This window comes from Schistocerca piceifrons, chromosome 5, assembly GCF_021461385.2.
Source record: "Schistocerca piceifrons isolate TAMUIC-IGC-003096 chromosome 5, iqSchPice1.1, whole genome shotgun sequence".
NCBI lineage: Eukaryota > Metazoa > Arthropoda > Insecta > Orthoptera > Acrididae > Schistocerca > Schistocerca piceifrons.
The window spans coordinates 469,856,120-469,920,401 of record NC_060142.1 but is presented as its reverse complement, the minus strand read 5'-3'; the positions used below and the strand labels follow the sequence as shown (position 1 = coordinate 469,920,401).

The 64,282-nt window shown below is 42.6% G+C and overlaps 1 protein-coding gene across 2 annotated transcripts; it reads left to right on the top strand.

The window, feature by feature from the left end:
- The first annotated feature begins 7,851 nt into the window (after window positions 1-7,851).
- LOC124798625 (ctenidin-1-like) lies at window positions 7,852-63,521 on the top strand. Of its 2 annotated transcripts, none has more exons than XM_047262105.1 (3): window positions 7,852-7,929; window positions 54,829-54,975; window positions 62,746-63,521. In XM_047262105.1, exons 1-3 carry the CDS (start codon window positions 7,903-7,905, stop codon window positions 63,034-63,036), a joined length of 465 nt encoding a protein of 154 aa, XP_047118061.1. In that variant the 5' UTR covers window positions 7,852-7,902; the 3' UTR covers window positions 63,037-63,521. The 2 variants fall into 2 exon arrangements, with proteins under 2 accessions (XP_047118061.1, XP_047118062.1); XM_047262106.1 differs by lacking the exon at window positions 7,852-7,929 and adding an exon at window positions 51,998-52,082.
- Window positions 63,522-64,282: the final 761 nt, after the last annotated feature.

The window sequence follows — 64,282 nt, the reverse complement described above, 5'->3', positions numbered from 1 at the left end:
GAAAGGCCTAACTAGAGCATTAGACTGACAATTATAGGTTTGCCACGCTTTCAACTGATGGTGGGAATTAGATGATGCTGCAGGAGAGTTACTACAGGGTCGTCTCGCCACACTGGCGCCAATTCCGCCTTCCTCGCTTCGCCAGATCTCATCCGAGCCATTGTCGTTGCTCTCATAGAGCACTCCATCTCCTCTTTGGGTTGTATGCTTGTTGTAGTTCCTCTTCGTGACCTCCTAAATGTTTAAGTGTCCTTTGTGCATCACTAATTGCTACGTTTTTGATCTAAAATGCCCTTTGTTTACTCAAAAAAGGTGGAAAGACATAGCAAAACACCTAGAGAGCATTGTACCTTATCCGTAGTCGGCAAGATCACAACGAGATGCTATAGACATTGCGCCTGCGACCCCTGAATATCACTTCAGTGTATTAGTTACTTGAAAGAGGATTCCACTCATGACACTGGATTCATAACCAGTAAAAATAGCCATTAGAGGGGTCTCAAACGCAACATCCGAAGGAAGAGATTGCCCTTAAATCAGCTAACCGAGAATAACAGGCATGTTCTGGAATACAAATGCATTGCCGGCCGGTGTGGTCGAGCGGTTCTAGGCGCTTCAGTCCGCAACCGCGCGACCGCTACGGTCGCAGGTTCGAACCCTGTCTCGGGCATGGATATGTGTAATGTCCTTAGGTTAGTTAGGTTTAAGTAGTTCTAAGTTCTAGGGGACTGATGACCACAGATGTTAAGTCCCGTAGTGCGCAGAGCCATTCGAACCATTTTTGAACAAATGCATTCGCTATACGACAAACAGGCGTATCCCTTGTAATATTAACTTGTAATGCTAAAGCTGCAGAAAAACATTCCCTGAAAACGTTATGTCGAATTTGGGATGTAATTGTAGAGGATTACGTACGACATGACCAAACCATTGTCAAAGGCGTTAAAATGGTTCAAATGGCTCTGAGCACTATGGGACTTAACTTCTGAGGTCAGCAGTCCCCTAGAACTTAGAACTACTTAAACCTAACTAACCTAGGGACATCACACACATCCATGCCCGAGGCAGGATTCGAACCTGTGACCGTAGCGGTCGCACGGTTCCAGACTGTAGCACCTAGAACCGCACGGCCATCACGGCCGGGCAAAGGCGTTAAAGATATAAATATTCATCAGTACGTTACAAAGCGGAACTGCGCTGTCTATTGTGGCTCACAACCAACTAACTTCATATAGTAAAAAACCCAGAGAAGCTCCAGCCTCCTGCATTAACTGTGGCGCAAGCCACGCCGCGTCATACAAATGCGTCGTTTACCAGTAACTAGTAACAAAAAAAAAAAAAAAAAAAAAAAAAGACACACCCACTCCGGCTGACCAACAGCGTTACTACACTTTCTTCAGTGCACCATAATGTAGACATAATAAAGGGCACTCTTCCGCGACGAGCAGCTATCCCGAAAATTCCACGCAGAAGCTTGCTTTCTGTGCTACTGTTACATCCTCTAGCGCCTCTTTTAAAGGATTATCAAGATGTCATACTTAATTTTTTTTTAAATCTGTAAATGTTAACGCATCCCAGAGTAAATGATCTATTAAATTGGCTCTCTAGAAGTTTAACAGCTTTTGTAAAGCCTCGTCGACAGTTTTGGAAACGCCTCGTCGCTACTGCTGTGGAGGCCGAGTTGCCACATTTCTTACGATAAGCCGAGTTTGTGAATTCGTGAAACGGGTTCTGGAGCAGTACACCGCTAAGACAATGGAAGAGACTAAAAGCTTTTGAAATGTGGTGCTACAGAGGAATGCTGAAGATTAGATGAAAAGATAGCGTAGCTAATGAGTACTAAACAGAATTGGGGAGAAGAGGAATTTGTGGCACAACTTGACTAGAAGAAGGGACCGGTTGATAGGATACTTTCTGAGGCATCAAGGGATCACCAATTTAGTATTGGAGGGAAACGTGGAGGGTAAAAATCGTAGATGAAAACACTAAACAGATTCAGAAGGATTCAGGTTGTAATAGTTACTCAGAGATGAAGAAGCTTGCACTGGTTAAAGTAGCATGGAGAGCTCCATCAAACCAGTCTTTGGACTCAAGAGCACAACAATAATAACAAAAGTCAAGCTACGCTTTACACAATAAAAAGACAGAGTAACATACCCCACTGTTGCTATTCAATGAAAGCATTCCTTGTGTCGACAACGTCAAAAATCTTGGCATACCTTTGATAAACGTCTTACCTTTAAGAAGCATACAACCGACGCAGAGAACAAACCAAACAGTGCATTAGCGGCCTTATATCCTTTCATAAACAGAAAGTCGTCTCTAAATAGGAAAAACAGGCTTCTACTTTATAATTCGATAACACAACCAGTCATGTTTTATGCTTACTCGATTTGGGGTCGTGCATCATCTACTCATTGCAACGTACTTCAAGTTGTGCAAAGTAATACATTGCGAATAATATTAAGTGCACCATGACTGGTAAGAAACAGAGCAACTCGAAATGATCTACAAATGAGATCTGTTTCAGACGAGATCCACTCCGTATCTCTATCTCTAAGATTTTCACATAACTTCCATAATCAATCAAACACTCATTCGTCAGTTACCCACAAAATATCAACAGAGGCCAGCACAAACACGAAATTCCTAAATTGGTGTACCACAACGTCAGTAACACAAACTGAAGCTGACATACAACGCACAACACCGTAACCATCTTACCTCACATATTCATGTATTTTACAGGTCAGACATAATTGTAAATAGTGTTTTGCAATACTTAAACAGTCGGGTTGAAATTATAACATTGCCACTTTCGTTCCTTTTACAATAACGATTTATGTTGTACAATATTTATGGATAAGGATCGTTGTAAATCTATCATTATTTACAATTATTACCTAGCCCTTGTAGCACAAAACTTAAATACATGTTTATATACTCATCTGCCGGCCGGAGTGGGCCGGCCGGTGTGGCAGAGCGGTTCCAGGCTCTTCAGTCTGGAACCGCGTGACTGCTGCCGTCGCAGGTTCGAATCCTGCCCCGGGCATGGATGTGTGTGATGTCCTTAGGTAAGTTAGGTTTAAGTAGTTCTAAGTTCTAGGGACTGATGACCACAGATGTTAAGTCCCATAGTGCTCAGAGCCATTTGAACCAGCCATATACTCATCTGTACTCTGTCATGTTGAGTTTCTTTTTTTGCTAGCGTGGTAGGACAGACTGAATATGATCGTACCGACACTTGATACCCCTCGAGTTCGGAAATGAGCTCGTTTGTAGCTAGACAAATATCCACACGGATAGCGCGAACTACATCGGAGTACCGCAGGCTATCAGCTAGCCGACCACTGTTGAGATTTCCCTTGAAGCGGCTGTGGTTCACACAGTAACGCTGGACACAGCAGTAGCACCAAAGTCTTGGTTCTACAAACAGCATCACGACGGGCTTAACAGTGCGTGGAGGATCCGAAGAAAACTGACGTTGCCAGATTGCATTCTAAATAGTCATAGGAGTCCAGTACTTGGCCTAGTGTTACGGGGTGCCATTTGGTACACAACACGATCACCTCTTGTTCACATAGCGGGTAATCTGGATATCAGATGTTACATTTCTGACGTGGTAAGGCTGGCTATTGTGCACACCTTCATGGTCTCCGTGACATTATCCCCTCAACAAGGGAACACGTATTATGTACGAGTATAATGACTTTTCTGGAGACTAGAAATCTACTCTGTAGGAATCAGCATGGGTTTAGAAAAAGACGATCGTGTGAAACGCAGTCCGTGCTATTCGTCCACGAGACTCAGAGGGCCATAGACACGGGTTCCCAGATAGATGCTGTGTTTCTTGAATTACGCAAAGCGTTTGATGCAGTTCCCCACAGTCGTTTAATGAACAAAGTAAGAGAATGTGGACTATAGACCAACTGTGTGACTGAATTGAAGAGTTCCTAGATAACAGAACGCAACATGTCATTCTCAATGGAGAGAAGTATTCCGAAGTAAGAGTGATTTCAGGTGTGCCACAGGGGAGTGTCGTAGGACCGTTGCTATTCACAATATATATAAATTACCTTGTGGATAACACTGGAAGTTCACTGATGCTTTTTGCGGATGATGCTGTAGTATAGATGTCGAAGACCACACGAACCCAGTGCTTTCCTGGCCTACTTTGATACACGCACAGAGGGTGTTCGACTGTTGCCCTTCACAGCAGGTTCTCCGGTCATGCCACCCGCTGAAAACAACTGTTCCTGGGTTGCTGAGAGACTGCCACTCGCCAGCTACTACCCTTGATGAACTCTTCATAGAACTGAAGAAGTACCTGTAGTTGGCACCCACACCCAGCTCGATTTGGTACCCTGCCGCGTTAGTGCCGTTGTTGTTGCCATACCTGTCAGCTTTGTGTACTAAATTTCGCATCTTTATACCCTCAAATTGGCAACGCCCTTGCCGCAATGGTAACATCGGCCATATCACCGAAGTGAAGCACTGACGGGCTCGGTTAGCACCGTCCGGGTCTGCTGAGTACTGTTGGCAAGCAGGGTGCACTTGGCCTGTCCGAGACCAACTGATGAGTTATTTGATTGAGAAGTAGCGGCTACGGTCATAAAAACTGACAACGGCCAGGGCGGTGTGCTGACTACATGCCCCTCCATATCGACATCCAGTGGCGCCTGTCGGCTGCAGATGACACGGTGGTCAATCGGTACCGTTGGGCCTTCCGATGCCTGTTCGGGTGGAGTAATCCTCTTAAATCATTTATTATTCCTGCTAAAGAGAATACGAACAATGATGATAAACATGATTATAATACCAGAACCACAAACATAAGGACTATAAAAGCTTAAAATTAGTACAAAAAGGAGTCAAATAGATGGGTACTCATATATTCAATAACTTACCAGAGCATATCAAAGGTCTTGTAAGTGAGAAAGATCGGTTTCAGAGCGAATTAAAGAACTTCCTGCTGGCCATCTCCTTCTACTCCAGCAATGAATAACTTCACAAGGATTATAGCTCATAACTCTGTCTGCATTAGAATTGTGCAATATCCATGTATGTGAGTTAAAAAAAAACGTTGGCTCTTTCCACATCCCAGAGACTTCAAGGGATCCATGGAAAACTATAAATGTAATGTAAGCAAAATTCGTTATTTGTTGTAATTCCTGGTGTTTCTTTTTTATGTCCACCGGGGTATTTACTACGGAACAATCTGTTTTAAAATGGTGTACCACTACACCCTGGGTACAACGCATGGGAGGAAACAGTAGCTCACTTCGAGCAGCTTCTGTAACTAGCCGGTAATTAACGTGTAGGTAATGAACAGGCATTCTGAGGACAATGCATGAAGGTAGGAAGAAACTGAGAGCTGTAGGATGAATTAAAATTCACGGCCAGCAAATAGACACGCTGCGGTATTCCGATGATATCGCGGTGTTAAGTGAAGGATACGAAACAATGAGAAGTGATGCTAGTCCAGATGGAAACCACGCTCAGCTCTTCCTATTATACGAAAGTTAACAAAAGTGAAACAAAAATATTGTCCAATGCTCACTTAACAATGAGCTACCGGAGACTGTCGATTCTTTTGCCTGCCTAGGGAGTAAAATCCCATGAGATGGAGATAAAAGAAAAGGATATTGCAAGCCGAATCCACCACGCAGAAGCTACTTTTAACAAGAGGAGAAAACTCTTCACTTCCAGCCGCATAGACAACCATCTCAGGAAAGACCTCATGAAGACGTTTGTTTGGAGTGTGCTGTGGTACGGAAGCGAAACTTCTACACTCGAACAAGCAGAAAAACACAAAATAACAGCCTTCAAGACGTGATGCTAGAGCAGAATGCTCACGATTTTCTGAGCAGACAAGATATTAAGTGAAGAGGTGCTCCACAGAGTGGAGGGTAAGAAGCCTTGTCTGCTGAAGCTAATCACACTTGTGTCGGCCATCTGCTGTGACACTACGTTACTATTAAAAGTATCATTGAAGATATAGTGGATGAAAAGCGTACATCAACCAGATCGTGGAGGATACCAGCAACAGCACACAGAAATCTTTCAAGAGGAATACCGAAGACAGAAATGCACTGCGAGCTGCTGCTAATCAACCAGATCGCTGAAGACCTAAGAAGAAGATAAAAGGCGTCAATCGTACACTACTGACCATAAAAATTGCTACATCACGAAAATGACGTTCTACAGACGCGAAATTTAACCGACGGAAGAAGATGCTGTGATACGCAAATGATTAGTTTATCAGAGCATTCACACAAGGTTGGCGCCGGTGGCGACACCTACAACGTGCTGACATGAGGAAAGTTTCCAGCAGATTTCTCATACATAAACAGTAGCTGACCGGCGTTGCCTGGTGAAACGTAGTTTTGATGCCTCGTGTAAGGAGGAGAAATGCGTACCATCACGTTTCCGACTTTGATAAAGGTCGGATCGTAGCCTATCGCGATTGCGGTTTATCGTTTCGCGACATTGCTGCTCGCGTTGGTCGAGATCCAATGAGTGTCAGCAGAATATGGAATCGGTGGATTCAGGAGGGTAATACGGAACGCCGTGTTCGATCCCAACGGTCTCGTATCAATAGCAGTCGAGATGACGCCTCGATCCCTGAGTCAACAGATGGGGACGTTTGCAAGACAACAACCATCTGCACAAACAGTTCGACGACCTTTGAAGCAGCATGGACTATCAGCTCGAAGACCATGGCTGCGGTTACCCTTGACGCTGTATCACAGGCAGGAGCGCCTGCGATGGTGTACTCAACGACGAACCTGGGTGCACGAATAGCAAAACATCATTGTTTCGGATGAATCCAGGTTCTGTTTACAGCATCGTGATGGGTGCATCCGTGTTTGGCGACATCGCGGCGAACGCACATTGGAAGCGTGTATTCGTCATCGCCATACTGGCGTATCACCCGGCGTGATGGTATGAGGTGCCATTGGTTATGCGTCTCAGTCACCTCTTGTTCGCATTGACGGCACTATGAACAGTGGACGTTACATTTCAGATGTGTTACGACCCGTGGCTCAACCCTTCATTCGATCCGTGAGAAACCCTACATTTCAGCAGGATAATGCACGACTTCATGTTGCAGGTCTTGTGCGGGCCTTTCTGGATACAGAAAATGTTCGACTGCTGCCCTGGCCAGCACATTCTCCAGATGTCTCACCAACTGAAAAAGTCTGGTCAATGGTGGCCGAGCAACTGGCTCGTCACAATACGCTAGTCACTACTCTTGATGAATATTGGTATCGTGTTGAAACTGCATGGGCACGCCCTCCAAGCTCTGTTTGACTCAATGTCCAGGCGTATTAAGGTCGTTATTACGGCCAGAGGCGGTTGTTCTGGATTCTGGTTTCTCAGGATCCATGTACCCAAATTGCGTGAAAATGTAATCACATGTCAGTTCTAGTATAATATATTTGTCCAATGAATACCCGTTTATCATGTGTATTTCTTCCTGGTGTAGCAATTTTAATAGCCAGTAGTGTATATTGCAATATGTGACCGACATTTATAAACATCTCGATATACATCACAAATCAAAAACCCTGTCGTAACGAACGTTGTAATGGTTCTCCCATAAAATACTATCTGTTACGAACTCATTACATATCCCAGAGATGAGTAACACGAATTTCGAATCACCCGGAGCGTCCTCGGCTTCGGGTTTCTGCATTAGTCCCAGCTTCTGTGTGAGCTCTGTTATCTGGGTTTCTTCTGGTCTCACCATAACCTTGCAACCACGTTTGAGTAACAGCTAATTTGCGTGTGTTTGCATAATTACTTATAAGAACGTGGGAATGTGTCCCATCGAAGGACGGCAGTGTACTCAACTAGCGAAATCCCACGGACCAGCAGTTCTCAACAGGCAGTCGACACATGCGTTCGCTTCGTGCTTCTGTAGCGGTAAGTCGTTCTGGAGAACCACAGAGTCTCTCTTTTCTGAGTTCTCTCTTTTAATTCTGTTTCTAAATATTCTCGTATGATGCATGATCATTATTTTCCTCTACTTCATAACTGTCTTTCATCCTGAACAGTGGTTTCACACAGTGTGCCTTCTAACTGTTCTACGAAAACTATTTGTGTATGTGGAAAATTGTCAGCACCAGCATTAATGAAAAAAAAAAGAAATCTAAAACAGTCAATATTAATTCACATTAATTCAATATCTGTAAAAAAGACTAGGAATCGATTATTCAATCCATAGTTCCAGACTATGTGATTTTACTAATCCCAGTATGTAGATTTAAAATCTAATTGTGCTAATCGCATTTATCTTGGCCGACGTCAAGTTATGGAATGCCAAGAAGAACAACATCCAAGTAAAGAGAGGAAATGACGGAAAGTATCGACAAAGTTTTCACAATTGAAATTATAATACCTTTTAAACAGTATTACATTATATCAAGACACTCAAACGAAAAATTTCAGATTACATGTCACTGTAGTAACGACGTACTTGACGACATGTTGTATTGTGTGTTGTAGCTGAATTCTGTCAAACTAAAAACAGTTATTAAAAGAAAGACATAGTCTATTAGTGCTCATAAATCATGTTAAACCCCATATTCATGAAGTTGTGCAAGCTATGTCGTTTATTATTACGCTAATGGTTTCTAGGTAAATACAGGTAAACAGTTATGTTGCATGGTAATTTCTAAGAAGCAATGCAATTGATGCCAAGGCATGCCACTGAGCGATATACGTATATCGAACGCGCATCCCTCGAGGCGGCATATATGGGTGGTGTTTACAGCTTTGACAAGAGCGAAGACAAAAGACGAATTTTTCGTAACTAAAGTAATTTCACTTACTTGTCAGCCACATCTTCAGCGTGGACAATGCTGCGAGTGGTGGAAGCAGCCGGGAGCAATTCTTTATTTTCCACAGCCAAGATACACTATTGGTATCTCTCTAAGAAATATCAGCAGAGTCTGACACGGAAGAGTTTTAGCAAATAACTGTAAATTGTGAAGTATAGATACTGGAAAATGTATAGTTAGTCTCAGTCTCTCGGTCGGCCTTCTCTCATAACTGAGGATTTCAAACACAAACGCTCAGTATTCTGCGTGTGAACCGAAGAATCGTCAGAAGACACAAATTCAACGAAATGGCTCACAAATTCGTGATCTATGCCTTCTTTTTTCAAAGTTTTATAAGACTCCCAGCCGGCAGTTACAGCTTCGGTTCCTGGCAAATTGAAGTGCCTTTTAAGGGGGCCTGATGTTTTCTTACCCCTGGACTATACTCGAAGTATAAAGCAGTTCCTACATTTCCATTCAATTCCTCCAAAAACCCAACATGTTCTATTTCGCTTTTGCGGAAGACGTCCTCTCCTGTACTTCTGAGAGGAGATATGTGACTTCTACAACCTTGTTCTCACCACCGGTATGGTTCATGTGGTTCAAATGGCTCTGAGCACTATGGGATTTAACACCTGAGGTCATCAGTCCCCTAACTAACCTAAGGACGTCACACACATCTATGCCCGAGGCAGGATTCGAACCTGCGACCGTAGCGGTCGCGCTGTTCCAGACTGAAGCGCCAAGAACCGCTCCCACCGGCATGGACATTTCATTCGTGGTAATAACGTAGCACACATTACGGCAAAAAGCGTAGTAGTCCCAAACAGTATTCACTGACACTTCCGTTCTCGATGCAGTGACTTGTAATGTGTAGTATTTTACGCAGCGTGACACTATAATGACACTTTCCTTGATGGTTAATTTTTAGATATAAGACCACGTGTTTTTCCTAACGGAAATCCTTTTCTTGCATTACCTGTAGTGCATCTAAAAAGGAAAGTTCGCATCTGCGTCACGCATGTCTCCCCATGACAATCGACGCAATTGCTCAGATTGTGGTTTGGCTACAGCCCTTACTCCCAACAAAACTGTAAACAACAGGCTACACTACACAGTTGCGAAATTAACTTCCGCCACATGAGACTATTCGAACTCGATACTACGCCGGATTCAGTCATCATTATAAACAACTTTACTCAACGTTCTGTTGTCAACGCAAAAAACAATATCCTTATTTGCCGCCTCGAGTGTCGCACGTTCGATAAATATCGGCTGAAGGCAGTCCGTGACTTCGATATGCAACGCTTCTTGGAAATTACCTTGTACCTCAGCGCATTGCCACTGAACAAACGGTTAAGATTAGCTGTTTGTATTTAAAAATGCCATTATTTATAATGGTCACAAAATTTAAGCGAATTTAATTGTTACAACAGATTTAAGGTCCGAGCATGGGGAAACGGAATTATGCTTCTGAGCAGATAAAAATTTCTGTGCACACAATTACGTACATATCGTACCGTTTTCTACTTGCCTGCGAATTATGTGTTAGGCTTTGACTAATATGCTCTAATAGCAGGCCCTAGGAACGGTTAGATAATGTCTGCATCTTTGCCAGTCTGATAGAGCTGCAGAAGTAGGATTATTTAAATGATTGCTGCCCAAGTAATTGTATACTATTTCTTACATCGGCATGGTTCCCACCGCAGCCCGATGAACGCAGACGTAATCCGCATCACAGCTTCTCGTAGCGCTCAGCTACATACAGCCATACGACGCACAGAGGGGAAGTTGGTAGAGCGTTTCTTGTGTCCAGAGATCGTATGTACACCGTAATTTCCAACAATACCCTTCCGCTGCAACTAAATAATGTCTGTCCGGTGACTGAATCGAATTATGTATTATTGACTGTGTCATCCGTATGAAACAAGTTATAATAATTTTCTGAGTGTTAAAAGAGTTTTACGTCCGCAGTACATTGTCAGAATCTTTGTACAGACGAACTTTGTTACATCACGTAACATTACATTACTGGACATTTTTGGCTTATGACCATTTTCAAATCCCTGCAGCATCATATATCAGTGAGTTAACACAAGGTAGAAACATAAAAAAAACTTTTGTAACTCCCGCCACACTTTGCAAATTGCAACTTTGTTACGTTACTTATAGCTGCGTCGGTGTATGTGTGCCATTGTATTTATTGTTGCCTGAGAACAGAGACTTTTTCCCAGACAGACGTCATAAATTTGCATGTATTATCTTGAATGCCACATAATTTCGTATGGGAACGCACTGTGGAGCACGTTATATAGCGAAATTGATAAATGGTTTCCAAGTCCTTACCGAAGGTATTTATCAAGACAACGTGTCCTTTCACTTCTAGATATGTAAAGACAATTGCTATGAAAACGAGGGAAAGGGTAACACTCAAGGAATTTCCTTATAGTGTGACATCACAGAGTATCGATGTGTATCAACAGATAGAGTTACAGTCACCTGGCTACAGCGTTTACACCCATAAGTGCCCTGTCATTACTCTCTAAAAAAACATTGCGTAGTAATTGCTTACAATAACGCTACGAATTCAATAAATTACACTTGTTACAGCTGTATGAAGTATACCATGGTTTGGTTAAAACTCTTATATGCCACTGGGGCAGTTCTTAATGTTCCATCTTTTTCTTGAAGGAGGAAGAGAAAATTGGAAACTTTCATTTGATTTGGTACTTTTGGATGCTGTTCCATCCTTCTTGAAGTCCGAAGACACTATTTTTTCATAGTCATAGTCTATCAGCGGACGTAAATGAAAATAAAGCGACAATTCTTCCTTACAAAATCGGTATTTTTTTGTTCTTTGCAGGGAGAATGGTCAAGTGCACTAATGGCCATTAAAATTGCTACAGACGTGAGATGACGTGCTACAGACACGAAATTTAACCGACGGGAAGAAGATGCTGTGATATGCAAATGATTAGCTTTTCAGAGCATTCACACAAGGTTGGCGCCGGTGGCGACACCTACAACGTGCTCACATGAGGAAAGTTTCCAACTGATTTCTCATACACAAACAGCAGTTGATCCGGCGTTGCCTGGTGAAACGTTGTTTTGATGCCTCGTGTAAGGAGGAGAAATGCGTACCATCACGTTTCCGACTTTGATAAAGGTCGGATTGTAGCCTATCGCGATTTCGGTTTATCGTTTCGCGACATTGCTGCTCACGTTGGCCGAGATCCGACTGTTAGTAGAATATGGAATCAGTGGGTTCAGGACGGTAATACCGAACGCCGTGTTCGATCCCAACGACCTCGTATCACTAGCAGTCGAGATGACAGGAATCTTATTCGCATGGCTGTATCGGATCATGCAGCCACGCCTCGATCCCTGAGTCAACAGATGGGGACGTTTGCAAGACAACAACCATCTGCACGAACAGTTCGACGACGTTTCCAGCAGCATGGACTATCAGCTCGGAGACCATGGCTGCGGTTGCCCCTGACGCTGCATCACAGACAGGAGCGCCTGCGATGGTGTACTCAACGACGAACCTGGATGCACGAATAACAGAACGTCATTTTTCTGGATGAATCCATGATCTGTTTACAGCATCATGATGGTCGTATCCGTGTTTGGCGACATCGCGGTGAACGCATATTGGAAGGGTGTTTTCGTCATCGCCATACTGGCGTATCACCCGGCGTGATGGTATGGGGTGCCATTGGTTACACGTCTCGGTCACCTCTTGTTCGCATTGACGGCACTTTGAACAGTGGACGTTACATTTCAGATGTGTTACGACCCGTGGCTCTACCCTTCATTCGATCCGTGCGAAACCCTACATTTCAGCAGGATAATGCACGACCGCATGCTGCAGGTCCTGTACGGGCCAGAAAATGTTCGACTGCCCGACCTGTCCAGCACATTCTCCAGATCTCTCACCAACTGAAAACGTCTGGTCAATGGTGGCCGAGCAACTGGCTCGTCACAATACGCCAGTCACTGCTCTTGATGAACTGTGGTATCGTGTTGAAGCTACATGGGCAGCCGTACCTGTACATGCCATCCAAGCTCTGTTTGACTCAATGCCCAGGCGTATCAAGGCCGTTATTATGGCCAGAGGTGATTGTACTGGGTACTGATTTCTCAGGATCTATGCACCCAAATTGCGTGAAAATGTAATCACATGTCAGTTCTAGTATAATATATTTTTCTAATGAATACCTGTTTATCATCTGCATTTCTTCGTGGTGTAGCAATTTTAATGGCCAGTAGTGTAATAGAGCTGCACATAAGTCGCACCTCATTACTTTAGTTAGCATATCTTTTTGTTGAATTCATGTCAGTTTGTTGGTATGTGACGAACAAATTGTCTTTCATTTAAATGAAACGTAAGTCCTTTGACGTCATGAGAGGGAAATGGTGTACCTGGAATGCTAATTAGGCCCTTCGAACCGGATTTTGCATCTTTAACCCTTTGGACAAGGTCCTTTGTTTTTAATGATGTGTCAAATTTATTTTTAATTTTAGCTTTGTGACTTGATGTCCTCATTGTCACTAAAGTCTTTAGTTATGTTATGGAGGGAAGTCATTTCCTCCACTTTCTGTGAATCCCGTAAACTTTGCGTGTCGACGTATTTTTTAACTGCTTTTGTATCGCATTTTCTGAGGCGAAATTCTGGAGTAACCTGGCGTCTAAACGAGGGTGCAAAATCACCTTAATATCATACCAACGCTAACCGGTGTATCACACCAATCGTCGTTAAGCCGCGGTGCGAAATCGATACGTGACTAGTTGACTCGCATCCGTGTCTTGCTGTACGTTAAGCTATGCGACCACGTCGAATCTTACACAATGAAGGTGTGCCATTCTTGCTGGCCGTGAAAACGTACAAAGTGCCAGTTGTGTGTCGGATCGTGCAACGCAGAGTGAGGTCCGCTAACTCAGAGACACTGAGGCCGAGCGTGTACTGGGACGCAGTTGTAATTACCGACCGGTAACGACAGAGCACGTATTGTCCTTGGGTGTGAAAAAGACTGCGAATGAAACAGTGCTCTGTTAGCGGCGAAGGATCTCGGAGCTCTTCTGATGAAACATTTTCGGCAAGTGGTGAGGTGGTGTGTCATATCCATTTATGGACAAAGAGACCAATCAGACGAGGGCCAGAGGGTAAGGGCGTGAGGCAGAGCGGTTTGTGGAAACCCGGCCAAGGACTGACCCGCGAGGCAGCTCCGGATGCCGACCCGGCCCCTGTGACATCCGGGGGGTCAGACCGTGTGAGCGGAACAATGCCAGCCGGCGGCGTGGGAGGGCCCGGGCGTGGGCGTACCCCCACCGCGGCCTCCACCGTTCCTCATCTGCTGATCGGTAGGCGGCTATCGAAGAGAGGAGAGGATGTAACTGCTCACACCACATTCTATCTGCTGCGTTTCGGCAGGAAGAAGACTAAAGCTTCTGCATCAGTATTTCGTCCTCTTTACTTAGCAGGAGGCAAGTTATACATCTACATCTACATTTATACTCCGCAAGCCACCCAACGGTGTGTGGCGGAGGGCACTTTACGTGCCACTGTCATTACCTCCCTTTCCTGTTCGAGTCGCGTATGGTTCGCGGGAAGAACGACTGCCGGAAAGCCTCCGTGCGCGCTCGAATCTCTCAAATTTTACATTCGTGGTCTCCTCGGGAGGTATAAGTAGGGGGAAGCAATATATTCGATACCTCATCCAGAAACGCACCCTCTCTAAACCTGGACAGCAAGCTACACCGCGATGCAGAGCGCCTCTCTTGAAGAGTCTGCCACTTGAGTTTGCTAAACATCTCCGTAACACTATCACGCTTACCAAATATCCCTGTGACGAAACGCGCCGCTCTTCTTTGGATCATCTCTATCTCCTGTGTCAACCCGATCTGGTACGGATGCCACACTGATGAGCAATACTCAAGTATAGGTCGAACGAGTGTTTTGTAAGTCATCTCCTTTGTTGATGGACTACATTTTCTAAGAACTCTCCCAATGAATCTCAACCTGGCACCTGCCTTACCAACAATTAATTTTATATGATCATTCCACTTCAAATCGTTCCGCCACGCATACTCCCATATATTTTACAGAAGTAACTGCTACCAGTTTTTCTTCCGCTATCATACAATCATACAATAAAGGATCCTTCTTTCTATATATTCGCAATACATTACATTTGTCTATGTTAAGGGACAGTTGCCACTCCCTGCACCAAGTGCCTATCCGCGGCAGATCTTCCTGCATTTTGCTACAATTTTCTAATGCTGCAACTTCTCTGTATACTACAGCATCATCCGCGAAAAGCCGCATGGAACTTCCGACACTATCTACTAAGTCATTTATATATATTGTGAAAAGCAATGGTCCCATAACACTCCCCTGTGGTACGCCAGAGGTTACTTTAACGTCTGTAGACGTCTCTCGATTGATAACAACATGCTGTGTTCTGTTTGCTAAAAACTCTTCAATCCAGCCACATAGTTGGTCTGATATTCCGTAGGCTCTTACTTTGTTTATCAGACGACAGTGCGGAACTTTATCGAACGCCTTCCGGAAGTCAAGGAAAATGGCATCTACCTGGGAGCCTGTATCTAATATTTTCTGTTTCTCATGAACAAATAAAGCGAGTTGGGTCTCACACGATCGCTGTTTCCGCAATCCATGTTGATTCCTACAGAGTAAAAAATGACATGATACGCGTGTTCGCAATTGAAAGACATAAAGAGATTCCTTAAGACAACTGAGGTACTCGTAGCACTAACACAGCAATGAGAGTACAAAGGTGGTGTGCGAAAAGCCAGTGTCTTCAAATACGGATTACGCCACAGAGAAAAATGGATTACCTTGAAATGACTGTGGTGCCACAAGTAGTAAATCTAACACCCACCAGAGAAGCTTCTGTATTTGTGAATTTGCGGCTGTACAAACCTCAGACAGCGTCCTGCAGTGTCGCCTATGCTTGGTGTCATGCTCCATCGAGGACTTAGGCAAAAGGTACCTTCAGTGCACTTTAGGTTGTCAATTTCTGGTCTGTAAATTTCTCAAATTTGTGATGTTATATTGTGTTCTTACTTACACAGGGTGGTCAGAAAGTCTGATAAGCTTGTAAGGGTGTCGCAGGGGAGTTAGCGCTGAGGAATAATTTTTTGCTCCGTTTCCGAATTCTTTAGCACTGAAATTAGCCAATCAGGTCGTTGCGCTCACAGACTCAAACACATGCACTCGCTGGAATCCCGTAATGCACAGACTTCTGTGGGTACGTGAACCACCACGTGTTGAAATGCTCGTTAACAGTTAAAATGTGATTTTTTTTGGAAGCGATAAATTTAAGGTAGGAGAACAAATGCTACGTTTGTTCTGTTTGAAGAAACCAGAGGAGCCTCTGGCAGGCTGCTTGCATTTGCGCGCGCCATGTCCTGATTGACTAACCGCAGTGATAAATAATTCGGAAATGTCAGAACGTATCGAACTTTTTTCTCAACATTTCTCAGAGCACCCTCCCCTGCAATGGCCTTACAAGCTTATTAGACTATTTTTTGACCACCCTGTGTACACGGTGAAGAAAAATTCTCGCACTAGGACTTCGCAGCGTTATTCCTGACACACTGGCAATACAAAAATGTCTGTCATAAAATTTCGTCCTGCGTAATTTTCGGGCATTACATGTAACTTAAAGATTTGCAATCTGGAAACACTATAATCACATGTACGGTAACTACCTCTGTCAGGAGGCAGAACACTGCTTACCAGTTGGTGCAGTGGATAGCGTTTTGAGTTACCGTGCAGGAGGTCGATGGTTCGATTGTGGAGTCGAAGCTTATTTGTTTTTATTTTCTAAAAGTAATCTGCGTGGCACGATGTCTGGCGTCTTAATCGTCATACAGTGATTACAGTGGGACAAAACATTAGCAGTTACGTGCTAAAGAAATGGAAGTAAAATCGTTTTCATTGGTCAATATTTAAAGAAGCGTTTTGCACGTCGTGGACGCGACTTGTTTCGGGCTACTGCATCTTGCTAGATTGCAAACCCTTTTCTGTGTTCCCTCCCCAAAAGGTCCCATCGAAATTATTTGCAAAGCGCTTTTCTAGCCCTACTGCTGACGTTAAGCCCTAACGAAATGTAGTGGAACTGAACGCGGCAAGAATAATAGCTGCTATTAATCGATGGGACCATTGAGAGGGGGTAAACAAAAAATGTTTGGAATCTTGTCGACGCAGTGGTGCAGAACAATTCGCGTCCACGACGTGCGAAAGGTTTCCTTAAAAGCTGACGAATGAAAACCATTGTATTTCCATTTATGTGTTCGTAGTACGTAACTGCAAATGTTTTAGGACCACTGCAATCGCTGTATGACGTGTTTTGACAAGGCTCGACCCAGAATCGAACCCTTGACCTCCTGCATGCTACCCCAAAACGCTATTCACTCCACGAACTACACAGCAGTGGTCTACTTCCTGACGGAGTTACTTACCTTACGTGGGATTGTTGGCAGATTGCGTCGTTAACGTCGATTTGCTGCTCGAAATATGCGCGGGACGATATTTTGTGAGGGGCATTTTTGTTTAGCTAGTATATATATATATATATATATATATATATATATATATATATATATATGTGTGTGTGTGTGTGTGTGGTACGTTACTTGGTTCTTATATGCCAAATAGGTTCACGGGACAAAAAGTGAATTATTCTTTTAAAAGAGAATTGAAACAAATGAGCTCTCGGTCACTATTATTTTTAGTCTTACTGACCAGGTTTCAACACTACTAAGAGTGCTTTCAACGGAGTCCGCTGCAACCTGTGACTGAACAGGTACAAGCAGCCCATAGTGGCTCGCCTTCACGCATTCCTTTCTATATATTTTGTGACTAAAGCCCTTGTAAGTGGTGCCTCTGTCTTTTATTGTTAGTTAGTACTTACACTTTTTGTATAACAAATGTCTTTTTCTATAAATTTGTAATCATGTTATAGGCCATTATAATTGTTTTAATTCTGATGAAGGCACTCTTAGTAGTGTTGAAACCTGGTCAATAAGATCAAAATTAATAGTGACCGGGGGCTCATTTGTTGCAGTTTAGAAACGGGCACTGAAACAAGCAGCCATGTTTAAAACTTTGCATGCTAATAGCTTTGGAGCGCTGTACATGGCGTGGAAATGGTACCTGGGTATCATGTGATCACCAACCCATCACATAAATTATGGCAGTAAAGTGATGTCTGGGTGTCACTCAGCACAGTAAAATAGTTCGACGCGACAGGATATCAGAAAGGAGCCATCATGTTTGCAAGCGCTCGTGACTACTCGACGGATGAAGTTGTGGATGTATCGACGTGGACTGTCCAGTGTGTCTACGAAAAATGGCGTACCACTCACGGTCATGTAGCGCAGGGAGAGGACAGCATTTGTAAAGATATCGTAACCGCAAGGGAACGGAGACAAATGTCACACCTGAAATGATTAAATCAAGACCTTATGCTATCGACAGGCGTTGATATACATCAACGGGGACAGTTGAAAATATGTGCCCCGACGGGGACTCGAATCCGGGATCTCCTGCTTACATAGCAGACACTCTATTCATCTGAGCCACCGAGGGCACAGAGGATAGAACGACTGCAGGGATTTATCCCTTGCACGCTCCCCGTGAGACCCACATTCCCAACTTAATGCCCACACACTACATTCGTAGTCCCCCTGCTATGTAAGCAGGAGGTCCCGGGTTCGAGTCCCGTTCGAGGCACACATTTTCAACTGTCCCCGTTGATGTGTATCAACGCCTGTCGATAGCTTAAAGTCTTTATTAAATTATCATTTCATTCTAGAGAGCCGCACGGTCACCGATGGTATCTTCATATAGTGTCACACCTTGTCCTTTGCAGCTAAGTTTAAATTTGACACTAATTATTGCTGTTAGTGAACGCGGATGCATCTCCCCGAATCTCTGAGCGCATACTCCAATGGACATGAGAAGTCGGGCACTTCGAAAAAGCCATTGCTCGCAGTTGCATATGATGTTCCCCGGCTTCAGTAGGCCAGAAACGACTCAGAAACTCTACAGTGCCTGACTGGGGGCGTGTGGTGTGATTCAGTCATGGTTTTTCCTGTGTGCAATGACATGACATCCAAATGAGAATTTTAGCCTTTAGTGCGTGTAGGGTTTAGTTCAGACCGGATGGGGTTCCGTGATGTTTTGTGGGGGAGGGGGGGGGGGGGGGGTACCGTGAACATAAATCACAATATTTATTGCAACATTCACGGTGACGAGGTGTTGCCCTTTCTTCCACATTTTCATGATGAGTGTACTGTGGACAACTCCGTCTTCCAAGGCAAGAATATCCCAGTCCATAGCACTCCACGCATACCTTCCGTCTTTGGTGTACACTCAGACACCCTGCCACACTTCGACTGGCTTTCTGAATCTCACTATCTTGATCATATAGAAAATGTGTAGGTCTGTTCAGGGCAGCAGATGAAACGACCCAAATCCCAAATAACACCCCCCCCTCCCCTAACTCAATTTGGTAGTTCCACGGGGTCTAAACACCAAAAGGCTTCAGCTGGATATCGCGTACCTCAAGAGACTCATGTATTGTCTTCCACGCCGAACTACGGACATCGTGATGGCTACACATGGTGTTTAAAGGTATAAGTGTGATATCTCGTGGTGGTGACAAATTTGTTGTGTGGTTAAATAAATAAGCAGATGATATCCTGAAAACGTCCGAGAAAGCTCTGTCTCACTGCAGCTTTTACATTATGGGAGCATTACAGTAGTAGTTTTTCTAAACTGATTACTACATAATGCATTTGGCCAAAACGCTCGACACTCTAGTGCCTTACAGGCTTAGATTTAACACTGAAACTCACCCTGACTTTATAGATACTGAGAAAACTTTCGATTGTTTTGATCGAAAAGAATTGTGAGCCATAATGAATGAGACTGAATACCCATCACGCCTCGTTAGGGCAACCGTGAAACAAAAATAATAATAAATACAGGAAAGAAATAAAAATCATTCAACGAGTAACGCAAAGGTGTTTTCTTTCATCCAGTCTTTTTGTTATTTATGTAGACGATAACATAAAAAAACTAAAAGTCAGAGACTAATCCAAGAATTAAATTAATTAATACTATTTATGGGTGATCAAATAATAGTACAAGAAAGTTAACACAAAGTCCTGCTAGCAACATACCGGCTAAACTACGTATGTACAGAATTCTATCTAAAATGCCTCACTACATAATACGAAAATTATAGTCTTTCAAGGAAAATACCCAGAACAGTCGAAGATACCAATTAGCAACAAAATTACGGAATTGGTGTCACATGTGAAGCGTCTGGGATGCAATGTGAACTATGGTTTTAATAATGATGCACGTAAAAACCGTACAGTTTTCAAGTAATATATGTAACTGTAAATCTAGAAATGATGAAAAAAATGGCTCTGAGCACTATGGGACTTAACTTCTGAAGTTATCAGTCCCCTAGAACTTAGAACTACTTAAACCTAACTAACTACTTAAATCTAACTAACTATCTTCACACACATCCATGCGCGAGACAGGATTTGAACCTGCGAGCGTAGCGGTCACGTGGTTCCAGACTGTAGCGCCTAGAACCGCTCGGCCACCCCGGACGACGAACTGATGCAAATCTGAAAATTTATAAAACTATAGCGAAAAAATTTGTTTAATATGGAAATGAGATTCAGATAAATAAAGAAAAAAGACATTAGAAAAATGCAAGCAGTAGAGATGAAATTATTGGGGACAGTTAAGACCTGCATAAGAAGACATGTAACTAGAAATGTAATCATTCGCAATGAATTGGCTGTCTCTGCTATTAATGACGAAATAATAGAATAAAGTGAAAGGTAACCTACATAAAATGAACGAATGTGACACTGCCCAAAACATCATGGTGTCCGAACGAAGAAAAAGCAAAATTCGGCCATGGGAACGGTGAAAATAAATTCTGTGAAGGTGGAACAGACACATGCCTAATCCCTGTATGAAAGACGGGCGATACGGTACTGAATGTCAGAACCTTTCTTAAAGAGCCGTACATTCCAGCGTTCGCAAGAAAACTTATCAAATACGCAAAGTGTCGACGCTGCACGATGTGGAACCTGGTTTAAGCTTATCCCATCACTTACACACACTATTGATACTTTGCTGTGAAAGGTGAATGTAGCGGTTTAGCCCCATTACTAGAGGTTTCAGTTTTTCATCGTCGCCAATTGCAATAGGTGAACTGTATATAAATCACAACTGTGCCGTTCGGGCAGTTTCGTTATCGATAGTTCCCGCTCGTTATTAGCCTCTCCGAACGTAATAGCTTCTCGAGCGGTTTGTCGTCTGCAGAGGGCAGGTCCTTGGGGCAGCACTTATGCGCTTTGCGGCCAGGAGGCGCTCGCTCAGTGACGGGCGGTTGAGCGGTGTGTTTTACAGCCGCTGGAGTAAAAAGCCGTGACGGCCGACAGAGTCGTTGGCCCGCTGCTAAAAGTTGCGTTTTTGGTCACAGCGGTTTCGGTGAGATTGGGTGTCGCGTGGGGCCGAGGATATGGCTCGTTGAAAAACCTCTGCGCTATGCACGGAACCTAAGCTGTTCCCGGCATTTGAATTTGCAAGATGCTTATGTCCAGTGTGGAGTCGGGTTGGGTTCCTATCTGCCAGTTTCAATTATCGGGTGCACTCGCATCTGGTGAATAGCATCCGTTGTTCCTAATTCTTACCCAACTCGCCGCAAAGTATGCTTCATGGCAGTCCTTGGTCGAGGAGTTCTCAACTTACGCTTCGATCTGCAAAAAATTATGGTGCGCGTCCGATAACCGTGTGCATGATTATGGTGTGCCGTGCAGCGGCTATTCTACACTGAAGCGCCAAAGAAACTGGTATAGGCATATGTATTCAAATACAGAGATATATAAACAGGCAGGAGATGGCACTGGTCAGCACAGGTCAGCAATGCCTATATAAGACAACAGATATCTGGCGCAGTTGTTAGATCGGTTACTGCTGCTACAATGACTTGTTATCAAGATTTATGTGAGTTTGAACGTGGTGTCATAGTCGGCGCAAGACCGATGGGCCACAGCATCTCCGAGGTAGCGATGAAGTGGGGATTTTCCCGTACGAGGATTTCACAAGGGTACAGTGAAGATCAGGAATCTGGTAAAACATCAATTATCAGACATCGCTGCAGCCGGAGAAAGATCCTGAAAGAACTGGATCAACGACAACTGAATAGAATCGTTCAACGTGTCAGAAGTGCAACCCTTTTGCAAATTGCTGCAGATTTCAATGCTGGATCATCAACAAGTCTCGGCGTGCGAACTATTCAACGAAACATCATTTATATGGGCTTCCGGAGCCGAAGATGCACTCGAGTACCATTTATGACTGTACGACACAAAACTTTGCCCCTACGCTTCACATGGACGCGTCAACCCCGGCGTTGGACTGTTGATGACTGGAAACATGTTGCCTGGTCGGACGAGTCTCGTTTCAAATTGTATCGACCGGATGGTCGTGTATATGTCTGGAGACAACCTCATGAATCCATAGACACTGAACGTCAGCAGGGGACTGTTCAAGATGGTGTAGCCTCTGTTATGGTGTGAGGTGTATGCAATTGGAGTGATATACGACTCCTGTCTGATCACCTGCGTCCATCCATTTCGACGGACTTGGGCAATTCCTACAGGACAATGCGACACTCTACACGTCCAGAGTTGCTACAGTGTGGTGTCAGGAACACTCTTCTGAGTTTAAACACTTCCGCTGGCCACCAAACTCCCCAGACATGAATATTGTTGAGTATATACGGGATGCCTTGCAACGTGGTGTTCAGAAGAGGTCTCAACCCCTTCGCACTCTTACGGATTTATGGACAGCTCTGCAGGATTCATGTTGTCAAATCCTTCCAGCACTACTTCAGACATTAGTCGATTCCAAGCCACATCTTGTTGTGGCGCTTACGCGTGCTCGCGGGACCCTACACGATATTAGGCAGGTGTACCAGTGAAAATCGCCATACTGGTTGTCCATCGTGACCTGTAAGCATTTTCATTCACGAATACTTTAAATGATCTCAGTCAAGTTACATCCCTGTGACTAAACTAGTAGTGCTCAAGCTGTCTGACTAACTTTGGCAACACCTGTAATTAAAATATGTCATTTATTCTGGAATCAGGTGCTTCACGTGCAACGTTCGTCTTTTTCAATTGTATTTACAATGTCCTTTTGTGCTGTAAATGCAAATTACTAATTAGTGGTTCGTATTTTACAGGATACCTTGATGTATCTGTTGTTTATATTGTGGGTCCAGCTAAAGAGGCGTACGTACGATAAATGCCTTTACTGAGAGTGTTTATTTCTCTAATGTCAATCGCAAGGAAGAGAAACTACTTGACTCTGCAACTTCCACTTGTATCATACTTTGAATTGTTGTCCGGCTAGTGTGATTGCTTGGGACCAGTGATCTTCCTTCTAATTATCTGCAAACAGTCAATTGATCGTGGAAGGCTGATGTTAATGACTTTTTATCTGCTCATGATATCTTTTTAATCTTGTAATGTGGAATATGCAGGTTAATTTTATAGACAAACACCTCTCAATTTTTTAACTTAATGTTTTTTTCAAAAATTTCATTCAGTCACTTCTCAAATTTATATAATATTTACCAACAGTTGTGTTGTTGGAATTTAATTTAATTATTTCCCGGGGAAACTGCTCAGTTTGTCTTCCATCATTTTTTGCTTTTCAATAAATTGGTTTGTGGTTTTAATAAATATGTTAATAAATTTATGGCCCAGTATCTTTTCACTGAACACCAGCTCCCGAACACATTGCTACAACAGCTAAGCTAATTGGACTGAAAAACACTGAAGGTACTGCATTAAGTTACAGTTTGTGTCCAAAATAATTTCTGTGAACTACAATGTAAGCTTCTGTACGCTACATCATTTGAGTCTGACATTTTGTGACCAGTAATAGTAAGTTATGTCCTGCTCCGAGGAGGAAATTCGAATCGAGTAATTAAACAATTATGAACAGGAACAGGAACTTCGTCCTGAAACATTGGAGCTTTAAGCTGATTTTCTCAGTGTACTTTCTCTGTCAGTATCTCGCTTCTATTTCGAAAGTGTTTACTTTTTGAAAAAAGCAAGATATTTGTTGTTTCTTTCATGACTCCAATGCGGTTCAGCGATAAATTCAGCTGATTTGCCGCTACCGAAAGGAAAACGAATTTACACCAGTGGAGAAGTAACTGCAGCGAAAGTTCAACATTGATCGTTGTGGCTATAGTTTCCCTACCCAGCTTCCGCGTTTGAGGTCGTAATTGGCAAAGACCGGTCAGTTCTGCAGTCACGTTTCGAAGGCGCGCCTCTGAGTTTCTGGTGGTTGACAAACCAACGCTAACACTTTGCGCCAGCGAGTAGTCAGTAGAGGGATCACCGCAACTGTTAATCATCTTGGTCGGACCGTAAGAATAATAATAGTGTTGTTCACTGCGAGAAGTGTGCCACTGAAGATCGGAAGTAATTCGCCACATTCATTAATTTAAATTCCTTTGTACAATGGAACTCAGCAAGAATAATCGCACGTTCAGCTCAAAGGAGGTCCAGTCTACTATAAATATAAAGTGACAATTAAAAACTGTAGAGCATCTTCAGAAGTTATATAGCCGAAGGTCGATAGTCACAAATATCGGGCTGTGGCGTCACCATACGAGGTGCGACAATAAAGTAATGAGATTATGGGACAAAAAATGTTGCTTACTGTTTAAGTCAAGTTTAGTATTGTCTCCTTCAAAGTAGTTCCCATCTGACTGCACACACTTTTTCCAGCGCTTCTGCCATTTATGGTAACATTTCTGGAACTCATCTTCTGTAATATCCTCCAAGATCCTCGTCACAGCTTTTTGGACATTTTGTGTTGTTTGAAAATGGTGTCCCTTGACCACCGTTTTGACTCTTGGAAGTATAAAAAGTCGCACGGAGCGATATCTGGTGAATAAGGTGGCAGTAGTAGTACTGAGATTTGTTTTGAGGTTAAAAATTGCTGTTCTGACGGAGCATTTTGGGATGGCGCATTATCGTGATGCAAAATCCAATTATCAGCAATGCTGGCACGGACACGAAGAACTCTTTTACGAAGTCTTTCTAAAATCTCTTTGTAGTAATATTGGTTAACTGTTTGACCAGGAAGCACCGACTCTTTATGAACAATTCCCTTGGAATTAAAGAAGTACACTGGCATGCATTTCACTTTTCACTTTGAAATGAGAGCTTTTTTTGCTCTGGGTGATCCCTTTCAGTACCGTTGCGAACTTCGGAATTTTGTCTCTGGATCGTACTGAAAAAACCAACTTACATCACCAGTGATAACATGGTTCAACAATTCTGGATTGATTTCCGTTTTCTCTAACAGATGAACTGCCACATTTTTCCGTGTTTCTCGCTGATGTGATGTGAGATTTTAGGGGACCATTTTTGCACAAGATCTTCAGTTATTATTAGACGAACCGTTTCTCGATTGATGTTCAGTTCTTCTGCAATCATCTTCACGGACAATCTTCGATCAGATCGTACGAGTTCACGCACCCTGGCAAAGTTGACATCCATCCGTGAGGTTGATGGTCGTCCACTGCCATCTTCATCTTCAACATTCGTTCTGCCTTCACTAAACATTTTATGCCAACGAAAAACTTGGACTTATGACATAAAATGGTTCAAATGGCTCTGAGCACTATGGGACTTAACGTCTGAGGTCATCAGTCTCCTAGGACTTAGAACTACTTAAACCTAACTAACCTACACGCACTAACACACACATCCATGCCCAATGCAGGATTTGATCCTGTGACCGTAGCAGTCACGCTCTTGACATAACCTCTTCTCCAAAGGCCTTCTGAAGCTTACCGTAAGTTGCTATCGTGTTTTCACCCAATTTAACGCAAAAAGAAATGACATACCGTTGCGCAATATTATGCGGTTCCACTTCCGTGACGAGAGACACAAACACGTGTTAACTTATTACAGCACAACTCACAACTGAGCAGTTGCATCGATGTGCTGCTTGGAATAGGAGCAGCTTATAAACCAAGGTCAAAGATAATGTACCTACACAAGCCTGCAGGGTTGCCACATATTGCAAAGAAAATCAGTCTCATTACTTTATTGTCGCATCTCGTACTTGTATGTAGGACGGCACAGTGATTGAGTGACACACGTAAAAATAAAGAAAAAGTTACATGCCACATATGGCTGCTCTACAGTTTTATCTTCTAACGGCTGCTGTTGACTGCAGGCAAATACCTCTGTACGCTTTAAAATGACAGCTTAGTATCTAACACTACGAGTAATCTGATACTACAGGTCTCAAACAGCGACCTTAAGAAACACTATACAGTTGTTTACATGTAGGAAGGAAGGAGAATTAGCGTTGAATGTTGTGTCTTTGATGAGATCGTTAGAGACAGTGCACAGGTACGGGTTGTACAAGGTTTGGGGAAGCATATCGGCCATGAGTTTGTCACCTCAAAACAGTTAGCATAAGAAAATGACTGGGCCCACTCCTTGTCAATGCAAGCACAGTGGATTAGTTCAGCACTACATTGAACACTCTGTCGATATAGTCTACAAGCTTATGCACTAGTTTGCCACTGAGCTTGTGTCATATGTGTGACTGAGAGGACATCCTATTTCTGCTCAAATTGTTCAAATGGCTCTGAGCACTACAGGACTTAACATCTAAGGTCATCAGTCCCCTAGAACTTAGAACTACTTAAACCTAACTAACCTAAGGACATCTCACACACCCATGCCCATGGCAGGATTCGAGCCTGCGACCATAGCAGTCGCGCGGTTCTGGACTGAGTCGCCACCCCCGCCGACTCCTATTTCTGCATTCTAATCAAAAAATACCAGCAAATTTCAAGAAATAGTGTCAGAATCTTGCCAAATAATATGGTGATACGAACATTTTAGGAGAAAATGCTTATTGAAATTTTGTGGATGCAGAGAACTACATGACATATGCACTACCTTGTCTATAACCTCAAGCAGAGCTAGGAATACAGTGACAGAACTACACTTTCAGGCTTTACTGTTTTAATGTGTTGAGGCGCTGAGAACAATAAGGGCCTAAAGTACACCATCATCAATTTGTGCATGCTACTGATTTTTGTTGATCTTATGGTGAACCAGCTTTATATACATCTGTAACCCAACACTGTGTACATGATCAACCACGAAAACCTGCCTCACCGATTTCTCGGATATTCGTTTGCATATGGACCCAAAGAACAAAGTATAATTTTTTTGCTCTGTGTTGCTGATTTGTTATCTAGGGATGACTGTATAATTTAGTGTATATGTAAAGTACTTTGGTAGCAATACTTTGTAATCGGAGGTGTATCTACAGTTTTATCTGAACCTCAATCCACAGAATGTGTATAATGAAAATGGTGATAATGAGGACCATGAAGTAATGAAACAGGTGCTAATTGTGTATGTGGTGCATTAGTTTCTGTTCTTTATGTTCTAATTATTGTTTCACATTAACTATAAACTTAACTACTGTCAAAAGATGCTATTTTCAGTAGCCTGCGTATCGAGCTCTGTGAATTAATATTAGTAATAAATAAAATCTTTAATAGTAATTAATATTTCGTAACAGAATGGAAACGTTATTTGTTTGTAGGAAGTTTAAGATGTTGAGACTTGATTAAAACACCATTAAGACCTCTGAGACTAGTGGTTTGTCCATAAATTTGATTTCCACAAATATCTATTTTACTCAAAAGATTGGTTCTGTGCTTTGGACCACTGCGGTTCTCAGTGCGTCAATTGATAGTGCCTAATGACCTTTTACAGATTATGTTCTTCCCTCTTACGAGATTTTAACATACTTCTTTTTCCTTTTAAGAGAGTCTAGCCCTAGTTTTCTGTTTGCTCTGTTTTCACATTTTCATTGATTCAGGAAAAGTTAGGTACCGGATATTACTCCTTGCAAATACTATCTGCTACATTTACATTACACTTTTACGTCATGGAAAGTGGCTGCATCAGATACGTTGCAATATATACAAAATTGTTGCATAACATACTGGAAAATACACAATGTACACATTTACTGTTGCTATTCCCAGTGATATATGAAACCCAAGTCAGAGCAACAGAGTCAAAGAAAATTGCATGAAGGAACTTATCCGTGTGGCAGCATTAAAAGACGCGACCAAGTTATCAGACGTTAATCTTATAAAGAAACGCAGGGATCGAGCTGAGACCAACCCCGAAACGTGGAGCCCAGCACTAAAAAAATAAATAAATAAAAAATATGTTGGTTCCACATGAATGAAACATGTTACAAGAACAGAAGATTCCTAATACCCTAGGAGTGCTCAGATACCAACCTACACGACGTGGCCCGAATAACTTCTAAACTGGTATAATCGTTGTCAGATTTAATAAACTTCACAATAATGCTACTGAATAAACATTAACTAACCAAACGATCAACCGGAAACAACGAAATGAACAAAGTGGAGCTGTTTTGTACTTGTAACTTGTGACTCCATAGTACTCTGCTGGCCTGTGTGGTGAGCGATGTGGACTTAACCAGATCTAGCACACGAATAATAGCTCCCCATGCATTCCATTTAAAACTTACGGCAAAATCATCTGACATAGATAACCCAACCGCCTCAAAGAACTTAGTGCGTCATCCTCCCATCGAGCAAGTTGCCACAAACTGTTACAAATCCTGTCAAAAGAAAACTCATTGTGCCTCAATCCGCGCCTGTTGGTAGGATATGAACAACGAGAAAAGAAGGGAAGGTAAGACTTCTTTCATTTCCAATGTTTAAAGCTTTGGCGTATCTACATATCAGTGACGTCACTAACTCAGCGTCGATTTTAAGCCCAACAATATAAAAAGAAATGTAAATTACACATGGATACAGTAAGGTAACAAATGTCGTGGTATACCTCCTAATATCGTATCGGACTTCCGTAGACGTGGCATGGATCACCAAGTCGTTGGAAGTCCCCTACAGAAATACTGAGCCACGCTGCGTCTATGGCATTCCATAATTGCGAAAGTGTTATCGGTGCAGGGTTTTGTGCGTGAACTGACCCCTGGATCTGCTCCATAAGTGTTGGATGGGATCTGGGTGGCCAAATCATTCGTTCGAATAGTCAAGAATGTTCTGCAAATCAACCGGGAACAATTGTTGACGAGTGACATTACATCGTTGGTTTGGAACATATAGTACATGGATGGCTGCAAAAGATCTCCAAATAGTCGGACGTAACCATTTCCAGTGAACGATTGGTTCAGTCGGACTAAAGGATCCAGTCCACTCCATGTAAACACAGTCCACACCATTATATAGCCACTACCGGTTTGCAAAGTGCCTTGTTGACAATTTGGGTGCACAGCTTCATGGGATCTGTGCCACACTCGAACTGTACCATCAGCTGTTACCATCTGAAGTGTGAACTCGTCTGAGCAGGTTACGGTTTCCCAGTCGTCTAGCGTCCAACCGATATTGTCACGAACCTAGGAGAGGCGATGCACGTGATGTCGTGCTGTTAGCAAAGGTACTCGCTTCGGTCGCCTGCTGTCATACCCCATTATGCCAGATTTCGCCACACTGTCCGAACGATACGTTCTTTGCACATCACACATTGACTTCTCCAATTATTTTACGCAGTAACACTTGTATTTTAGCACTGATGTCACTACGAAAACGGCATTGCTCTCGGTCGCTAAGCGAAGGCCGTCGGCCGCTGCGTTATAAGTGGTTAGAGGTAATGCCTGAAATGTGATATTCTTGGCACACTCTTGACACTGTGCATCTCGGAACATTGAATTCCCTAACGATTTCCGTAATGGGATGTCCGGCGCAATTAGCTCCAACTCCCCTTTCGCGTTTGAAGTCCATTATTTCCCGTCGTGTGGCCATAATCACATGGGACACTTTTTCACATGAATCACTTGTGCTCAAACGACAGCTCCACCAAAGCAGTGCCATTTCATACCGGATGTAGACGCTACTACCGCCATCTGTGTATGTGTATAACACTGTGCCATGACTTGTGTCACTTCGGTGTATGTCAGTAGTGTTTGATAGGTATTCCTGTACAGGACATTTACAACGATAAATTGATAACAAAACATAATTTTTTCTCTGCAGTGTTATATTACGGTGCTGTCTCGCTGCAGTAGAACACTTTCGTAAATGTAAATCTGGAACACGGTTCATTGGTTTAGTTGATTATAATTATGTTATACTACTTTACAAAATGATCATCTTCGTTTATGTATATCAATGAACTGAATTAACAGCAAAAATTAATAGTTACAGCACGGACTTATTTATTTGAAGCTGAAAATGTTATTAGACAATCAAATAATCTGTAGTCTTCTGGAAAGTCATTTAGCACAGTGCAAACCTGCACCACTGTAACACATAATAGAAAATAATAGAAAATGAAACATAAAATTGTCACGTCTTACAACAAAAAAACCATGTACGAGGGTGAGTCAAATGAAAACCTTAAATTTGGGTGGCCAAGCGGTTCTAGGCGCTACAGTCTGGGACCGCGCGACCGCTACGGTCGCTGGTTCGAATCCCGCCTCGGGCATGCATGTATGTGATGTCCTTAGGTTAGTTAGGTTTAAGTAGTTCTAAGTTCTAGGGGACTGAAAGTCCCATAGTGCTCAGAGCCATTTGAACCATTTGAAACATAAATTTGTAGTAACAAATCGAAATTTCGCGCTGTTATCCGGTAAGTTGGTAAGCGTGCTAAAACAGCGTGCAGGTGGCAGCGTAGTGCAGATGCACACATACCGTCGCAGTATCAGTATAAAGATGGTCGCCCAAATTGCGACTTGCACCAGGGAAGAACAGCGTTCTGTTATTCGGTTTTTGCGTATGAAGGTGTGAAACCTATTGAAATTCATCGATGAATGAAGGTTCAGTACGGTGATGCATGTTTGTCGCAGCAGCAAGTCTACGAATGGAGTAGGAAGTTCGCAAATGGTGTGACTTCAGTGGAAGATGCACCTCGTCCAGGTCAGGCACAACGAGTTGTGACTAGAGGGACCACTGTCACCAGTGCATCATACACAGATCTAAAAAATCGTCTGCGGCCTGCAATCAAATCAAAGCGACGTGGATTGCTGTCAGCAGGTGTCCTTCTGCAACATGACAATGCAAGGCCCCACACTGCCCGTACAAAAGTTGCAACAATCACAGACCTGCATTTCTTCATCCACCATACTCGCCAGACCTTTCCCCAAGTGATTTCCATATGTTTGGACTACTCAAAGACGCAGTGGGAGGAAAGAAGTTCCGTTCTGATGAAGAGGTACGCCACGCGGTGCATGAGTGGTTGCGCGAATAACAAAAGAATTTTTTTCTAAAGGAATTTATGCACTTTGTAAGCGCTGGAGGACTTGCATTGTGCGTGGGGGAGATTATATGAAAGGTGATACAGCTTTGTACCACTTCTGCACAATAAATAATATTTAAAAAAGTATTTAAGATTTTCATTTGACTCACCCTCGTAATACTTTGGCGTCGGCCATTCTTCGTTTTTTTATAACTTTTCTTTTTGATGCTTTACGTCATGGACTTATTACCTAACGTCCTACGTGACGCTATTCTATGTTATAGCACTGTACGAAATCATCCCTTATGTCTTTGTTTATCAATGAATAGCGTCGACAGTAAATGTTCACTGTGTGGGCTTATCCCGACACCATTATGTCAATTTAAATGTAGAATGTGCAATGATCCGTCACGGTGAAGAAGCAAATTCAGTCTCATTGCCAAAGAGAAACTTTTCAGTGACAACAGAATTTGATTTTCAAGAAGCCTGAATGTAATATCTGTAGGACGATTTGCCTAATAAATATCGTGAATCATGTTATACCAGTCTCAATGTACTGGCTGAGAAGCGTTGTAAATGATTATGAGAAATAATAAGAGGCTTTTCGTAGAACCAGTCAAGTGTGTTACGAAAGTTATTTACTCCGTTACGAGTGAGAGCAACTTCATCAACGAACGTCATTAATGGAACTACTCAACGACCGGGAATGATACAAAATCGCGATCATCCAAGCAAATTTGTTTTTAGAAATTGGAGCAGGAAGGGATGAAGTCTACTGAATCAAGATTAACCTTGCCTTTGAACAAACGTTTGTAGAAATTCTTCGTAAGATGGCCGTGACGCAACGTTCTATTTCTCCTTGTTTATTCGCGCATTCACAAAATATGGACCTACTGGATGTAGCATTAAAACGACATACCTTTCTTTCGTTATAAAACTCCATACTCGTTCTTTATCCGCTCTGTATCTGAAAACATTTTTCAGCTGTCGATTCTCCCTTTTTGTTTAGTATTTCTAACTTTCTGTTTATCTTCTCGGATCCAGTTTGTTGTTTCGTTAGTCATTGTCATTGATTCACTAAAAAGCTTTGTTTTTTATGTGCTTTAATATATTTCAGCTTTTCTTCTTAGTTTTCAGGCTTTCGTGCCTCTCATTTCACCTATATTTTCGTTTTATTCTTCTCACTAATGCTTCTAGTTGGTATGATTTATGATATAGTCCTTGGCCGACGCCTGCACGAGACATTCAATGCGGAATTGTAATTTGTAAATTTTTCTGTTCTAGATATGAATTTTTTACTGTTAATACCCGTAGTTGTTCCACACGATCTTTCTATTTCGTGCATCTTATAACAAATTTTTCTTATTCGTTTGCTTGCATTATCTCACCTACATACTTGAACTTTTATTCTTTCCTATGTGATCAATGTATGTCACCAAAAATTTTGCTGCACATTTTACGTTAAAAATTTCTTTGGAGATTCTTAAATATGTTCTACTGGCTACCTTTCCCAAGATATTGGCTTATGACCGTGCGTCTCTTAGCTTTTTAAACAGCTCAACAAAATCATCTGTAAGTAACAATCCGTTTATTTCAATATGTTATGTCCTTCTCAGCTTTATAGATAATAACAAAAGTCAGCAACTTCCTTTTTATTCGTTAGTCTCAGTCTATGAGAGCAGCATCGTGTCTCCCACAGGGAAATTCCTAGATATGCAGTCCGAAAAAAAAAATCGAGACACTACAAAATGAATTAATGTAGAGGAATGGAATTTCGGGAACACATTTGTCTAGGTAACAAAATTAAGCGATTAACATTACAAGATCACAGGTTAATGTAAGCGTGAGATACGCCTTTGCTAATGTGAAATGGTGGCAAGTTATCAACCGGAGTAAATAAACAGAATGCAAGCGTGCATACATTGTGTTTTATAGGTGTTGGATGTCAGTTTGTGGAATGGTGTTCCGTGCCTGTTGCATTTGGTTGGTCAGTAAAGGGATGGTTACCGTTGTTCGTAGATGACGCTGGAGTTGTCGTCTAATGATGTCCCATATGTGCTCGATTGGAGACAGATACCTGATGGTCGACCAGGAGAATGTAACACGTCGACACTCTATAGAGCAATTTGCGAGCGAGAGTTAACCCGCTGGAAAACATACCATGGAATGCTGTTCGTAAATGGCAGCACAATAGGCCTAATCACCAAATTGACGAACAAATTTGTAGACAGGGTGCTTGGGATAACCATGAGAATTATCCTGCTGCTGCACGAAATTGCATTCCAGACCCTAACTCCAGGTGTAGGTACCAGTCTAGCATGCAAATAGGTTGGTTGCAGGCACTCAACTGGCCCCCTAACGAACGCACGACCATCACTGGCGACGAGGCAGGACCAGCTTTCATCAGAGAACCCAATAGACATCCACCCTGCCGTCCAATGAGCTCTCGCTTAACACCAGTGAACTCGCAAATGGTGGTGGTTTGGGGTCAGTGGAATGCACGTTACGTGGCGTGTGCTCGGTGCTGTCTTTGAAGTAACTGATTTGTAACAGTTAGTTGCGTCACTGTGGTACCAACTGCTGCTCAAATTGCTGCTGCTGATACAGTATGATGCCTCAGAGCCACATGCCGAACGCGATGGTCTTCCCTCTCGATAGTGCCAAGTGGGCAGTCCTGGCCCCGGTAATCTTGCGACCATACATTCTTATGACCGCCGCTGCCAGCAGTCATGTACACTGGCTACGTTCCTGCCAAGTCTTTCTACAGTATCGCAGAAGGAATATCCAGCTTCTCATTGTCTTTTTACATGACCTCGTTCATACTCAGTGAGGTGCTGATAATGGCGTTTTTGTCGCCTTAAAGGCCTTCTTTACTAGCTTCAGCTCATGACGTCAGATCTCAAAGGTAACTAACGCTCAGGACCGTCACAGTGCGTATTTAAGGGGGGTAGGACGTCAAACGGGCCGACGTGGAGCAGGAGAGGCACCACAGGACATTTTAATTTCCACTGTCTATACTTTTACAAGTAAATTCATAAAACTTTGTCAGCATGACCAGGAAGAATTTAGGATTCACACTCGTAGCAGCGGAAGTTCAAAAACATAAAAAAATAATTTTTTTGCATGTGAAATTTCATCATTTTTCACTTACTATTGGCTGCATTTGCTGCTATAGGTACACTTTTCTTCATAAGTAAGAGAGATTGTTCGATGAATTTTGCACAGCATACAAACCATACTTACAGGTGTCTGAAACTCTAGAATCTATTTAATTCATGAAAAATGAATGAGCTGTTACGTTTTAAACTTTATGTTTAGAAAAAAATCAAATTTTGTAGTTAATTATCTCAATTTTTACCACAGTTTTTATAGATTTGGAAACTCAAGAGTTTCATGCACCTGTAAGTATGGTTTGTATGCTGTGCAAAATTCATCAAAGAATCTCTCTTACTTTTGAAGTAAAATGTACCTACAGCAACAAATGTAGCCAACAGTAAGTGAAAAAATGATGTAATTTCATATCTAAAAAAAATTATTTTGTTATGTTTTTGCACTTCCACTGCCATGAGTCTGAATCCTGAATCCTTCCTGGTCTTGCTGCCAAAGTTTTATGAATTTATTTGTAAAAGTATAGACAGTAGAAAATAAAAAGTCTTGTTGCGCCTCTCCTGCTCCAAGTCGGCCCGTTTGACGTCCTACCCCCCTTAAGGCACACCTGATGTGCATCCTCGTAGTGGCACTATTAACACCACACTTGTGGTATTGGCGCGAAATTTGAACAGGTGTCATCTTTCACAGGTAGAAACACTTTCTTTTATGTCGCATAACTTCTTCTTGGTGTTGTGTTTTTTGCGTCGGTGTAAATACTATATCGAGCTATTCAGCACTTCAGGAGAAATACGACATTTGTAAAAACACTTATTTCAACGAGCAGTGACATTCTTTAAGTTATAAGTCGGATATTTGGATGTATGTCACCGGTTGAGAACTTGTGGCAATCTGTTCGTACGCCACCCATCAGCAGTATAACACAGGTTTGCTGTGTGTTCGTCTCTGTATAACGGCTCGAGTTGCAGGAGTACTTATATAGCTGAGGCAAATTCCGTATTCCATATTTTTGCTCTTATTTCTTCCCTTCACAGACACTCTCTACTGTATCTACAAGACCATCGTCTGTGGAAAAAAGGACGAGGCCACGATTGGCGCAGAAAGAATTTCACCTCGCGGGCCAACCGCGTGTGTCCTGATAGAAATCCTTCGAACCTCGGTTGCGAAGAAGCGCTCCGTGAGCGATTCATCACTCAAAAGGTATGCGGTATTGCTGCATTCGAATGAAGGCCCATTAGCAATAACTGTTACTAGTTGATTGAATTCTCCTGTACTCTACCAAGTCATAAATACTGAAAGTGCTCATAAAATGATATTTTAGTACAAGGCCGGCCCGCAGTAAAGTATTTTCCAATTACTTTGTAGTATTTGGTGCACCATTAGCACAGACTATCAGTGAAAACGACCCTTTAATTATAGAGCTTATTTCATTCAAACGCTCGAGTAAATTCTTCAGAGGCTAAATCGGTTTTGAATGACTATTCATTAATGAAGAGTATATAAGAAGACTTGTAAAGACACGTCACGAAGAAACTGTACGAACACCTAACTACACTGCAGAGAATTTAAAAATGATACTATAAATATTTCTTAACAATTGCCCGCGTCACAGAATTCTAGGAGTCAATATTTCCATGAGGCTCCTATCACAACGATTGGCGCTAGTCATTGGAAGTCACTGTGTGACTTTGGAAATTGTTGGAATCGGTTTATATACTGTACATGATTTAAAATGAAGATAAATGAAGTTGAGTCATAATAATGATTTACGATAAATTATAGCAATCAAGAATTACTTTCACGATTATGACGTGTTTTAAAACACACTCACACACACACAAACACACAATGCTTCGACGCTTGTATGATGCTCCCCTCCGAAGATAAGATCTCAGTAGTTCTTGATGTTTTTTATAGTCGGGTCGCATATGAAGAAGTCGAAGATGTACCGAGTGAACATACGAGCTGGCAACAGAACATGTAAGCAAGCTGGGCTTCTTAGTCTTTCAAAGAGACGGCGTCGTCAATTGTGCTTTCTAAGTATAGAGCTGTGTTCGTTAAACTTATTTCGCAAGAGCCGACTTTGACATTGTGTGGCAGCAACTCGGGTCGCACATGCACCGGGTCCAACTATTAATTGGTAAACTATATAAATTGGTACGTTATGAGCCCCCCCAGTAGACTAGCTGACCAAAGTAATGATAGCCGCATGTTGGCACCATTCGGAACACTTCGTGTCAACAGTGGTTTGTTCCAGATTGCTCCCGACTTCAGCGATCTGACAGTTGTGACACTGTAGTTGCATGGTGAAGAGTTGTCGGTTTCACTAAGAGTGCGAATGATTTGATTGATAATAGTATTTATACTTACGTTTAAATGCACTATCGAAAATGAGAAACCATCAAAGAAATTTAATAAATTACAACAGCCTTAATTAGTTTAATGTTCTTAGGTACAAATAAGTACCGCATCTGTAATGCGCATTTACGAATCCATGTAACGTCCGTGTCAAAATTTATACGATAGTGGCTGATCGGTATGATAGATAGATAGATATGAGTAGTGTCTTCAGTCATTCATGAGCGATGGAACAGACGTCACTCATCATAATATTAATACATGAACACAAAATCTGAAGTACCAATTTTCAGTATTAATTATGCAAGGAGCCCAATGATCCTAACGTAATTCGAAAGGTATTTACCATAGATGTGTACAAAGAAAAAAAAAGTGTGTAAGTAGCCGTTAAGAGTGATGAAAGGAAGTAGAAGCTTTTTCATAATATTGAAGTTACATTCATTCTCTGTCACGCGTTAAAACCACAATACCTGAACATCGAAAATTGAAGGGCTACCAACCTCTGCCCTGCGCACCGATCAGATGCTGTGGTAGAAATGACGCACGAAAGTAACAATATTTCGTGAAATCGCAGTCTAGGGGCTTTCATGTTTGCATGGTTCATTTACAGTAAAACATGCATTCTGGACCGGTTGCACTGCGACAACTGTTACGTCGATTACATTGTCAGCAGTGAAAACCAACGTATCTGTAAATAACATTGTACACTGGCGTCGTTATTTCCTACTTTTCTGTAAGAATGACTGTATGGTCATTTTCTGTCATTACTAGAAAATTTAAAATAAGTTTCTAATTTTTAATTTCTCCATTTTGAATAACCACGACTTTCGACTTCACTTATTATGCGGAAACTATATTTGTTTTAGGGTATGTCTAGAAGAAGAATGTCAACGGCTCAGAATGAAAGACGCAGAGCTAGACAGACAGAATTTGTGCGTAGATAAAATAATAGTAATGTGGGTACTCATTATGATAATGCATTTGTTTTATTTAACTATCATAAATTAATATTGAAGTACTGATTTTTAAAATTAGTTATACAGGGAGGCCAATGAAACTTACACAACTCGAAAGGAACTGTCCCATACGTGCACAAAGGAAAACGTCATGTCTATACATAACCATTAGGAGAGATAAAAGGAAGTAGACACACACATCAGAAATGTATTCCTTCGTCTCTGACACTGCTACCAACTTCTACCAAGCGTAACAATCGTGTGTTATGGTAGAAAAGACACGCGGAAGTAACAACATTTTGTGAAGTTGGATTATAGGGACCTTCATTTTGAGATGTGGCACATACTTCTTTTGCAGTAACACACCCGTACCGGACAGTTACAATGCCACAACTGCTACAGCGTTGATGTTGTCAACTGTGGAAAACGAAATGTAGTAACGAAGCCGTCAGGGGCAACAAATGTTGTTTATTAGCGTTGTGATTTCACATACTTTGGTCTAAGACAAGCGGAACTAACTCTGTGTTCGTATGACACCGTCACCACAAAATTTGGAGTGTTCCTCATTTTCAGTATCTTCATTTTGAGTGGCTACAACGTCTCTTATTATAAGGAAACTAAATTTGTTTTAGGCTATGCCTCAAAGAAGAACATTAACGGGTAGGACTGAAAGACGAAGGGCTAAAGAAATAGGATTTTTGTGGAGAAAAAGTAACAGGAATAATACAAATGTTGACAGTGATAATTCTATTGTCATTCTGAAAGATACACTACTGGCCATTAAAATTGCTACACTACGAAGATGAGGTGCTACAGACGCGAAATTTAAGCGACAGTAGGAAGATGCTGTGACATGCAAATGATAAGCTTTTCAGGGCATTCACACATGGTTGGCGTCGGTGGCAACACCTACAACGTGCTCACATGAGGAAAGTTTCCAACCGATTTCTCATACACAAACAGCAGTTGACCAGCGTTGCCTGGTGAAACGTTGTTGTGATGCCTCGTGTAAGGGGGAGAAGTGCGTACCATCACGTTTCCGACTTTGATAAAGGACGGATTGTAGCATATCGCGATTGCGCTTTATCGTATCGCGACATTGCGGCTCGCGTTGGTCGAGGTCCAATGACTGTTAGCAGAATATGGAATCGGTAGGTTCAGGAGGGTAATACAGAACGCCGTGCTGGATCCCAACGGCCTCGTATCACTAGCAGTCGAGATGACAGGCATCTTAGCCACATGATTGTAACGGATCGTGCAGCCACGTCTCGATCCCTGAGTCAGCAGATGGGGACGTTTGCAAGACATCAACCATCTGCACGAACAGTTCGATGACGTTTGCAGCAGCATGGACTATCAGCTCGGAGGCCATGGTTGCGGTTACCCATGACGCTGCATCACAGACGGGAGCGCCTGCGATGGTGTACTCAACGACGAACCTGGGTACACGAATGGCAAAACGTCGTTTTTTCGGATGAATCCAGGTTCTGTTTACAGCATCATGATGGTCGCATCTGTGTTTGGCGACATCGCCGTGAACGTACATTGGAAGCGTGTATTCGTCATCGCCATACTGGCGTATCACCCGGCGTGATGGTACAGGGTGCCATTGGTTACACGTCTCGGTCACCACCTGTTCGCATTGACGGCACTTTGAACAGTATACGCTAGATTTCAGATGTGTTACGACCCGTGGCTCTACCCTTTATTCGATGCCTGCGGAACCCTACATTTCAGCAGGATAATGCACGACCGCATGTTGCAGGTCCTGTACGGGCCTTTCTGGATACAGAAAATGTTCGACCGCTGCCCTGGCCAGCACGTTCTCCGGATCTCTCACCAATTGAAAACGTCTGGTCACTGGTGGCCGAGCAACTGGCTCGTCACAATACGCCAGTCACTACTCTTGATGAACTGTGGTATCGTGTTGAAGCTGCACGGGCAGCTGTACCTGTACTTGCCATCCAAGCTCTGTTTGACTCAATACCCAGGCGTATCAAGGCCGTTATTATGGCCAGAGGTGATTGTACTGGGTACTGATTTCTCAGGATCTATGCACACAAATTGCGTGAAAATGTAATCATATGTCAGTTCTAGTATAATATATTTGTCCAATGAATACACGTTTATCATCTGCATTTCTTCTTGGTGTAGCAATTTTAATGGCCAGTAGTGTACATTTAGATGTGCACTGAACATAATTCCAAATAATTTTGAGAACTGTAAGTGTGGCTTAATGAATTTACGGTGCACATTTTGTAACGAAAAACATTTCGCGTCTGAGGTGACTTTACGCGATACAACGGGCATTGACATTGTGTTGTCATAAGGGAAAAGTTAATTTCTCGCCATTAACACAAAATTTATTTTTTACGCAGTGTATCAATGACTCCCTTGCAATATTAGAACACTTAGGCAGCATTTGCCATGGATGAGTTCCGCGGCTAAAATTTGAGACACTTCTTGATGAATGACGTTTACTATCACAGATCAGGTCCACTGACCCAGTTGGTCGAATTTCGACCACAGGCGATACTAGTATCTGTAATTCGACGGGCGCGACGACCATTTGATGAAAAACTTTCAATACGCATGCACAACCAACGTCCGAACAAAGGGGATCAGTAATCTTCGAGTAGAGGGTTAGTGTGCAGGAGTCGTTGCGGTGAGGCGAGAATGAGATGGGAATTTTAGTCTGCCGTAAAGCGTGTCCGAATGGCCCAGGCGACTAAGGCAACCGTTGTGGAGGAGCGGAGCACCCGGATTCGAGTCCCGGTCAGGCACAAATTTTCAACTCTCGCCGTTGCATTACCGTATTGCCCTGTACAACTGGAAGCGTCCTCATTTCCCTCCTAACCCTTTCCGCCGGCCGGTGTGGCCGAGCGGTTCTAGGCGCTACAGTCTGGAATCGCGCGACCGCTACGGTCGCAGGTTCGAATCCTGCCTCGGGCATGGATGTGTGTTATGTCCTTAGGTTAGTTAGGTTTAAGTAGTTCTAAGTTCTAGGGGACTGATGACCTCAGACGTTAAGTCCCATAGTGCTCAGAGCCATGTGAACCATTTTGAAGAACTTGATTCCTTAGGTCTAACAGTACCGTGAGCCACCGTGAGTAGTTTATTTTCCAAATAAAATACTCAAATAAGATTTGCGCAACATGGAGGATTGGAAACGTGACTAGCCTGAAGGGGAGCAGGGAATAAAAGAATAAGCCGTATCCAACAAGGAAAGACAGTCAGTTAGAAAGCGCAGATCATTTCATTTGGGTGAAATCGAAATTGCTGCTGACGTGAGTAACTTTCAACATCATTTTAATTCACACTGGGCATCGTAGCATAATTCGATCCTCCTTAGTATGTTTTTTACAAAGTAGTTGATACTTTTCTGTCCAAGCCTGCCTCACTCTTCGACTGATGCCCTCCTCAGATCATGCAGAGTGTATGTTCGCTGCAACAACAGACTGCAAGTTACCAGTGACCTCAAACGTACTCAGTTGGGTTCGTGGCAGCCGGCACCGCAGGCTATTCCTTTGCGCTGAAGTCTGCCGCGGAAAGGAAAGTGTTCATGAGACGAACTCAAATCACTTAAGAAAGGCAAGTCTTCCGGTCCACATGGTATACCAATCAGGTTCCTTTCAGAGTATGCAGACACAATAGCGCCTTTCTTAGCTATCGCACACAACCGCTTATTTGAGGAAAGGTCTGTTCCTAAAGACTGGAAAGTAGCACAGATCACACCAATATTCAAGAAAGGAAATAGGAGTAACCCATTGAATTACAGACCCATATTTCTGACCTCAATTTGCAGTAGGATTTTGGAGCATATACTGTACTCGAACATTATGAATCACCTTGAAGAAAATGACTTACTGATACATAACCAACACGGATTCAGAAAATATCGTTCTTTGCAGCACAGATTTATTTTCATGAAGTAATGAGTGCTGTCGACAAGGCATCTCAGATCGATTCCATGTTTCTAGATTTCCAGAAGGCTATTGATACCGTTCTTCACAAGCGACTATTAATCAAATAGCGTGCATATGGAGTATCATCTCAGTTGTGTGATTTCCTCTCAGAGAGATCACAGTTCGTAGTGATAGACGGTAAATCATCGAGCAGAACAGAAGTGATATCTGGCGTTCCGCAAGGACATGTTCTTTCGAACATGTGCAGATGCACAAACAGTGCCCGAACTCTTACGGGAATCGGCAGTAAAGCCGCGAGTAATGTGTGTAATGGGCAGGGGCGCTATGAATATAGTGCGGGACAATAAGTTGGGAATGTGGGTCTCACGGGAGGCGTGCCACAGATACGGCTCTGCAGTCGCACTACCTTCTGTGTCCTCGGTGGCTCAGGTAGATAGAGCGTCTGCCATGTAAGCAGGAGATCCCGCGTTCGAGTCCTGGTCGGGCCACACTTTTTCAACTATTCCCGTTGACATATATCAATGCCTGTATGCAGCAAGGGGTATTCATTTCATTGTAATTCCAGCCTAACATGAATGACACGCTTCTTTGCTGCAACCGTGGTACTGCATGCCTGAGAAGTGTGAACTGGTACATGGTCCGCTCAACACTCCTTTACGACGATTGTCAGGCGTCAGACAAACGCTAGACTCATCGATTAAGAGAACCCTACCCTACTGATCCAGTTTTCAGTCATGGTGCTGCCTTGCTCATATTCTTCGGTGCAGCGCGGTGGTGACGGGTATATAATGTTGCGCGTAATGGACATGTAGAGGCAAAATTGGTCGTGAGGAGACAGTTGCTTTCAGAAAGGTAAGACACAATTATGTTTTGCATTCTTCTTAGGTTATCTACGAGGCATAATTTATAGGCAGCTGTGTCCAGTTGGTGTTGTTGACCGCGGATAATCATTGCGAGATAGATTTTCAATGTATTGTGTCTCACAATAGCGGTTAAGCCTTCGAATGGTATTACTGTCGTGTACATCAATTCGGCGGACAACTACACTAACAGTCCTTCTTGGCATCAAGTGGACGTGCACGCTTAGACAATGCTTGAAATGTACCGTCGAGGTATGTTGACAAACGGAACACTGTACAGAATTCGCATTGCTCCGCTTGATGACTGCAGTCACAGTGCGTTCTAGTAACTGCTTTGAGAATGCAGTTTTACTTTTATCTCTTTTCCCCAGGTAATTGACTGTAGCAATTTCCTGGCATCAATATAGCATTATGGAAGAGCTTTGCTATCACAAACAATTAATTGTTGAAGGCATGAAGGTGGCGCAAGACTTTTTGGGACCGTTTATTTTACGAAATGTTGATATTTGCATTAACCTTCCCCAGTGTTTGTTCTTGGACAGAAAAATTTCCTTTAAATTCAATATCAACAAGTTAATATATTCGCTCAAGTTCTAACTGCTGGAGATAAGCTCACAACGAGTTACCTCATAAATTGGAAATAATGAGAACCTCAGATTTTAATCTACGTGTCTACTTATTTATTCGTCGCTGTGGGGCTTCGTATTGCGTGTAGTTGTTCCGACGCATGTACACTCATAACTTCTCTGCAGTACGCAACAATGAGAGCCTCGTTACTTCGTTACGATACACCAAGAAAGAAAATGGGTTATATCTCTTTAAACCAACGCAAGCAGAAATTTATAACGTTCTGTCAGAATAAAAACTCATATTCCTATTTATTTTTAACACGGCGAGCTCATATTTGTTTCTCCGTAGCGTAATGAAATACCACTACGGCGAAGATTGCAGCACGCCTCAGCACGAAAAAGACGAACTACGCAAATCTCACCTAGCTTCCCGAAAATCTAGATAGTCCAAGTCGTAATTGCAGCGAGTATATATTCACAATAGACAAAAAAGATTGTGGTGAATAGCGTCGTATGTTCCTTGACCTAACCCGTTGACGACCCTACGCGCTAAATATGCAACGCCAGAAGGGCACAGCCAAATGCAGAGGACCTGGCAGTTGACACCGAACGTAAGTAACTGTGTTGTACTCTACTTGCGCTAAATCATCGGAAACAGTAACAGTCGTAAAATAATTGGGGCTAACAGTCTGGAAGGACCTAAAGTGGTATGAGAGTTTGACACTAGTTGTAGGAAAAGCAGGTGCTCGGTCGAGATTCATTAGAAGAGTATTATCGATAAGTAATTCATCCACGAATGAAGCGGCTGGCAAAAGACTTGTCCACACGATTCTTGATTATTGACCAGGTTTTTTTTTTCTTTTTCTTTACCGTGTTAACAGAACAGCTGAAGAAGATTGGCACTCCCATTACCTTAATGGCATAGTAACACAGGTACTGAGAAGTTAAGAGCAAGTGGAGCCGAAAATGGGTGGATCCCATAGAAATCAATACAGAGAGCTCACCAACAGTAGCATAAACATAAACATTAAGGACGATTATATCGATAATTTCAGTGGATACAATTAAAACCATGCGGTAGCGTTCTCGCTTCCCGTGCCCGGGTTCGATTCCCGGCGGGGTCAGGGATTTTCTCTGCCTCGTGATGACTGGGTGTTGTGTGCTGTCCTTAAGTTAGTTAGTTTTAAGTGGTTCTAAGTTCTAGGGGACTGATGACCATAGATGTTAAGTCCCATAGTGCTCAGAGCCATTTGAATTAAAACCAAACAGGTGGTATCCAAACCACAATCAAGTGAGTCCATAAGGAGGCTCAAATTATTAAGAATTATACTCCCAGTGCCCGACTTGAACTGAAATTCGCTAGAGAAGTTCATTATTGTAAATGGTGTGGGTACTCTTATATGTCTTAGGAAATATCAATAGCCACAATGTCCAAATGGGTCGATGTAACCTGCTTCTTGCTATTACTGAAATCTTATATAAAAGCAAGTATAAATTTTATTGTAAGAGTTCCTAATGTATATTGACCTATTTTCTCTCTTCAAGGGAAAATCAGAAGGACACTGATATCTGGACATACTGCAAGACCAGTTATTCACGGCGACAACTGAGTAACTGACGCTTATTTTACAAAAACAGATTTACTTGCGTCATACTAATGTATCCATATTGGCATCTAGCGCTTTACGTAGGTGACGCCAATGAACGAACACACAAATATATCAATGAAAGGCTGCATCACACGTATCAGTATACATCTATTACTTGCCTGTAACGCTACGGGAGATGAGCTAAAATATTTCGAAACGAGTGTGGAGCTAGTGGCGAAATAAGTAAATCTAAAAATAGTAACTGGTAATTCATCCACTTCCTGCATCTTCTTCTCTTCTTGGAGCACCTACGGTCGAAATGCATTAATGTGAAAAGCCAGTCCCAGCATCCATGCACCTCCATGTCTCAACCAACTCCACGCACCCAAAGATGAAATCCATCCTTCTAGTCCTGGTCATAAAGCTTCACCTCACACCATAGGAGAGGCCACTGAATGGACAACTTAGTAATAAAGCTAGCCTACTGTCTTTTCAATACCGTTCTGTGTTTTGTGATCTGTAATAGTAACGTCCGTTATTAAGCTTATCATTCACGGATGTCTTAGAACGCGTAACTGTTTATTCACTGTATACACATAAAAATGCAACCAGTCTAGTTTTTTAAAGTTATTTTTTATTCCATGAATCGGTTTTCCAACCTAATCAGGCTCATCATCAGATGGTTTTCCAGAAGTTACATAGCTATTTCAAGCATAATGCTGTGCTGGCACTGTGATAAGAAGATGGAACATCCTTTAACGCATCGCCATGAATATTGTTTATCTGTTGATTTATATCCAAAATTTAGTTCTGTACTTACTGTGATAGTATGGGCGGCAGCCAAATCAACAGATAAAAAAATATTCATGGCGATGCATTACAGCATGTTCCATCTTCTTATTACGGAGCCAGCATCCAGCATTGTGCTGGAAATAGCTTTGTAACTACCGAAAAACCGTCTGAATAATAAATAATAATTTCAGAACAGTGACTGGTTGCAGTTTTATGTACATACAACTAATTTTCATGTATAATTTCAGCAGTTAACAAGAACAGATGATATTATTATATTTTTGTAGAATACTTTGTGAGTAACAGATATAGTTAAAGATGTCTTGTATAACAGGCAAGTTACTTTTTAGATTTGTTCTATTGAAATATCGTCGTAATTTGTGAGGTTTATTATAAGTTGTAGTGGTTTTTTAAAAATCATGTAAAGAACACGTTGTATGTAATTTTCGACAGAAATCAGGAAAATTCGCGTGCAAAAAAAAAGAAGCACTACTTGTATTCTTCTGTAATTTGATACAGATTGTTAAAAAAGAATTCAGTATTTTGAGAGGTGATAGCATGGATAAAAACAATTAAAACTGTACATTAAACAGGGGCTCTGAAATACATACCTTAAGAGCTATGAGTACTTGGTCATCAGTGCTACTATGAAACACATCTCTTCTGTTGCCGGGTCTTTGCTGCTACGATCGATCTACAGAATGTAATAAACAAATGAGAAAACGTTATTCTGTTACTGTGATACAGCAGAGTTTGTACTGTAATGTGCTTGCTATTATATACTCCCTGGGCTTGTGAACCATTCCTAAAGGAGGTGCTCAATATGGTGTCCCTTCATGACAGGGCATGCTTCTGTTCGACGTGTTACGGAATCAACCAGACTGTAAAAACTTCAGATTCATCAGGGATGCTCTGGCAGACATTGACAAATCTTTGTGAAGCCGTAGTGTCGTAATATCTTTGTAGCATGTTTTGAAAACAAACAGTGTAAATGATGATTTGTGTTTGTTATATCTGTATACTGAAGGCAGCACAATACCTGTAAGTAGTCAAAGAAAAATACCATTTCTAACATTGGCGTTTGAAAACACTCAAAGATTCATTTTGTCTGATTTTCCGATTGAAGTCTAACTTCAAAAAGACGCAAGAGAGGCAGAAAATCACACATGAAAATATCACGAAACATGTTCATGTAAGCAAATGCACAAATGCTCAAATGAACTTTGAGAATAAATTCTCGAAGCATCGAAAAATAAGTAACTGGTGCAGTTTTCATTATTTAAATCATGAATGACACAGTTGCAGGCTTTCCTGAATCATCTAATGTGATGAACGAAATAAAGTTCATAATTTATTTCATTTATTTTCTCTAAGTAAAACAGTTATTTAATTAAAAACTTTGGCTGAAGAGATGTCGAAATATTGTTATAGTATGAAAAGTGGCTATTTTGTGTGCGATATTGGCCATAGTAAGCATCTTTCCTGAGTACATGGTAGAGAAGGTTCTCTGGATTCCAAAGTTTATGTTGTTGTCAAGTAGTCAGTCTGTGGGAGACGAGTGATTTGGTTGTAGAGCGTTGTTGAAAGCCGACGTATGTAGCTGTGCTGGTGTATAATTTCGGAATGATGTTGCTGTAATTTGTAATTTATCGAAGAAGGTAATATCCAGCCGCGTGCGCCAGGGATGTAGCATTTAGGGAACATTTTCCTTTTTACTTTGTAAATTTTCGTAACTTGCATTGTTTGCCTGTTACGGTATTGTTCTTACATTGTCTTGTAAATACATGAATTCGAGAAAGAAACGCATCACTCTTTACCCCTTTCATTTTTAAATGCTGACTATAAGTTTCATGAAAATCTTGTCGTTAAACTAACTTACTAAATTTACTGTTTATTTCCAAATTTCAATATTTGTTAATAACAATGACCACTGAGGTATGTTCATATATAGTTTCCGCTAAGCAATACAAAACTGAAGTGAAATTTCGACACCGAGCCTTTACATTTCACTTGCTATTCAAAAAAATTTAAAAGTATTTCGGACTCACATTTAATTTCGCAAGATCCTAATGTTAACTGCGTATTGAGCTGGCGCAATATCTTACATTGCAAATGTCAAGATTATGTAAGGGGTGACAAAGCAGCGTGACATATTTCAGGCGAGCAGCTGCAAGACATAGTTGTGTATCAGCCAAAAGTGACTATTCGAACCTGAATTGAACATTGCGTTGAGCACTTAGGGAACAGTGATTATCCACTCGATCATATTCATGTTCTGATGTCACTCATTTCAGTTACTGCATAAGTGTTTTTCATTAGAGATCAAATTTTGAGATTAATGGCTTGTGATAGGTCAGATAAGTTATAGATAAGTTTTGTTCATGAGGACTGCATACAGTGTACGTAGTAACGCATATAAGCACTTTCAAAGTAGAAGCTTCATGTGTTGTTTAAGTAACGGTTACATGCAGCCACTAGTGACCATAAAATTACAACACTGAATACGCATTAGTCTATACTTAGAGCATTTACAAGGTTTTATATGCTGACAGGACGCCCCCTACTAAAAAAAAAGGACACATCCCAGGTTCAAGTAGGACTCGCGAGCTGAGGAGTCCGTACAAACTTAATTATCTGCATAGGCAGTTTATCCATTCCGGCAATCGAGGGTATCGACTTTTTGTGCCTGTTATCGACATTGATACGGACAAGATTTCGGTCTCAGAGATTCCATGGCTTTCCAGAATATTTTAATTTCAAGTCTGAAGTCGCATAACAAACGAGAAGAGAAATATTTTTTTGTGTGATGTAAATACTAACACATTTCGGATTTTTTACTGTACTTGTGTTGTGAAACCTTTTTTCTTGGAAAATATCATGATTCTACGTCGAGGGGAAGGATGCTATAGGTACTGATGAGTGAGTTTTCGAGTATCAAAGTATGGGACATAAATGGCCGTATCTTTTAACCGGGGTACCTTAGAAGCTTAAACGTTTTACAACTGCAAGGGACCGTAGATCTTAGTATTTGACGCAAAGCTGAACTTGATACGCCACACTCATCCAGAGAAAAAGGTTCTTAACAGACGAACAAACAGACGGATAAAAATGACAAAAAATATTCGTTGTGTTATATAATTCAGAATTAACAATTACAGGACTTTTTTCCCCTCGCTTGTACTGTCAAACTGCGATTCTTGTCAAATTTCATGATTGCAGGTCAACGGGAAGTACCCTATAGGTTTTGATGAGTGAGTTTTCAAGTGTCAAAATATGTGACATAAATGGCCGTAACTCTTGATTGCACTGACTTAAAAGCTTAAATTTTTTAGACCGCCGAGAAACTATTGATCTTAGTGTGTGACATGAATTTTAACTTAATCCGTCGAACGTTTCCAGAGAAAAAGGATCTTAACAGGCGAACAGACAAACAGTCTGACAACAAACGACAAAAAAATATATTTTTCGTGTGATATAATTACAAATTTACATTTCTTGAATTTTTTGCTTTGGTTGTACCGCGAAACCTTGCTTTCTGCCAATTTTCGTGACTCTATGCTAATGGGAAGTGCTCTATAGGTTTTGATGAGGGAGCTTTCGAGTATCAAAATACGAGACATAAATGGTCGTACCTTTTGGTAGCACCGAGTTAGAAGTTTACATTTACTGCAGCGCCAAGGGCCTATAGACCTTTGTGTGCGACAAGAAATTCAACTTGATACGTCTTCCTGTTCCTGAGGAAGGGGTTGTTAACACACACACACACACACACACACACAGAGAGAGAGAGAGACGCGCGTGCGCACGCGCGCGCAGAAGGACAACAAAGCGATCCGATAACGGGTCCGTTCTCATAGACTGGGGCACGAAACGATAAATGGAAAAACAAAGATAATTGTTGCGATTTATTTTGTTCGTAGAAGAAGATTAATCTTCTAAATGCGGTGCCATGGAGTATATACAGGGTGGTCCATTGATAGTGACCGGGCCAAATATCTCACGAAATAAGCGTCAAACGAAAAAACTAGAAAGAACGAAACTCGTCTACCTTGAAGGGGGAAACCAGATGGCGCTATGGTTGGCCCGCTAGATGGCGCTTCCATAGGTCAGACGGATAGCAACTGCGTTTTTTAAAATAGGAACCCCCATTCCTTATTACATATTCATGTAGTACGTAAAGAATTATGAATGTTTTAGTTGGACCACATTTTTCGCTTTGTGATAGATGGAGCTGTAATTGTGACAAATGTGTAAGTACGTGGTATCATGTAACATTCCGCCAGTGCGGACGGTATTTGCTTCGTGATACATTACCCGTGTTAAAATGGACCGTTTACCAATTGCAGAAGGTCGATATCTGTGTTGATGTATGGCTATCGTGATCAAAATGCCCAACGGGCGTGTGCTATGTATGCTGCTCGGTATCCTGGACGACATCATCCAAGTGTCCGGACCGTACGCCGGATAGTTACGTTATTTAAGGAAACAGGAAGTGTTCAGCCACATGTGAAACGTCAACCACGACCTGCAACAAATGATGATAACGAACTAGGTGTTTTAGCTGCTGTCGCGGCTAATCCGCACATCAGTAGCAGACAAACTGCGCCAGAATCGGGAATCTCGAAAACGTCAGTGTTGAGAATGCTACATCAACATCGACTGCACCCGTGCCATATTTCTATGCACCAGGAATTGCATGGTGACGACTTTGAACAGTCGTGTACAGTTCTGCCACTGGGCACAAGAGAAATTACGAGACGATGACAGATTTTTTGCACGCGTTCTTTTTAGCGACGAGGCGTCATTCACCAACAGCGGTAACGTAAACCGGCATAATAATATGCACTATTGGGCAACGGAAAATCCACTGCGACAAGTGGAACATCAGCGACCTTGGCGGGTTAATGTATGGTGCGACATTATGGGAAGAAGGATAATTGGCCCCCATTTTATCGATGGCAATCTAAATAGTGCAATGTATGCTGATTTCCTACGTAATGTTCTACCGATGTTACTACAAGATGTTTCACTGCATGACAGAATGGCGATGTACTTCGAACATGATGGATGTCCGGCACATAGCTCGCGTGCGGTTGAAGCGGTATTGAATAGCATATTTCATGCGAGGTGGATTGGTCGTCGAAGCACCATACCATGGCCCGTACGTTCACCGGATCTGACGTCCCCGGATTTCTTTCTGTCGGGAAAGTTGAAGGATATTTGCTATCGTGATCCACCGACAACGTCTGACAACTTGCGTCAGCGCATTGTCAATGCATGTGCGAAAATTACGGAAGGCGAACTACTCGCTGTTGAGAGGAATGTCGTTACACGTATTACCAAATGCATTGAGGTTGACGGACATCATTTTGAGCATTTATTGCATTAATGTGGTATTTACAGGTTATCGCGCTGTAACAGCATGCGTTCTCAGAAATGATTAGTTCACAAAGGTACGTGTATCACATTGGAACAACCGAAATAAAATGTTCAATCGTACTTACGTTCTGTATTTTAATTTAAAAAACCTACCTGTTACCAAATGTTCGTCTGAAATTGGGAGCCATATGCTATTGCAGCGCCATCTGTCACAAAGCGAAAAAAGTGGACCAACTAAAACATTCATATTTCTTTACGCACTACACGAATATGTAATAAAAAAATGAGGAGTTCCTATTTTAAAAAACGCTGTTGATATCCGTTTTACCTATGGCAGCGTCATCTAGCGGGCCAACCATAGCGCCATCTGGTTTCCCCCTCCAAGCTAGACAAGTTTCATTCTTTGTAGTTTTTGCGTTTGATCTTATTTCGTGAGATATTTGGCCCGGTCACGATCATTGGACCACCCTGTAGACGTTAGCATTCCGATGGAAATTCTTTGACCTGGACCACTGACGAACACAGAGCCGTGTCTCTGGCTGGGCGACAGACTGTCGCTTTGCGGGATGAAATACTTATCAGAAGCTAGACATCTCGGGCGAAATGAAATTACGCTCCACGACTGGCGGAAGTCGTGATGCTCTCGTAGCTTCGCCGCGCGGCAGACGAAGCGAGCGCTCAGCGGGGCACAGCCGTGAGAACTGGGTGTCGGGGCGCGGTCGCCGCCTTGCGACACTGGCGCTCTGGCGGCGTATTACGGCCTCTCAGCGAGTGGCCGGTAGCCGCAGCGGCTGCGACAGCGGCAGGTGGTCTTTCGGGTGGGTGGGGGTGGGCCGCATCCCGGCGCGGCGCGGCGCGGCGTCCCCGTTGGGTAACCGGAGTGCGCAACCTTCAACCGCAGCCGCTGATAAAGTGAGAGGCATCACGCCTGCGGCGGGGATGCCGCTCTGGTTCCATTCTTGACCCGCGTGACCCCTCCCCAGCCCCCACCGCGCCGTCGAGAAGAAAGAAGCGCCTCGGATGCACCAAAAAGCGGCGCTAAGAGCCGCCGACGAGGTCCGCCCTCCCCCTCTTCCCGGATCCTAACACAATTATCCACTAATGTCACGCCCTGGTCTCCCTGGGAACTAGCGGTACGGTATTCGGGTAGCTCGTAAATGTGTTCGCTATATAAGCTCCGCGAGATGAGCAGGCGGGCATCAGTCAGTCGCAAGCACCACATCGAGCAGCAGCACTTCATCCGCTCTTCTGATTGACACCGACAGCCATCGACATGATTAGCTCGAAGGTGAGAATTCGGGTCTGTATTGCCTCCCTGTTTAAACAAACACCCTGTCAACTCCACGGAATTTCGTCATTCTGTAGACAAATGTCTTGTCACGTAAATGTCTGACCGACCTGTTAGGTTTTAACGTCTCATTCTCCCTCCGCACATCACCGCATGATGTCCCACAATAATGACCAGGTGAATTTGTTGTTAGTTAACGACAAACAGCATCAACTTAAGATGTTCCTGCCTCTTTTTTATTTATTTATTTACTTATTACGAAAATCCCAACATAACTCCTACCTGGATTTAAAACTGGGAGCGAAGAGTTGTGTATGAGCCCTTAGTTTACAGCGTCCACTTTCGTTCATATAGTCTCATAAACTGTAGTACACGTCGGATACAGAAATAGTTTTTTGAGAACTGAGGACATGGGAGAAAGAACTAACATGTAGCGCAGCTATAGCATCACTCGTTTTGTCCCCTCTTGCATATCTTTTCTCGGAGTACTATTTAACGATTATGCTATACAGTTCCGTCTTCTTCGCAAAAAAAAAAGATAGCGCGTAGTGATGCATAAAGACATCGAAGTCACTTTCGAACAACATTCGTACCAAAAATCAATAATTTGGATTTCTTTAATTTTTTATCCACGTTAGACACGATTTACTTGTAAGTAAATTCAACGTTTTGTAAGAAATGAATGAATATTTGGGTGTAAAATGTAATCGGCGATGAGATCAGCGCAAATGAATCATAAATTTTTATTGTTATACGAGTAAAAAATAGAATTTGCTTCGTCCTGTTTAAATAAAACATCCTAGCAGTCATCTATACCCGATTTGGGGAAATTAAGCAAAACCTAAATCTGGATGGCTTGACGGCATCTGAGCTGCACTCGTCATTTAGGCCTAAGCGCGGCGCCTGAATATACCAACAGCTGGTACAAAACAACTTTCTTAACAGTGGGCCACGTAGTCTCTGAGAATTGTCGGTGGGTGCAACTTCACTTCAGGAGTAACCACGGCATATGGTGACCAATGCAGTCTGCGCTGTGTACTTCGTTGCCAGGGAAACGTTTGAATTGTGAACAGTAGTCTAGTACTACATGTGGCTTAAGATATGAATAATGTTCGTGTTTTTTTACTGCTATAAAAGTTACGACTGTGAAATGTGATTCAGTTGTCAGGTGGTCTCCGATAAAGAGAAACAACATTCCTCCATAGCAACTGCGATGCTTAGCAGGTTCCACCTTGTTCCCTCGCTCGGTCCAGACATTTCCTGTTGGTCTTCTAATCGGTAGTTCTACGTTTAGAGACTACTTTCCACGTAGGACGTTTTCTTTCCGTTACAGTGATTTGAAATCCGATCATTATAACCCGCTCACAATCACTATAGTTTTGTCTATTCAGTCGACTGGGTGAAAAGTTTTCTAGGTGGGAAGAATGAAAGGGCACGCCACCTCCAACACAACTGACGCCAATGATATCGTCACCGACGGGATGTTAAATCATGTTCTTCCTTTTTTGCAACCTATGTCTCTTAATTCTGCCAGACATTCAAACTATCATATAGGTTAATGGCTGCGTTTTCGTTGTTTTGTAAGTTTATAATGTCTGTGGAATCTCTAGCTCTACTTTTATTAGGCATCTTAAAGACCTAATTTAATTATGTTTTACTCTCTGTGAATATTGCCTTTTATGAGTTACTTCTTATATGTAACACTTTTACATATTTAAGATATTTAAATCGACAATGCAGACTCAGTACCTAATTTTATTGATTCCTAATGATCTGCATTTAAATCGAGGTGATATGCAATTGGGTCGTTGTGGGAAAGTTAATTGAATAAATCGTCCGTAGCACTGCCAAAGGAACCGTCGCACTACTCTCTTGGACTTCGAACGTCAGTCTGGAATCCGTACCAGATAGGACTGATGGAGGAAATAGAGAACATCCAAAGAAAAGCATTGCATGTCGTTACAGGAGTTGCTCAGCTTTAGAGGCAGACGCTGCAGGCGCTTGAAAACCCTGGAAGAGAGGTCTTCTGCTCCACGGTGCTGTTTGCTGTATGCATTCAGAGAGCGTACATTCCTAGAGGGGTCATCCAATATACGTGTTCCTTCCTCGTCGGTATGTCTTCGGAAGAGACCATGAAAGTAGACATTCTAGCCCACACAGAGGTTTACTAACAATCGTTCATCACGTGGACCATTCGCGACCTGAACAGAGAAAGGGAGCAAGTAACTGTGGTACACAAAGTGCCCTCCGCCGCACATCTTAAGATGACTTTCGGAGTATAGAAGTAGATGTATAAGTGAGTATAATTGACCAGGCCAGCATTTGAACCGCTACTGGCCCTTTCATAACGCGTCAACACAGTGGACAATCGTGATAGAGTTTCAGGCAAATGTATCCCACGAGACTGATAGAACGGGGATGTATGGCGATTTTGAAGATTCTTTCTTGGGATCTGAAGCCAGAACTCGGCAGTATTCCAAATCCAAGGCAGGAAGTGGCTTTCTCATTTTTTGTGATTGCTGTTCAAATGTAAAAAAAAGGAAGAACAAATAACTGCAGTAACCTGTTTCAGATCATTACAACTGGTGAGAGAGTGGTAGTGGAAAACTACCTGAAGTTTGATATACACTGCGGCAATTCTCAGTCTAGGAGTACATGAGCTCGCGTTGATTTGAATCCAGCTGAACTTGTAAAAGCAGGGCGTCTGTGGTGAAGTGCAACGTGCGTAACGCAGTGTGTGTTGCAGATGCTGGTGCTGTGCGTTTTGATGCTGGCTGCGGCGCCGCTGGTGGTGCGCGCTGACGTCGGCTACGGCAGGGGTCCCGGAGGCGGCGGCTTCGGAGGCGGATTCGGGGGCGGCTTTGGAGGCGGCAACGGTGGATTCGGAGGCCCGGTGAGTATTGAGGCTTCTGTGACAGATCGTCCAAAAAATGAACGGAATTCAAAATTCTACGACTCATCGTTCTTCTACTTCTTTCCCTTCGTCGACGTTCCTGGCATGTCTTCTCCATTTTCCTCGGTCCCAGCCTCGCCTTTTCCTTAAATGTTTCTCCCTCAGTTCCTCGCCTACATAGTGCATCCATCATCTTCCTCTGTCACCTTCCACTACAATTCCTATAATTCTTTCACCAACATAGGGGTCGTACCTTTTCATGAAATGACCATACCATTGCAGACCTCTCTCTTGAACCTTCTTTGATATCGCTGTCACTTTAACGCTGCCTCTTGCCTTCTTGTTTCTGAACCTTCGTCTCTGCTGACGCTACAAATCCTTAACATCACGGTAAATGTTGGCAGCCAAAACAGTTGCAGGATAAAGATTTATTAAAATTCTTGACCACGGTTTCGGTATATCTAAATAGACCTTCATCAGAAGTAAAATACACTAAAATCACATCCTGCAATGGAGAGTCATAAAACAATTGTGCCAAAGGCTTCGTCACTAGTTAAAACATCATCCTTCTTAACATTCTCATTTTGGATGTATACATTGCGTTGCAATACGCCTTAATGATGCTCCTACCTCTGCTCTACATAGCATTGCAGATCTCACTACAACGTACACACTATTCATGTAATCTTCAGATTTATTTCTCTATCGCACAATACACCTGAAGCCCTTTTCTAGTTTACCTAAACTACCTGCATTCTACAAGCTATTGCTATGTATGAATTGCCACCGGTAGACACTGTTGATCCTAAGCATTTAAAGACATCGGGTTTCTATAAATTCTGTTCATCCGACTGGTTTCTTACCCTTGTCCTTTTAAGCACATATACTCCGTTTTATTCCTATTGATTTTCTCTCCCCTGCTTCCAAAGCTTTTAGCCAACTTTGCAATCTGATTTCTAGTTCATTCGAGTTGACACTACATAACACTATGTCATTTGCGAACATCATATGCCAAGGAACTTGCTCTCCAACTCATCCCGATAGTACATCGATGACAAGACTTATTTATATAGTGGCTCAATGCAGACCTTTGATGCAACTCAACTTTAGCTAGTATGCAGTCTTTTAGCCCTACACTGCTTCTTATCTGCATTCTGGCACCATTACACAGTACCAGTCCTCAATAAGACCTACATATCTATCTGGCATTCACCCCCCCCCCCCCCTCAGCCCCCCATCTCAAACTCATCAGATTTATTGCGGTGGCGCCCTGTCGTAGGACATTTTTTGTTCTATTAAAACCGTATGAAATTCCTTCTCCTTCTCCTTGTGTTTGTCTATTAGTTCCCGAAATGCATAGACTGCATGCATTGTTCCTTACTCCGGCATGAATCCTAACTGTTCAACCCACATTGCTGCTTCTTGCCAGAGCCATCTTTGTACTATCTTCTCCCAGAGTTTCATAAAATGTGCCATTAGTTTTACTCCTGTACAATTACCATAATCCTGAATCGCCCCTTTTCTTTGAATAAGTGGATTATGACCAGTCATGAGATGGAAAACAAGTTCAGATGGGGAAGGAAGGAGACTGAAACTGGAGCTTTCCATGTCAAATGAGTCATCACAGCATTTGCTAAAAGCGAAGTAGACAAACCAAGGAAAGTTTTAATCTGGTTTCGGAATTGAACTGCCGTCCTTCTGAATGCAAGTTCAGGATGTACCACTGCATTATCTCACTCTGTCTCGGCCCCCAATAGGACAGATAAACCTCAAGAAGAAAGCTGTAGAAAATGATTGCAGTTTTACGGTGTTACCTTTAGACTTGTTAACGACCTCGCCTTAGCGGTAACACCGGTTTCCGTCAGATCACCTAAGTTAAGCGCTGTGGGGCTTGGCTAGCTGTTGGATGGGTCGCAGTCTGGGTCTGCCGAGTGCTGTTGGCGAGAAGGATGCGCTCAGCCTTTGTGAGGCCAAATCTGGAGCTACCTGATTGCGAAATAGCGGCACGGGTGACGAAAACTGACAACGGCTGGTCACTTGCCCATCCACTTCCGGTGACGCCTCAGAGCTGAGGATGACACGGTGGCCGGTCGGTGCCATTGGGCCTTCAAGGCCTATCCGGATGGGATTTTTCTGTGTTGTTTGCACGTTTAGACCCGGATGAGGCTGAATTAATCGCATTACGGAAGTCAATCGATCGATTCCATTCCGCTTCAGTTCTCGGTCCTTCAGAATGAAGCTGATATCTGTAGCGTTCAAGAAGTTCGTTTTCAATGACGCTGCATACAAAAGAAAAATGTCAGATAAACGTGGACATTCATCTGGTGGAATGTCAAATGATATGTCAAGAATACAACTGCAGATCCTACAGAGGGAAATGTTACTTTTTGCATGGTTTATTAGAATTCGTGTATGGATTTCTCGTCCCGTGAAACCGGCGCCGTGTTGAGTCTTTCACTGGTTATTTTCGAGTCAGCGTTCATCGTTTAGTCGCTTGACTTTACTGAATACGTGGAAGGCTACCACGTCCTATGGCATTTATGCATGGGAAAAAAAATTGTAATGATGTCAAAGTAATACGAGTACTTTTTGTGCAGAAAAAAAGTTATTTCAGGGGGTTAGAAAGCAAAGGAATCATTACTAACGCGAAAATATAGTACCACCGTTGAAATTATTGAATATATTCTGAATTCTAGAGTTATATGTCACTTGGAGACACATTAGTTACTACGGGTGGGAAACTGAATAACTGATGGAAAATTCACCACCATACGACTCGTCATGTGCAGTTTCGCCCACAGTGATGTGACATAAAGATATAGTGGCATAAGATGATGATGGAACCACCTGCAATGGAATTATCCAGTATACGTCCGTGAACTGCGTTGCCACAAGAGCTTTGTAGGTAAGACAGTAATGCTATCTACAGAAGCACGTAAGGGATATTATAGTGTAACACCCTAACGATGGCATATTTTTAGAGACGGTAATAGGTAGTGGCTGAATACATACAAGTGAATTTTCATTCCCATTCCGGACACCCTTAAATAATTGGCTTGTCTCTGCAATATTTCTCAGGCCACCCCATGCTGACATCAAGCGATAAATTACTTATTTATTTAGTTTATTCTAACCCCAACATTCAGTTTGAGAAATGACAGAGATAACACTGAAAATATCTGCTTCAAGGGCATATTGCGGCCTTTTGTCAGCACGAGAGGGGCGTCTATCCGCTTGCCAGCCAGGATGTTTACCTTTGCCGTGAGCGCGAGATGGGAGGATGGCTGCAGCCGGATGACAGATAGCATCTTTTGGGGAAACTGGGCGACTCCCGCGGCGAAGGCATCATCTCTGCGACCGCGTGAAAGTTCATGGACGTCCGTCTTACTTTCTAGCTGTCGTTAAAGCCTCGTTTCCTCCTTGTCATCGGCTGCGATGGCACGGCACGACGTGCGCTTTTCAGACATTCCGTCAGCTGCCGCTACTGCCCATCATTCCCTTCTAATGGCTCGGAAACTACCTGAGTGCGCTTTGTGAGGCACGAGCTTTGAAAGTCAGTTACCGAGCAGGCAAGGTCTCCAACTCAAACGGGAGCTCGCTGGAATCTCAGAAATGCCAACGACGTCTTACACGTTAACCTTAAACGGAAGATGTGTACCGAAAGGGAAGTGACTCTTTCACTGAAGTTCAGTCACGAGGAGTTCGGTACTTCTGTCGCTCAAATTTCCACGTAACGACATTGCTAAGTTATTTCATTATACGGTTAAGCATATTTATAGTATTGCTTTCAGACTGAAGCTTTCCCTCTTGCATAAGGACATGATTTGCGGTAAAAACTGTAGTATACAATTATATGGAAACTCGAAATGTGCCATCTTATTCGTAATCATAAGAAGGGGATGGAACGTGCCCAAACTATTGAGCGATTCCGTTATCATCTTTCTTCAAAGGAAATAATTTCAAAGACCTTATTGAACATAGTAGAAAAACAGGTGGATCTTCCTGTGGGTGAGCATGAAGGAGTATTCATAAAACAGAGATCCTGTGTAACGCACATCATTTGGATCTTGAGGATTCTGAAAGTAAAATCTATCAGGTAAAGAAACACGGAACATTTGTGTACCTTGATTTATGAGGAGCGTGTGACTTGATCGTAAGATAGAGTGTTTCTCAAAAATTTAGCAAACTTCGCAGTAGAATAAAGACATGACCTCGTATGTAAGACATAAACGGAATCTCAAAAGGTAAAGGTATCAAGAGGAAGTCATTTGAGAAGCAGACAAGAGTAAGATAGGTCAGTGATTTGATCCAATTCTTGAGTAACCACAAAACAGAAAAAAATAATTGGAGCGAGAAATATTACACTAATGGGAGGTATCTGTCCGGGCAAAAAAATACTGGCGCTGAAGGTAAAGTGTGCAACATTTTTCAAATGACCTACTATTAATAGCAAAGGTTAAAGAAGACGTGAAACGACATAAACGTATGGGAACTTTTGTGAAGTTTGGAAAGTAGGAGAGAGGTACTACCAGAATTAAAGATGTGACCGCAGGTCGTGAGCCGTGCGAGCAAAATTTTCTGTCTGCCAGAAAGTTTCAGATCAGCACACACTTCGCTTCAAAGAATACTTGAAACCATGTGATGGTTATTTTTTTCAAGGTCCGATCGGTGGAGAAATGGAAACCACAATGAAAATAAAAATGTTTTATATGCAACATCTAGCTACATCTTGCAGCTGCTTCTCCATATAGCCGCCGCTCTGACTTATACACTTGCTGCAGCGTTGTACGAACTCTCCAATACACTCTTCAGAAAAATCCGTGGTCAATTTTTTCAGTCAGTTCGGTGCCTGTGTCAAAATGTTCTCCGCTTAGTCACATGTAAGCAATGAGACGAAAATCAGAGGGAGCCACGTATGTATCCCCCCTGGGGATTGATCAAACGCTTGCCATTGAAAACGCTACAGTGTGTGGCTGAGTAGTGTCACGAAGAAGGACAATGCCTAATAATAACGTTCTTCTTCGATTGTTATGAATTGTCCTTCGAAGACGATTTTCTCGATTCACTTGATCCACTCGCTGAACAAGATCATCTACTGAGACCCGCATCCTTCTCTGACCTCCAGAATTATGAACGTCCGTACGTCCTGTTTCAAAGTTTCTGTACCACTGCCGCACTTTTCTGTCACTCGTGACAGCTATGTTATGCGGTCTGCGTGGAAATCAGGCGGAACCTTTCAGCATGAAGAAATCGAATAGCAGTATGAACTTCACACACAGCGGGAGACGGTACACTTTCCCGATATACTGTTGGCGGAACAGCAACCTATACAACACTGAAAAAGTGTATGTTAGTCTATAGTCGCAATTTATTTATTTATTTCTGTGGGTTGCAGCAAAGAAGTTGGAGAATGATGTGACAGCAGAGGAGAGAATTAAATGAAACTTTGAAAGTGAGCTACATAAAAGAGAAATCATGGGTTACACATTGAACAGAGCTATGTAAAGGTAAAAAAAAAGAGTCACCAGAAAACGAAGAGATCAGTATACAAGTAAATGACTGAGTAACTATTCCACATGCAGAGATAGAAGAAGCTGTAAGCCTGTTAAAAGTGGGAAGTGTCCAGGGAAAGACAGGATACCCAAAGAATTACTGAAGTGTGGAGGATATCCACTAACTAAACAATTAACCGAGCTGGTTAACAATGTTATAACTGGTAATAAAATTCCAAACGAATGAAGAACAAGTGTCACAATTCTCGTGAACAAAAAAGGAAATAAGAAAGATCCATCCAACTATACAGGGGTAAATCTGCAGAGTCCTTAAACTTATAACAAAAATAATAGGAAATAAAATAAAAAGCATTATTTTCTTTGCAGAGGAGCAGTGTGATTTTAGATCCAGTAGGTCATGGACAGATGCAGTATTCATTTTAGAAGGTTCTAGAGAAATCCATTCAACACAATAGACCAGCTTTCCTTTGTGTTAACAGGTGTGGTAAACCTGCTCTAAAATCAAGTGATTCCTTGCAGCTTAATAAAAACAGTTGAAGAAATTTATTTTAACAATTACATCCAGGCGAAAATAGGTTCCAGGTTAATTACGTGCGTAGCAGTTAACAGTGGTATTACACAAGATGACTCTTTGAACCCGCTACTTTTTAATATTGTCATGAACGAGACGATAAAAAAGTTATTGACTGGCAGTGGTTGTAGAATGGGGGAGGAAGGAGTAAAAGTCAGTTGTTATGCTGACAAACTGCTGCTGGCAAACGGCGACGATAACCTGCAGAAGCTTTTACGTGTTTTTAACGTGACAGCCAAAAACATAAATATGGTGACATTCACTCAAAAACACAAATGTTTTACGACATCTGTGGAATCAGTTGGACGCAGACTGGAAATGGATGGAAAAATTATTCAATAGGTAATGACACTGAAATATCTTGGTATTGAACTGTCCAGCAGTGGAAAAGTCGAAAGTCGCGCGGAGTGGCCGCGCGGTTAGAGGCGCCATGTCACTGACCGAGCGGCCCCTCCCGCGGGGGTTCGAGTCCTCCCTCGGACATGGGTGTGTGTGTTGTTCTTAGCATGGGTTAGTTTAAGTTAGTTTAAGTAGTATGTAAGCCTAGGGAGCGATGACCTCTGCAGTCTGGTCTCTTAAGAACTCACACACGTTTGAACATTTTTTGAAATGCCGAAAAGGAAGCTAGTAGAAAAAGCAGAAAAAAGTGGAAGGGTGTTTAAATGATACTTTTTGGAAAAACACGGACACAGGAATAGAAGCAAAGGCAAGAATACACAAAACAATAGTGAGACCAATTATGGCATATGCATCATTTTGATATGCAGCTCCTTGTGTTGGCCGTGTTTGCAGTTAAAATTGTTGGATGTGAGGTCCGCCAGTTATGCAAAACACCGTTTTTTCTCAGTACCCAAACATGTTTCGGCACCACTGTGCCATCATCAGTGGGTTTTCTTTTTTTATTTATTCTGCAATGTGAACGGAAAACCACTGACGAGGGCACAGTGGTGCCGAAACATGTTTGGGTACTGAGAAAAAACGGTGTTTTGCATAACTGACGGACCTCACATCCAACAATGACATATGCAGGTGAGCCATACCGGAAACATTGAAAGACTTCTGGAAACCACGGACATGATAATTCTCCGAAGGATTTCAGGGAAGACACTTAGAGAGAGAGAAGTGAAAACATTAGAAAAGGATGTAAAGTGAACTCCATTAATAAGTGGGTACATAAGAGAAATCAGGAATGGAACGAACACGTAGACAGAATGGATGAACGGAAGATTGTGAAAATGATAAGAAATAAATTAGAAGTTGGTAAAAGAACTACTGGCTGTCGAAGGAAAGGATGGAGCGACATCCTCATGGTAGACTGAGCAGTAATGAAGGGAACAGGCTTTGGCCTAGGAAGAAGGGAAGAAGAATAAGAAGAAGATACATTTATTGTCTACTGGCTACCGGTTTCGGACTTAGTACCATCCTCAGGCCATCCCCTGGCACGCAGTCATCACACTCTGTTATTCGAGGCAACTTTACGTGCTCATTGAGCACTCGGAACTGAAAAGTGCGACGTGATACGATTGACTGGCATACTAGAGACACTGAACAACACAGCTGCACAAAGATTCGTCGGATTTTTAAGTAACATTCTTATATTACTTTTTGGACAAGGATAAATAGTCTCATTCACGCGAGATATGGCTCACGTACTAAAATGCGCGTTTGTTTTGTATCCCCCTGCAGCCGCAGCCGTACAACTTCCAGTACCAGGTTCGCGACCCGCCGTCGGGCAACGATTTCGGGCAACAGGAGAGCGGCGACGGGGCGGGTAACGTGCGCGGCACGTACCAGGTGCTGCTGCCCGACGGCCGCAACCAGGTGGTCCGCTACACGGCCAGCGACGCCACGGGCTACGTGGCCGACGTGCAGTACTCCGGGGGCGGAGGCGGCGGTTTCGGGGGCGGCTTCGGAGGCGGCGGCTTCGGCGGCGGCGCCGGCTCGGGCACCTACCTGCCGCCCTTCGGCAGGAAGTGAGCCGCCCACCACCCCCCTCCACCGACGCTGTACAGGACGACGCGCCGCCCTCGCCGACCACCCCCTTGTTCCCCCACTGAGAGTCAGACGCGGAATGTTACATTACATTATTTTATTAATCTTTTGTTTTAACTCCTCCTCCGCATTACTCTTCGTTCAGCGCGGCGCTCTCACCCTGCCTGGCCGCCTGATTAACAGTACAAGCGTGGGGATCTGGGATCACCGCTTGTTTCCTTCTCAAGTTTCTTGCAATAGCATCAGCTAACGCTGAAAATAGCTCTCGATATGACAGCTGTCTCGTTAGGCAAAAGACTCTGACTGCGTACTGTTTTTGACACAGCTATTGCCTGGTTCGTTGAGGAGGAAACAGCCCCGCGCAAGTGTTTTACTCTGTATGCTGTAGACTGAGAACGCTGCTTTATGTAGCTAGTATGTATTTTAAGCATGTTTTAGTTCATTCACATAATAAATTATTTTTGAGCATATAACGTGGTTTTACTCTTTTAACAAGTTACAAAATCCTGGCTAATATTATCAGTTGGTGCAGTTTGTCGTCATAAGACTACTTAGATTTTAATAAGTGCACCCGTAGAATTTAAAGAGTATCTGCAGATCACGCCAATTCCACTGTCTATTGACGAGGCATGTGACACTTTAACAACACACTCTGCACCTACCATTCACCCAAGTGTTTGCCATTGTTTGCCATATCGAGGAAAGTGTCCTCTCTATCCTGAGAAAAGCTACAGCAAACATCTATAAATGACACACATGAAATACCGGTAGAAAATGTGAAGCATATTGTGTTACAAGAACCGAGACGTTCGAAAGGTATTGCACACTGGGATAGTGGTATTCTAAGATCGCGATTGCCATATTTGACATTCGAAAAATACTTGAGAAAAAACTTATGTTACAGAAGTCAGAAATCTCCAGTAGCAGTGAAAAATCCTACACCATAGAGCACACTGGAATTGGCAATGCAATGAAGGATGTTCGTTGAATTCGGTACTCCATTCCTAAATACACTCCTGGAAATGGAAAAAAGAACACATTGACACCGGTGTGTCAGACCCACCATACTTGCTCCGGACACTGCGAGAGGGCTGTACAAGCAATGATCACACGCACGGCACAGCGGACACACCAGGAACCGCGGTGTTGGCCGTCGAATGGCGCTAGCTGCGCAGCATTTGTGCACCGCCGCCGTCAGTGTCAGCCAGTTTGCCGTGGCATACGGAGCTCT

Excerpts from the sequence above, each read along its gene's own strand:
- LOC124798625 (XM_047262105.1), top strand. The coding sequence starts at position 7,903 with ATGCGTTCGCTTCGTGCTTCTGTAGCG. Across the intron at positions 7,930-54,828 it reads CGCTTCGTGCTTCTGTAGCG|ATGCTGGTGCTGTGCGTTTT; the intron begins GTAAGTCGTTCT and ends TGTGTGTTGCAG. Across the intron at positions 54,976-62,745 it reads ACGGTGGATTCGGAGGCCCG|CCGCAGCCGTACAACTTCCA; the intron begins GTGAGTATTGAG and ends ATCCCCCTGCAG.